We start from the raw sequence: 72,089 nt of genomic DNA, 5'->3' as shown, positions 1-72,089 counted from the left end.
CATATATGTTACGATGAATTGAAAATGGGGGACCCTGATGTAAACAAGACGAAAGTCTTTCTCTGGTCTGCATCCCCTTAACAATTGTATGTATTGAGCTGTACTGTACTGTACCCATTCTGCAATCTGTTAATAAAGTTTTCATTCATTCATTCATTCACTTAAGTATTATTAGGTTTGTATACTTTGTACTTTTACTCCATTACATTTCAGAGAAAAAAAAACATACTTTTTACTCCTTACATTTAAAATGCAGACCTACAAAGTACAAAGTACAAATCTCACAGGTCCAACCATTTTAATTAGTATATTTGAATTGTTTATCTGGCCGAACTAACATTAACACTTTGATCGCCATGGTTAAATTCATAATTTACCATCCCTAGCCAGCTCTATTTGTCTATGGAGAAGTTCCCCTTCTTTGCAGGGCTATAACTTTTTAAATTCTATTGCTAAATTGACATTATTATGGCCCATTCAATGTCCTATATCCATTGTTCAGGGTGTAGCAACGTTATACTTTTTCATTCACATATTCATACTAAAATATGGTCTAAAGTATAAGTATGTTTTTATCGTTTTCTGCAGCTTTCTCCAGAACTTGAGTTATAGCCCCAAATGCATTATATTGATGATCAAATACAGTTTAGTAGCGATCGGTGCCAGATGAAAGATTTCAACTGGAGGTACTTCTAGAAGTTACTACGTATCATCTGATATTGACCGGATGGGCGGGGGGTCGTTTATAATTCCGTGGGCAACGTTATATCATTCGTCTAGTGTGGGTCATATGGTCATCAGAGCAGTTTATATGGAACACGTTAGAAAATAACGCTGGATCTTACCGTATGTTCCTCGCGCCGTTGGACGATCAGCTTGGAGTAGACAGTTTTCGATTATGGGATGTTGATATAGATGAACCATTTCCAGGTTGTATAATACTATATACGTCCAAATAACGTTGTTTATTGAGTTAGGGCGAGCGATTGATTATCCAGTGTGTTGAGATGGAGTCCGGCTAACGATCGCGAGTGCCCGGACGAAATATGGATGAGCACTTCCTGTTTGGCGCGCCCCTCCCTCTTGGCCGATCTGCTGATCGGCCACCAGATGGCGCTCTTGAACCGTTAGATAGTTGAGTGGAGCTCACCAGTACATCTCATGTCTCCGGAGGAGAAATATGATTTCGATCACAGATTTTTGAAATATTGATATCAAAGACGAGTTACGGCGTCTTCGGCAGAATGAGCATGGCGAGCAAAGACGAGTTACGGCGTTCCCGGCGATTAAAGTGTTAACATTATTAATCCTGCGACCGCAGGTAAACAGCCAATCAAATCCCCATCAATGGAAAATGAACCCGCCCATACCCATGCTGATTGGTCCTTGTGCAACACTAGAAAGCGGGGATCTTTGATTAAACACCTGCTATCAGAAGAATAGACAGTCGGATCCGCATTATGCTGTGGTTAATATTGTGATATTATTCAGGGTACTCCAGTATTCTGTTTTTAATATTGTGATATTATTCAGGGTACTCCAGTATTCTGTGGTTAATATTGTGATAATATTCAGGGTACTCCAGTATTCTGTGGTTAATATTGTGATATTATTCAGGGTACTCCAGTATTCTGTCTTTAATATTGTGATATTATTCAGGGTACCCCAGTATTCTGTCTTTATCAGGGTACTCCAGTATTCTGCCTTTAATATTGTGATATTATTCAGGATAATCCAGTATGCTGTGGTTAATATTGTGATATTATTCAGGATAGACCATTCTGTTTTTAATATTGTGATATTATTCATGCTGTGATGTGAATGCCGTCCATGTTAGTTTACCTTCAATGGAGAAGTGCATTAAATAATTTTAATGCAAAAAAGTGTCTTCTGTTCTTTCATTTCAGCATTGTCTATCGCAGAACACATTCCATTGTGGGCAGAGTGTATGCTTGGTTTCATTCCAGCCTTGCCTAAACACCAGCTGATGATTTCACTAATTGGCTCACCTCTTCAACTAACTCACCTGGTGCAATGTATAGTTAAAATGAAAACTTGGCCAACGATGGAAGGAGTTTGAGACCCCTGGTCTATCCCTTTAAAAAAAAACGTTTACTTTTTAGTACTTAAGTACATTTAAAAGTAGGACTTTTTTTACTTTTACTCAAGTGTGTTTTTAGCCAGATACTTTGACTTTTACTTGAGTCAGATTTTGAGACAGTACCTACTTTCACTTAAGTATAATTTCTGGGTACTTTTTACACCCCTGCACCCCGGTCACTACACTAATTAGAATGAGTAACAATGCAGTGGGCAAGTATAATAGTCCAGTAGGGTGTGTTAATGTAACACAGTGGGGGTGTCAGTGAGGGTCCCGAGCCTTGTTGATGAGGCTCACTGCAGAGGGGAAGAAACTGTTCTTGTGGGGTGAGGTTTTGTCCCGGGTGGACCACAGCCTCCTTCCAGAGGGGAGTGCTATATTTAATTTAGTTTATATCCCATATAATTTTATTCAACCTCTTATTTACTGATTCTGATGTAACTCTAACCAGTTAATTAACAGTCTCTCCATCAATGTAACTCTAACCATACATATTTGCATATCTTGTATCCCTCCAATGCACAGTCCCCCCCACCCAACCCCCTCCAATGTACAGTTTTCCCCACCTACCCAACCTCTTGAGGGGGCAGCGGTTGCCTAATGGCTAGAGAAGCGGGTTTGTGACCGGAAGGTCGCCGGTTCGATCCCCGGGACCGGCAGTAAAAATGACATGCTGAAAACATGAAGCCACGTTACAAAGCACAGCACTTCCCTGGCTCGCACACATGGGTGAGTGAGAAAGCCCCCTAAGACTACTAGTCGGCACCATCTACAGACCGCCAGAGCAGAGTGGCTTTTATGATACACTTGATGGGTGTTTAGCTGGAGTTGAAGATGTAGAAAACATTCTTATTGGGGACTGGAACACGGATATGCAACGTAAAGAAGCACCCATCTTTCAGTAGGTTTTGTGATCTGTAGTGTCAGCCAACTAATCACCTAACCCACAAGGGTGTGTGATTCAACACAAACTACCATTGATCTCATTCTGACCTCTGACAAGTCCAGGATCTCCAATAAAGGGGTTATAGCCAGGCATGCGTTGTTCATGGGACGGATTGGGACGGGGTAGCACGGTGTGCAAGCTCACTGAGTATTAAAGATTTGAGCAGAAGCGCGTGCACGCACATGCATGGTTGTGCGCGCATGCGCGTGCACTCAAGAACGCGCTGCGCTCGACTCGGCTCGTCTGTTTACCTGCCTCCCGGCGCTACCTCGCATTATCATAACAATAGCCGCTAGGCCGGTGTCTTCAACCACGTCTGGACTCTTTGTGATGTAAATATGTGTAACGAAGGTACCGCAGTATATCCACAGTCACGGGTACAAGTAGTGACGTGGCTGTGGATGGTAAGCGGTACTGCAAGTAAACTCACTCCCCAGAGGCATCCAGACCCGGAAGCAAGCAGTGAATTCACTTCTTGCTTAGTGGTCTGTGATGCCGCCCGCGACGCCGGCGTCCGGGGTTCAACTCCCACTCAGGGCGATCCCTTAACAGGGGTCGAATCGACTTAAAAACACAACGCAGACAAGATCACACCGGCTACATGTGGTGCCGTTAGACCCGGATGCCCTGGGTGGTGTGAGTTTAGTGGGGTGAGTGTAACGAAGGTACCGCAGTATATCCACAGTCACGGGTACAAGTAGTGACGTGGCTGTGGATGGTAAGCGGTACTGCAAGTAAACTCACTCCCCAGAGGCATCCAGACCCGGAAGCAAGCAGTGAATTCACTTCTTGCTTAGTGGTCTGTGATGCCGCCCGCGACGCCGGCGTCCGGGGTTCAACTCCCACTCAGGGCGATCCCTTAACAGGGGTCGAATCGACTTAAAAACACAACGCAGACAAGATCACACCGGCTACATATGGAATGTCCCAAGTTGCTGCTGTTTACAGAGTGTATTGTTGTCCAAAGGTGAATGATGTATGAGGACGTGTCTCACCGCTTGGAATTGACAACTGTTTTGATTTAACCCTTCATTCACCATCATTCACCTTTGGACAACAATACACTCTGTAAACAGCAGCAACTTGGGACATTCCATATTTACATCACAAACTTTGGGACTGAGTAGATAATTAATTAATCTTCTCTTTATTTTTATTATTTATATTAAAACTGAATCAAACCATAAACAAGGTTGCCTGTTGGGATGTTAGATCCTAATGTGAAAAACTGATTTTATATGTCTGCACTTTATGTGCTCATTTTATGCCTGTCTTTCTTCTGTTGTGAAGCACTTTGAGCTGCAGTTTCTGTATGAAAGGCTATACAAACAAAGTGTATTATTATTATTATGTGCGCGAGGGAACATATGCGCATGCGCGCGGGGCCGCGCGTGCGCGCGCCCGTGCGCGCGGCGTCATTATCCTGCGTGCCGGCTCAGTCCATATTAACAACGCACCACTGGTTATAGCATGTGGGTTAAGCGATCATTATGATATTCTGTACACGCAAAAAGCTAAACCAAAAGGCCGGCCGACAACAAATGATCTGAACTTCATAAAAGTCAGTCAAAGCTTACCAAAAGCTCCAACAGTGATCTCCAAGCCCATGTGGTTAAACTCAAACAACAAAGAAACAGGCTAAGAAACTATGTAAACACCATGATCAAATCTGCACAAAAATGTCATCAATGATAAAGCGGAGGAAAACAAAAACAATTCCTGTGAACTTTGGAAATTACTCAACAACCAACTAGGCTGCAGTAAAAAACTAAACCAGATTTTCAAACATTAACATAAAGACAGAAAACACTCTCATCACAGACAAGCTGGATGTGGCCAATTACTTAAACATTTTCTTTACAAACATAGCCACAACACTGGTTAATAAACTACCCTCCCACTCTGGGCATTTTGGGGTAGAACACATCCTAGCCTTCAACAAAAACCTAGGGTTCCGCAAAGACTACTTCAAACTCGAAATGGTAACAACAAAATGGTGCTCAAAAAACTGAGCGCCCTCCAACCTAACAAGGCCACTGGCCATGACAATATCCCCTCCAAATTCCTCAGAGACTCAGCAGCAGGGGCGTCCATTTGGTATGGCAAGGTATGGCACTCGCCATACCTTGGCAAATAAAAATGTAAAAAAAAAAAAAAAAAAAAAAAAAATCTTTATGTTGATTTAGAATTCGAATGTCAACATTATGAACAAAGCTTCGAATTATTCGGTACAGCCCTAGCATGTTTTGATATTGTCAATTATCTCACTTTTACTAGGTGACTTTTACTGTGACTAACTGAAATATGCCCAAAAAAAAGGGAAAATGGACATAGGGAATTTTTTTTATCAAAGGGCAGCAGAGACAAGTGATACAGGGACACAGGTAAGGTCTGGCTTAGTGATTATAATAGTGCAGTTCAGCATTCAGTAACCCATACTTTTTGTGAATGTGTTTTTGATACTACATTCTGTTGAACACACCTCAAAACCGTACCTAAGGAAAATTGGCTCAATTGCAAGAAAAGTAATAGACAGTTATGATATTACCTTCTGCATAATTCGTATGCAAAATATTGTGGTTCCCTGCTTTAGTCTGTTGACACATTTCTATACTAAAAATGCTTGTGTAGTCCTGTGTCATACCTAAATGTCATATAACTGAATTGTATAGAAACAACTCACCAAAAGTGACTATTGCACAACTGATTTGACAAAGAAAATCCCCCCCCCCCTTCCTCGCCATACCTTGCCTTTTACTGAAAGGACGCCACTGCTCAGCAGCCACCATCACCCCAGTCATCAACGTGTAAACAGCGAAGAACGTAATGGCTGCTCTCCCCCGAACACCGCAATGAGGAGGAGGGTATATCTGCAGAGCCGCACTGCCGTCTTGGTGATGTTTACACGTTTATAAAAATTATTTTAAATGTTTATTAGCAACGGCGAGCTTTCAAACCATTGCGTATCTCTGTCCAAGACCCTTGTGCAACTGTGAGTACCTTTGAAATTTCTCTGCGATACTTGTATAACAAGCGTTTCGCGTCGGACCAGTTATTCAGAGTTAATTAGGGTGGTTTCCTATGGGGGAGCAAGGGACTGTGGATTCACTCAGTCAAACCCTGTTGGCGTGCATACTGTCACGAAAGGGAGTAGGGTATATCTGCAGAGCCACAGAGCCCAACGTCTGGGCGGGGCTTCGTGGCGTGGACTGGTTTGAGGCGGGGCTTCGTGGCGTGGACAAGTATTGTGGCCTGGACAAGTCTTTGCACTACTGCGCATGCGGATGAGGGGGGGGGGGCTCTCTCGCTCTCATACATTCTCCCAGTCCACGTGACCATTTCTAGCATTTCAATTGGCTATAGTGACAGACATGCTTTTGATGACTTCCGGTAGATAGATACAGCTTCACAATAAAAGACACCCTGGCGTCCCGAGTGAATATTTCCCGCGCGTAAAATAAATATCATATTCTCAAAATAATCTGACGGGCCAGAAATTATTGCTGGCGGGCCAATGTCGGCCCGCGGGCCGCCTATTGCCGATCCCTGCCCTAAGCCCTCGCTGCTCTTTCTGAAACACAGCTGTTTATCTGATGTACCTTTGAGATAACGAAATACATGTTTTGCTGTAATCCAATGCTCCTCTGTGGGGTCAGCAAAATGTTGTGACAATTTACTCACTACAAAACATAGGTCAGGGCGGGTACATGTTGTCAAATAAACGAGGCTACCCACAGCTTCTCTGTACATTTTTACATCTGTCAGTTTCTGAGCATCCTTCAAATTTTTTATCATCGTGTTTCCCTTGATCTACATTCTCGCATGTCAAAACGTTTCAGGATCTTTTCCACATATCTCTTCTGGGATATTTTTACACAATTGGCAGACTGTTCAAAGTCCATGCCTAGAAAATGCTTTAACCTTCCAAGGTCTTTCATTTTGAATCTGGTGGAGAGCATACCTTTCACCTGTTCTAGGTTTCTAGTGTTGTCTGCTGCGATGATCAAATCATCCACCCAAATGACGATGATCACTTTTCCTGACTCTTTTGACTCCCTTGAGTAAACACAGGGGTCTACTGGGTTCTGTAGGAAGTGATCTTCAATGAGACATGTATGAAGCATCTCGTTCCAATTTCGCCCAGACTGTTTCAGGCCGTAAATGGATTTTTCTAGCTTACACACTAGCTTCTCTCCTTTCTTTTCGTAACCTTCAGGTAGTTCCATATATATCTCCCTATCTATGGGTGCGTGCAGATAGGCTGTCTTCACATCCATCTGATGTAAAATCAAATTGTCCTCAGCTGCTTTCTGCATCACTACCCTTACACTGGTCAGATTGGCTGTGGGGGAGAATGTTTCACCGTAGTCTATCCCTTCCCTCTGACTGTAACCTTTAGCTACAAATCTCGCTTTGTACTTGTCGTGGCCTTCAATACCCTCCTTGATTGAGTGCACCCATTTCCCTCCCACTGTCTGTCTGCCCTCTGGTAACTTGGTTAGAGTAAAGGTGTGGTTGTCCTCTAGGGACCTCATCTCCTCATCCATTGCTCTCTCCCATTTACTTGATTCAGGGGACACTATGGCCTCTTTAAAGGTCTGAGGTACCCCACTGACTACCCTGTAGCAGTAATCAATGGTGGTAAGTGTACTGTCATCCTCGTCACTTCCTCTCCGGGCATAGTCTGTCAGGTACTTTGGGGGTTTGTGTTCCCTTGAGGCATACCTCCCACTGCTTGGGGCACGTGACGTCACCCTCGGGTGCTCCTCATCATCGCCCTCTGGGGGTGGCTGACTGTCTGTCTGCACGACCGTGCTAAGTACACTGGGCTGAGGTGTCTCTGTTTCTTCACACCTTACTCTGGAGTCCAGCTCGGGCTCCTCTGTCTGTGTCTCGCTCTCACATGTTGTCTTTGTGACAAACTTGACTAGCCTGTGTTTCTGCACTCCCCCTTTACCGGGATAATAAACCAGGAAAGCGGGGCTTCCTTTGTCGTGCCCTACAAAGAGTCCTCTTTCACATCTGGACTTGAGCTTTCCTCTGTCCTGCAGGTACGCATAACACACTGATCCAAATTTGTGCATTCTAGCTAGATTACACTTCTTTCCTGTCAGTGCTGTATACGGGGTGGTGCCCGTGTGCTTATTAAAGCACCTGTTTCTGGTGTAAGCGGCTTCTTGCACCGCATAGTGCCATAGACTCTTAGGTAAGTTACTGTCTACTAGCTTACACCTAGCCATTTCGTAAAGAGTGCGCCATTCCCGCTCTGCCACTCCGTTCTGGTGTGGGGAATATGGACATGACGTCTCGTGTCTTATCTTGTTCCTCCTCAACAGTGATTGGAACTCTCTGTTTGTGAACTCGGTTCCGTTGTCGGACCTCAAGCATCTTACGTTACCATAAGGGGCTATGTCTGCCAGGAATTTGTCTGTGGCCTGGAGTGTGTCACTATTTGCTTTGAGAAAGTAAACAAACACTGCCCCTGTGCACACATCTGTAAAATACTGTAATATCTAAAGCCTCCTATGGACTCGTTTCTTACTGGACCGGCAAGATCTGTGTTAACTAGCACAAGTGGTACCTTTACTTTTTCTGTGGGATTTCTGTTTCTCGATTGAGTAAACTTCCCTTTTATGCACACTACACATTCTTTGTCAGGTCTACGCTTTTCACCTTCAATGTGCATGCCTTCTGTCACTGCTTGCAGTTTCAGTAAATCCTCGTAATTACAATGACCCATAATCTCATGCCATGTCTGAATATCGTGACTGACAGTCACGTTACACATATCATTATCATCATTACACTTGTCGTTGTCATTACACTCTGTTTGCAGGTAATACATTCTCTGGTACACCTCTATGTTAAATTGCATACCGTTGGGCTCTACAAGAAATGTTTTACCTTCAATGAAGGACACTCTGGCACCGTTCGCAGTAGCAGCTATTACAGAGAATAGTCCTTGTGGGAACGATGGTACCTAGAGAGCGTTCTTTAACGTCACTGTACGCCGGCGCCCCCCACTGTCCGTGAGGCATACCTGTGTGTCTCTTCTCTCTTGCACCAACCCGTAGGTGCGCTTCCCGTCTGCCAGCTCCATGCTGTGTCTCTCCGGGTTGAAAGTGTTGTCAAAGTTCTTGAACCGACTCCTGTCGTTGATGACGTGGGACGACGCACCTGTGTCCACGATCAGTCCCTTCCTTTGGGCCTGCTGCAGCTGCGTTGGCCTGGTGACGTACGCTGTCTGTGCCCTGGGGATGAAGCCCTCTTGTCCCGCTACTCTCCAGGCGTCGCCTCGATTCGTCTCACGCCGACCATTGCCGCCATCTTGTCCATGGCCGCCATCTTGTCCATGCGCATATAGCGCGCCCTGGTCGCGTTTCTTCATGCACGCTCTGTCTGTGTGCCTCGTGGATCTGCAGAAGCCACACCAGACAGTCCTTGTGCAGTTACCTCTCCGATAACCTTTCTCTCTGCATGGCCAACACGCCAGCTCCGTCGTGGGCCTGGTCTTCTCCGTTGGCGTCACTCGGGCCTTCAGCACCCTCTCTCCCACCTCCGCGGCGGCTGGGTGGGTATCTTCTGAGGCCTCGAAGTTTCTTAACTTGGCCTTGAACTTTCCCAGCGTCATGTCCGCTGAACCGTGTGTTACCAGGAGTGTGAACGGTTTGTACAGCTCCGGTAGTCCTCCCATCATTAGCCCTTCCTGACAAAAGAATCCACCCAACTCCTCGTCCAATCAACAGTCATCTCCCGCCTCGACTACTGCAACGCACTGCTCGCTGGCCTCCCGGCCACTGCCACTAAGCCTCTTCAACTCATTCAGAACGCAGCGGCCCGCCTGATCTCAAACCTACCGAAGTCGGCCCATGTCACCCCACTTCTTAGGGACCTGCACTGGCTCCCCATTGCTGCACGAATCCGCTTCAAGGCCCTCGACCTAGCATACCGTGCGGCAAAGGGAACTGCTCCCGCCTACCTCCGGTCAATGGTCTCTAACTACACACCCTCAAGACCCCTACGCTTTGCTTCTTCTGGCCGCCTCAGACCTACTCCTATCCAAGCTCCGGGAGGGTCATCAAAGAGAAGTCGCCTATTCTCAGTCCTTGCCCCACAATGGTGGAATGAACTACCCACCCCAGTTAGGACAGCCGAAACACGTCCAATCTTTCGCCGTCTACTAAAGACGCACTTCTTCAACCATTATCTGAATAAAAAAAAAAAAAAAAAAAAAAAATTATCTAACCCTAACTAACCATACTGTCATGCACTTGTCCTAATAAACTAACCTACACTGTAGCACTCAACACTTTGACGAACATTGTTACTCAGCTGATAGAGTTGTGCCATTCCTGATGGCTTGTCGTACAGAACTTGTAAGTCGCTTTGGATAAAAGCGTCAGCTAAATGACTAAATGTAAATGTAAATGTAGCCCATCGTTTGGTGCTTCTCCTGCACTCTTCAATGCCGTCATGACCTGCTCAGCTCTGATGATGTATTCGGTCACAGTCTCGGTGTGCCCCTTCTTCAGGGCTGTTAGTGCTATGTAGAGGGCCACAACTCGGGGTCTTCCTTGCCCGATATAATGCTCTCTCAACATCCCCAGGCTTTCTCTGCCTTTGTCTTTAGTGTCGTGGAATATCAGCCCCAAGCTTTTGTCGTCGAGCAGTGGTGCTAACTCACAGTATGCATCTGCGTTACGCTTGTCGTCCAGGGCTTGTGCTTCCGCCGTCAGGTCTCCCGTGGGGGCCGTCAAGATCGTTGTCTTCAGTCCCACACCATGCATGCAGCATAACATGCGCTCTTCCCAGAGCTCATAGTCCTCTACCCTTCCATTAAATGAGGGCCATTTGCTCCTTCCCTTGGTCGCCATGAGTTCTAAGACGGGGTTCTCCCCCTCGCCTCCGTTGGGCTCAGCAGGCTCCGTCTCCCCCGGTGCCGCCTCCCCGGGGCTCTGCGCGCTGCTCTCCGGGCGGGTCCGCTTGCGCTCCAGCAACAGCGCGTCGGTGGGGTCGGCGCCCCGCTTCCTCTTGACGCGCAGGATCGTCGTGTTGGATTCCATGTTGCTCTTTGATGGTGGGCGTAGCTTTAGCTCCTGTTGGCCTAGCGTTTCCACGAAAGCAGGATATCATATATTTTTTTTATAAATCAACTCTGTAGATCATCCTCCATATGTGTGGTTTTACAAAGTAAACAATGGGAAATAGGGGTGTAACGGTACACAAAAACCACGGTTCGGTATGTACCTCGGTTTTGAAGTTTGGTACGGGTTCTCGGTACAGTGGGGAAGTTTGGCTTTCCATGTTCCACTCAGGGGTGATGTAGTGTGCAATAACTAATTGTACTTGTAGGGCTGTCAACAAATATTCTATATCGAAATTAATAATCGACTTGTAAAAGAGAAAAAAAAATTATATTGGATTGTGAAAAAAAACAGATGGGCGGTCAATCATTAGTGGTTAACAAAACCGTTGTATTTGTTCGGTACGTTACACACTGAAACAGTTCGGTACGGATATGTGTACCTTTACACCCCTAATGGGAAAGCATTAAACAGATCATCTGTCTAAACCTCGTAACTCTAGTGGCCCTCAAATCTGTGTTAATTTTTTATTTTGCATACTAATGTTCTGTGTCTTGAGTCGTACTGTATTGTATTCTGCATCTGTTAATAAAGTTTCAATCTGTAAGAGCCTCAAATTTCCATGTACATTTAATAAGTTGTCAGCCTGTTTCTAACCTGTAACATTCCTAAAGTAAAGGCACAAGGGTAGATCAATGTCGTTGAAGTTGTGTAGACAATCTTTCCATTCCTGGTAACTGTAATGCATTCTACATTGTTGGCAGTATTTATAGTATGTGGAGAGATGGAAATATGCAGCATTGCACTTGATATACAGTATTTTCTCACATGGTTGATTATCAAACCCATTGTGTTTACTGATATATACCATATAAGAGTGGGTGTCGGACAAGAGGGAAGACTGTCAGGTTTTAAACTGGATACCAAACAGAAGGTAAAGATGACTTTGAACTGTACAGTAACAGTAATCCAGAACTATTTCATTGCACTGTAAAGAAACTGATTTTATAGTATGTCACATCAATGTCATTCTTGTCTTTCACATTCTACTAAAACTGAATCAAACCATAAACAAGGTGGCCTGTTGGGATGTTAGATCCTAATGTGAAAAACTGATTTTATATGTCTGAGGAGAAGACTGGTACTCATCATCAGGTCCACAGACGGGCCTCCCATCTTCGTCTCCACAAAGTACTGGGGGGGGTCTACTGTATGTGAGACATATTTCCTTTAGAGTGAAAGAAAAATGACATGTGAACAAGTATGTTGTGTGCCAGGTTAATGTGCAGTCATGGTAAAGTGAGAGGTGACAGGTGGACCACCACTTATGTCATGTGTCCAGGCAGGCCTCAGGTACTCCAGCAGCCCATTACGTACCAACCTGTTTCTTTCCCCATGAATCCCTGCACAGCCACAGACAATAAACCGAAAGAAGCTTTAGCTGCCATGACAAAGATGCCAGACATCCATACATCTGCTTATAGATCTGTTTGATAATGTCTAGCTCAGGAAAGGCTAAAGTAAAATTGTGTGATAACATCCTGCTATCCTCAAATTTACAATTTACATTTGGTTTCCTTGAGGTAAATTTCACCGGAGCAATTTAAACCTCTAGAAAATTATTAAAATTGTAACCAAAGTTTGTGTCTGGGGTGCACAGGGTAAAACAATTAGATTTTAGATTTCAGATAATGAAATTAAATGTTTATCATCAACTATCTAGTTAGTATTTTCATTCAATCTTTATTTATACTCGATAATACACTGAGTAATTAAACTCATTTACAGTGCCGTCGAGATGTTACATACACAAGTGTCACAGTGTGTTCATAAATATAAAGACATCAGACAATCAGAATAATTAAGAGCACATTTTAAAATACATTAAAAAAATAAAGAAATCTTTTTAAAAGAATAAAATAGCTAAAAATTAAAACAGAGGTAATAATTTAAAAATAATTACATATTGTGGTGACCTGATTGGTCATTAAGGTTCTAAACCGACCCATAGACACTAGAGTGTCTAGTTTAAGTGTTTCCTGCAGGGTATTCCATGATGTAGGGGCAAAAAAGCCAAAAGCAGATCTACCAAGTTCAGTACAAACTCTAGGCACTCTAAGTGTAAGCCAAAAACTGGATCGTGTACGACAGGGTCCAGTGGTCCATTCCAATAAAGAACTAATATAATTTGGACAATCTCTAATTATGGCTTTATAAATAAAAAGATTGCAATGCAACTTATGTCTCTCTGCCAAAGAGGCCCACCCGACCTTATTATATAGGATACAATGGTGAGTACCATAACTATCACCGGTGATAAATCTAATGGCTGAATGATAAACAGAATCTAAGGACTTAAGAGTGGAAGCCGCTGCATGTCTATAAATCACATCTCCGTAATCCAAAACGGATAGGAACACTGCTTCAACAACTCTCTTACTAATCATAGGGAAGTTGGCTCTATTTCTATACAAAAAGCCAATATTTTTCCGTAATTTACTGGCGAGAACGCCCACATGATATTTAAATGTAAGTCCTTCATCAATCCAAATACCAAGGTATTTGTATTCTGAAACTCTCTCGATATCAGAACTGTTCAGAGTCGATATATGCAAGTCACTATAAACAATATTTTTGGCTTTGGAAAACAACATGAATTTAGTTTTACTGGCATTAAGCAGTGCACTAATTTTAGACTAATAAGTGCATCTTGCAGGGCGTCAAAGGAGAGTTGTAAATAATTAGTGGCCAGTTGCACAGAATCAGCAGTACAATAGAGAACTGTGTCATCCTTACTGTACATTAGTACACTGCATAGTATTGTGTATTGTATATTATATGGTAACCCAGAACATTGTACATATGTCTATACCGAACAACTGTGACCTCATTTTCTTCTTCTAAATTCATGCTATTATGTTATTATGTTATTTGATACTATCTTGTCTAGCACAGTCTCTGGAGCGTAACAGTAAGAAGCATTTTGTATGAAAGTATTCTGTACTTCTGTATGACAACTATTAAAGAACTTGAACTTGAACTTGATCCGCGTAAAGGTGGCTTTGACAGCTGCTCAGAGATGAGACAATATTATTAATATAAATGGTAAATAAGACCGGGCCGAGGATTGATCCCTGTGGAACACCTTTTGTGATGGGTAGAAGCTCTGATTGGGCATTTCCCATTTTTACACACTGAAATCTTTCTGTTAAATAGTTTTGAAACCAACTGCAAGCACCTGTATCAAAGCCAACACTCTGCAATCTTTGTAATAGGAGAAGGTGGTCAACAGTATCAAACGCCTTCGACAAATCTACAAACAGGGCAGCACAATGCTTTCCTTTGTCAAGGGCTGATACAATGTCATTTATAACTACAGTAGCCGCCGAGATTGTACTGTGTTTTTCTCTAAAACCAGATTGGTGAGGGTTTAATGAGTGCTTTGTGATGAATGTTTTAAGTTGGTCGTTTACCAATGACTCCAGGTTTTTGCTAGACAGGATAACTTGGATATTGGTTTGTAATTATTTAGGTCACTTTTATCCCCCCCTTTATGCAAGGGGGTCACATGGGCTGTTTTCCAGGCAACAGGAACCACACCTGTTAGTAGTGAAAGATTAAATATGTGTGTTATTGGCTTTGAAACCAATGGTGCAGCTAGTTTGAGGAAAAAAGGATCCAACCCATCCTCTCCAGTTGATTTCCTGGTGTCAATGGCTTGAAGTGCCTTAAGAACAGAGTTTACAGACAAGGGTTGTAAAATGAAACTGAAAATCATTTCCTATCTGCACAGGGAATGTACAGGGCTCCTGATCCTGTCCACCTGGTGGCCCTACATGGCTATTCTCAAATAGATGACCAGCTTCGATAAAAAGTTTGTTTATGGCTAAACAGACCTCTTTTTGTTCCGAGATCAAGGATTCACCCTTTCTAATCTCTGTAGGGAGGGCAATTGTGGTTCTGATCTTATTTAAATTCACCGCCTTCCAAAATTTAGCAGGATCTGAGTAGGAGCTGGTTACTAGTTCTAAGTGATACTCAACTTTAGTCGTTCTCACAAATGCTGTACATTTATTTCTGAGTCGTCTAAATGCTGCCCAGTGTGACTGATCACCAGAGCGTCTGGCAAGTGACCAGGCTCTATCTCTCTCCTTAAGCAAGGCAGATAATTCAGGTGTGAACCAAGGGATTAATCTATTTTTTTTATTCTAAGCCTTTTATAAGGTGCATGTTTATTAGCAATTGAGAGGTTTTTGAAAAAAAGTTGAGTGCTACTTCGACATCGGGAATCTCCAATGTGTAGTGGATGTCGCTATGGAATAGGTCAATTAGAAAAGCCTGATCACTAAAGTTTTTCATATTCCTTTTGTTAATAGTGCGAGACTGTGAGTTCTCTAATCGAGAGTTTCTAACACAAGCTATAGGACAGTGATCACTGACACATAATTCAAAAACACCACAAGCACTAATTTTATCAGTCTTATTAGAAAACATTAAGTCAATTATACTTGACCTAGAATAATTGTTTAGATTTGGCCTGGTGGGTTCAGTAACCAACTGAGATAAGCCAATTACTAAGCCAATCAATATTAAAATCCCCTAGAACTATCAGTTCAACATTTGAGTACTGAGATAGTAACTCTGCTATCCTATCAATAGAGTTAACATCGGCTGATGGGGGTCTATAGACTCCAGTCACATTAACACAATTATTGGGTCCCAAATACACTTTTAAAACAAGGATTTCAAAACATTTTGCAATTGTTACAGTGTTTAAAATAGTCACAGAAAAAATAGACTTTACATAAATAGCCCCCCCCCCCCTCCCAGTCCTATCCACTCTAAACAGGTTGTAATTGTCTAGAGTAACATCCAAGTCAGAATCACCTTTCTTAAGCTAAGTTTCACTTAAAATCAGGATATCGGGGTTAGACTGCATGACAAGTATCTTTACATGATCAAGATTTTTATGTAAACTCCTAATATTCCAATGAATGATCCCTAATCCGTTTCTCTTTTTAAAAATAAGTGGGCTGAATAGAGACTCTGAATTGGTGGAAAAATCAATAACATGATTAATAACAGGGGGCTGAATTGGTATTAAAACCAAGTTTGGAGTAACAGCAGGACAACCTAAATGATCAACCGGGGGCCTGGTAGTGATTGGAACAGGAATAATAGCGACAGAAGGATTGGGACTATGAGTAGACACAATATTAGTTACACAAAGAGGATTAAAAACAAAACATAGATTATTTAAACTACTTACTGATGTGGGTAGCTGTCAGGGCAGAGAGGCATTAATACATGATTTCATACCATTTAATGTTAGTTTCTCAGCCCCCAGATCATTTGGGTGAACCCCATCCACTTTGTATAGGTTCACTCTATTCCAAAACGTGTCGAAGTTGTTAATGAAGGTATGGCCAGTGGCAGTACATAAAGTCTGCAACCAGCAATGCAGGCTAAAAAGGCGACTAAAATGCTCAGAGCCATGTCTTAAAGATGGAATAGGGCCGGAGAGGACACAGTGTTTTCCTAGGCTCTCTATGGTTAATGCCAGAGACATAAGGTCAGAGTGAAGCTTGGTCGATTGCCTGGATAACACATCATTGGTCCCTACATGTAAAATCACAGTGTGAACAGAGGGATGACTCTCAATGATAGAGGGCACCCGTTCCATACGATCAGTCACCTTAGCACCAGAACAACAGTATGACATGGCACAGGGACGTTTAATAGACCTGATGACGGAGTCACCAATCAAGAGGACTTTGGGTTTGCCCTCATGGAAACCTCCATCATAGATGGAAAGCCTTGGGTGATTTTCAGCTGCCACTGGGACAGGGTAGACAACAGGTCCCCCAGGGTCCATGGAGGAGGAGGAGGGGGGCGGCGGCGACGGTGCGAGTGCAGACCATGAGGGTTGATGTACAGGAGAGCGCTGCCGAGGTGAACTGGGGGAGGAGTGGTCCCTACGGGCTCTCTTGTTCCCGGGCTGGGGGTCAGATGGAGAGGATGAAGAGTGGTCCCTACGAGCTCTCTTGTTCCCGGGCTGGGGGTCAGATGGAGAGGATGAAGAGTGGTCCCTACGTGCTCTCTTGTTCCCGGGCTGGGGGTCAGATGGAGAGGATGAAGAGTGGTCCCTACGTGCTCTCTTGTTCCCGGGCTGGGGGTCAGATGGAGAGGATGAAGAGTGGTCCCTACGTGCTCTCTTGTTCCCGGGCTGGGGGTCAGATGGAGAGGATGAAGAGTGGTCCCTACGTGCTCTCTTGTTCCCGGGCTGGGGGTCAGATGGAGAGGATGAAGAGTGGTCCCTACGAGCTCTCTTGTTCCCGGGCTGGGGGTCAGATGGAGAGGATGAAGAGTGGTCCCTACGAGCTCTCTTGTTCCCGGGCTGGGGGTCAGATGGAGAGGATGAAGAGTGATCCCTACGGGCTCTCTTGTTCCCAGGCTGGGGGTCAGATGGAGAGGATGAAGAGTGGTCCCTACGAGCTCTCTTGTTCCCGGGCTGGGGGTCAGATGGAGAGGATGAAGAGTGGTCCCTACGAGCTCTCTTGTTCCCGGGCTGGGGGTCAGATGGAGAGGATTAAGAGTGGTCCCTACGAGCTCTCTTGTTCCTGGGCTGGGGGTCAGATGGAGAGGATGAAGGGTGGTCCCTACGAGCTCTCTTGTTCCCGGGCTGGGGGTCAGATGGAGAGGATGAAGAGTGGTCCCAGGGACGGATTTAGGATTGTAGGAGATCCGGGGCTTAGCCCAGATAGGTGCCCGCGGTAGCGGGCATGGATTTTTTTTACTTCGACACCACAATTTTAAACTTACACCACCACCTTGAAAGTGTTAATATGCGTCTTTGTTTACGGTTTGATTATCACTGATACAAAGTAAAATAGTGCAGTGCAATAAAATAGTTAGTAAAATAGAATAAAATAATGCAATAGTGCATTGCAATAAAATAGTTATCATCGTATTTTTTCGGGAGGCCGGTAAGGAGTGCATTACAGTAGTCGAGTCGGCTTGAGATAAAGGCATGGATCTGGTTTTCAGCGTCCTTTTGATTTATAAATGGCCGTACTTTAGCTATGTTTCTAAGGTGGAATAATTACGTTTTTGTCAACTTGTTGATTGTGATTTAAAGCTTAGGTCTGAGTCTACCATAACACCAAGACTTAACTCACTCAAATACAGTTAGCAGCTGGATAGACCACAGATGGAAATTAGCTTCTGCTAAATCTGGTGCAAACATATTTTCATGTAACAATGATGAATTGTCAAAAAAAAAAAAAAAAAAAATGATTTATCATTTTTTTTTAAATAGATTCGGGGCTTTTCAGAAAACATTCGGGGCTTGAGCCCAAGTAGCCACCCCCTAGCCCCGCCCCTGGTCCCTACGAGCTCTCTTGTTCCCGGGCTGGGGGTCAGATGGAGAGGATGATCCGCTGCATGAAGCTGGATTGGCCGGTCGTTTCCTCATTGAAGTAGAGGTTGGGATGTTAGCATCTTTAGCTGTTAGGAGTGGGAACTCAGTGAGGAAATCCAAGTGCTCAGTCAAAGGAGCATAAGAATTATTCACTGGAATGTCAAATGAAATGTCAGGATTAAACAGGGGCAAAAGACATCTCTTTCCTTTCCTTCCATTTACCACGGTAGACCAAGTTTCATTTACTACATTTGTATTTTTGTCCTCTTCAATTAGAACCTTTTCGATCTCTGTAGTAATGAGTTTCAAAAGTGTGAATGATGGATTCAAAGTATCTTTTGCTGCAAGAAGTTCCTTGAGGTATTTGGTGTTGTCTATGACGGGCACGTTGCCACTGTTTTGCTTAGAGCAGACACTATTTTCAGAAAATCCATAACTAGTACGTTCATTGTAAGAACTGTTAAAAATATCTACCAGCTCCTTTGTGAGGGAGTGCGTTCCCAGAGCATCCTCCATAATGGGTTTCCAGTCAGGTCCGCTTCAGCAGTGCCCCACACAGTAGAGAGGAGAGGTAACAGCCAGCAGCAGAGGTTCTCTTTGGGGTTCTCTGTAGAGTTGTATTTTTCTGGTGCAGGTCTGAGGCCTACCAGGCCTGATGGTGATGGCTAGTAGTTGGTAGCCTGGGGCTGGCCTGGTGGTGGTGGCTGGTAGCTGGTAGCCTGGGGCTGGCCTGGTGGTGGTGGCTGGTAGCAGGTAGCCTGGGGCTGGCCTGGTGGTGGTGGCTGGTAGCTTGTAGCTTGGGGCTGGCTTGGTGGTGGTGGCTGATAGCTGGTAGCCTGGGGCTGGCCTGGTGGTGGTGGTGGCTGGTAGCTGGTAGCCTGGGGCTGGCCTGGTGGTGGTGGCTGGTAGCCTGGGGCTGGCCTGGTGGTGGTGGCTGGTACTGGTAGCTTGGGGCTGGCCTGGTGGTGGTGGCTGGTAGCTGGTAGCCTGGGGCTGGCCTGGTGGTGGTGGCTGGTAGCCTGGGGGCGTGTAGCTGTTCCGCAACAGTAAGTGACTTCCGGGGTAGGCCTGATTGGCCCCGACAGGCACGTGACGCGCAACTTTCTCTGCCGCGCGGCACGCTCCGCGGAGCCGAGTGGCAGAGCTTATGGAATTACGTAACCGTCCAAATACGCCATGACTCTCATTCGGCGCTATAGCTCACCTGGCAGAGAAGCGGTCCTGTGATCCTGCGGTCCGTTGTTGGTGAGTTCGAATCCCATCAAATCTTTTTTTTTTTACGTGATTTTTTTTTTAACGTGTATTCTTTCGCCGGTTAAGGTTAGGCATGGTTATGGTTAAGGTTAGGCATTGTTTCGGAGTTGGTTAAGGTTAGAACGGTTAAGTTTAGGCGCTGTTAAGGAGCTGGTTAAGGTTAGAGTTTGTGTTAGAGAATGGCAATATTCTTTCTATGGTTAAGGTTAGGCATGGTTAAGGTTAAGGTTAAGGTTAGGCATTGTTTCGGAGTTGGTTAAGGTTAGAACGGTTAAGTTTAGGCGCTGTTAAGGAGCTGGTTAAGGTTAGAGTTTGTGTTAGAGAATGGCAATAGACAGCCTATTTCCGCGCGACAGCTCTCAGCAGCCTCGTTGCGCGTCCTGAGTTTGCCGCGTCACGTGCCTGTCGGGGCCAATCAGGCCTACCCGGAAGTCACTTACTGTTGCGGAACCGGTACACGCAGCCTGGGGCTGGCCTGGTGGTGGTGGCTGGTACTGGTAGCCTGGGGCTGGCCTGGTGGTGGTGGCTGGTAGCTGGTAGCCTGGGGCTGGCCTGGTGGTGGTGGCTGGTACTGGTAGCCTGGGGCTGGCCTGGTGGTGGTGGCTGGTACTGGTAGCCTGGGGCTGGCCTGGTGGTGGTGGCTGGTAGCTGGTAGCCTGGGGCTGGCCTGGTGGTGGTGGCTGGTACTGGTAGCCTGGGGCTGGCCTGGTGGTGGTGGCTGGTAGCTGGTAGCCTGGGGCTGGCCTGGTGGTGGTGGCTGGTACTGGTAGCCTGGGGCTGGCCTGGTGGTGGTGGCTGGTACTGGTAGCCTGGGGCTGGCCTGGTGGTGGTGGCTGGTAGCTGGTAGCCTGGGGGCGTGTTGCTTAATAACAGCGCAACAGTGCAAAAATGCTTCCGCTTTCGTCACCGCAGGCCACTACGGTAAAGCGCCTTTCTTTTCAGGCCCGCTTAGACAAATGCTATGGCATTTCCGCGTACATTGCAACGAATCACTTGAAACCTCGGCTGTCTTTAACTATGAGTGAACACAACTGTCTTTAACTATGAGTGAACACAACGCAACATTGTAACGTTAACGTGTAATTTACTATGGATATGGAATATAGTATATTATCGCGACGATTGTAACGTTAACGTGTACTTCGCGAATATAGTATATTATCGCGACGCGTCGTCGGAGGCGACTAAACGCTGTTGTGAACACAACACATTGTAACGTTAACGTGTACTTTACTATGGAATATCAGAAGAAACTACTCAACCTCGGCTGTCTTTAACTAAACAATGTTGTGAACACAACACATTGTAACGTTAACGTGTACTTCGCGACGCGTCGTCAGACTAAACAGTGTTGTGAACACAACACATTGTAACGTTAACGTGTACTTTACTATGGAATATCAGAAGAAACTACTCAACCTCGGCTGTCTTTAACTAAACAGTGTTGTGAACACAACACATTGTAACGTTAACGTGTACTTCGCGACGCGTCGTCAGACTAAACAGTGTTGTGAACACAACACATTGTAACGTTAACGTGTACTTTACTATGGAATATCAGAAGAAACTACTCAACCTCGGCTGTCTTTAACTATGAATGAACACAACACTCTAACTCACCAATGTACAGTTTCTACGCCAAATGTATATACACTCCTTTTTCTGGACACTTTTGTATCACAAACAGTACTGTATTTGCAAATCTGATATGTCATAAATGTATAGATGTAGCAGTACTGTCTATCTGTATGTCATGTATGTCATATATGTTATGATGAATTGAAAATGGGGGACCCTGATGTAAACAAGACGAAAGTCTTTCTCTGGTCTGCATCCCCTTAACAATTGTATGTATTGAGCTGTACTGTACTGTACCCATTCTGCAATCTGTTAATAAACTTTTCAATCAATCAATCAAACCATGTTTAGATAATAAAGTACTCAACCTCTACTTGTCTACTGTCTGACTGAACACAACACTCTAACTAACTTACCATGTTTAGATAATGAAGTACTCAACCTCTACAGTCTTTAACTATGAGTGAACACAACACTCTAACTTACCATCTTTAGATAATGAAGTATGCAACCTCTACTGTATTTAACTATGAAGGAATTACAACCTTTATTTAATGGTTAATAGTTTGATAAAAGGTAATTTACTATATTTGTATGGCATTTACACTTAAAGTAGAAAAACAAAAGTAATCTGTAAAATAATAGTGAATTTCCTGTGAAAAAACATTTATTTTTTACAGTGTACGTTACACACACACAAATGCTACAGTCATTATGACACATTTTACAAAGAAAGTCTTGTATGAACTACTGTTGAACCACAGTAAAAGGTCTAAATCAATCAATCAATCAATCGCGTACCTCGGCGCAGCGGAATAACACTATGAGTGATCGCCTGCTGCGTCCATCACGTGTATGGTGATTAACCAAATTCAAATTGAACCAAAGCCAAAGCGTGTTAATAACCAAATTGAACAAATTGAACCAATAATGTGTGTGTCGAACAAAGGCGGGATCTCATGCGCATGCGCGGGCACCTCGCGAGCACGCCGGTGCACGCACCTGAGCGAGCACGCCGCCGCCGGTGCACGCACCTGGGCGCTGGGCGAAGGAAAATGAAAGGCGCATTACCGTACTGGCGTGCGGTGACGAATGCGGAAGCATTTTTGCACTGTTGCGCTGTTATTAAGCAACACGCAGCCTGGGGCTGGCCTGGTGGTGGTGGCTGGTAGCAGGGCTGCTGCTGAGTATGCCACAGTTTGGAAAATAGAGCAGCTCTCAAGCAGCTAAAGAATAGGCCACTGTTTGCAGGGCAAAGCAGGTATTTCAAACAGTATATAAATCAGCAACATAAAACCTTAGTAAAAAGTAGAAAAATATTTACAGGTACATTGAGTCCATCCTCACCTCCATCACACTATGGTACGCTGCAGCCAAGGACAAAGGCAGGCTGCAGCGTGTCATCCACTCTGCTGAGAAGGTGATCGGCTGCAATCTGCCATCTCTCCAGGACCTGTACGCCTCTCCAGAACTCTGAAGCGTGCAGGTAAGATTGTGGCCGACCCCTACCACCCCGGTCACTACACTAATTAGAATGAGTAACAATGCAGTGGGCAAGTATATATAATCCAGTAGGGTGTGTTAATGTAACAGTGGGGGTGTCAGTGAGGGTCCCGAGCCTTGTTGATGAGGCTCACTGCAGAGGGGAAGAAACTGTTCTTGTGGGGTGAGGTTTTGGCCCTGGTGGACCACAGCCTCCTTCCAGAGGGGAGTGCTATATTTAATTTAGTTTATATCCCATATAATTTTATTCAACCTCTTATTTACTGATTCTGATGTAACTCTAACCAGTTAATTAACAGTCTCTCCATCAATGTAACTCTAACCATATTTGCATATCTTGTATCCCTCCAATGCACAGTCCCCCCCACCCAACCCCCTCCAATGTACAGTTTCTTCCCCCTCAAATGTATATACTCTCTTTTTAGACTATTTTTGTATCACAAACAGTGCTGTATATTTGTAGATCTGGTATGTCATAAATGTCTAGTATATTTGTAGATCTGGTATGTCATAAATGTCTAGATGTAACAGTACTGTCTATCAGGGGTGTAAAAAGTACCCAGAAATTATACTTAAGTGAAAGTATGGGTACCGTCTCAAAATCGTACTCAAGTAAAAGTCAAAGTATCTGGCTAAAAATACACTTGAGTAAAAGTAAAAAAGTTTCTACTTTTAAATATACTTAAGTACTAACAAGTAAAAGTTACAACTTTTTTTAATTCTGGGGCAATGAAATGTTCCGTTTCGTCCTCTTCATTACTTGTACTATCGTTTGTGGCCATCTTCTGTAGCTTGTCCCTCTGACTGTCTATTCTTCTGATAGCAGGTGTTTAATCAAAGATCCCCGCTTTCTAGTCTTGCACAAGGACCGATCAGCATGGGTATGGGCGGGTTCATTTTCCATTGATGGGGATTTGATTGGCTGCAGGATTAATAACGTTATCGTTAGTTCGGCCAGATAAACAAATATAGGAATTAAAATAGTCGGACCTGCGAGATTTGTACTTTGTAAGTCTGCGTTTTAAATGTAAGGAGTAAAAAGTACAAGTATACAAACCTAATAATACTTGAGTAAAGTACAAATCCCCCAAAACAGTACTTAAGTATTGTAATGAAGTACAATTACTCAAGTACTTTACAACCCTGGAACTGTTGGACGAACACTGCAGTCCTAAATTAAATGAGACTGTGGAGAGGTACAGATTTTTTGTGCAGGACCAGGGATTGGGAGAAAAGATTGATAAGTGTTGAGATATATGTTCTCATATGTCAAAGAAAAAAATATCATATGTTATGTTTGTTATGATATTATGTTTATGTTAAAATGAGTACGCGCTCATAGTACATGTTTTGTATTGAAATGTGGTGCACCTCTATTATAAGATTTATGTTTATTTTTTGTACGTGCAATACGTGAAAAACGTGATATTTATGTTGCCTGCGTCATTGTGGCGCAAACGTACACACATAAAGAGGATGTCTTTTGTTGCAGTGGAGGAGAAGTTTGTCTGTATTATGAATTGTACGTTTGTACGTAAACTATTCACATGAAAGAAACTAAACAAACAGGCTTTCTTTGTCTATGAACATGGCGGGTGAAGGAGCAGAAAACCTTACAATAAGTATGTCACAGATTTGAGAGTATTGGCCAGTAGTTGCAATTCTGGTGACATCAGAGACTCACTTATAAGAGATAGGATTGTGTGTGGCACAAATAGCTCTGCAATGAGGGAGCGGTTGCTCTGGGAAGATAATTTGACACTTGACAAATGCCTACACCTATGCAGAGCTACAGAGCTGTCAAGGGAGAACCAAACACTGCAAGGACAGACAGTGGAGGAGGTACAGGCACTGAAATATACAGAAGACAATGGGATCTATAACACATGAGAAACAAGAACAAATGCCCAGCTTTTGGCAAGAAATGGAAAAGAGAATAATTTTGCTGTGAAATGCAGGTCAAGAATAGACGACAACAGGAAATATAAGCCAGTACACGCTGACTCAGAGCAGGAGGACAGTGATACATGAATAGAATAGAATATAATAGAATGTGAGGACATTATGACCATAACTGAGGTAAATGGGGACAAGGAGACTGTAAACCAGGTGAATGAGAGCCACAGGGGAGAGGCCAGCAGCTCTTTGCAGGTACGATGATAGAGAAAATACTGGTTCAATTCCAGATAGACTGTGGAGCGACCTGCAATGTCATCCCCAACATCTCCTAAACCCACACACAGTTGGAACACACAGAGAAAGTGCTAGTGGTGTATAATAAGACCGAGTTGTGTCCGCTTGGAAAATGTAAGGTCAGGGTCAGAAACCCCCGAAACAATAAACTGTACAGACTGGAGTTTCAAGTGGTAGACAAGGAAGACATAATTCCTTTACTAGGCAGGAAGGCCAGTGAAGCCATGAAGCTGATTAAAGTACAGTATGAGAATATTCTGGCCATTGACAGCATAGTAAATAAAAAAGAACTGGGTCCTATGACAAACAAGGACAAATGTAACAAACACATGTTGATGGATAATATTAAAACGGAATTCTGAGATGTTTTGAGGGGGAATATTGCATTGAGTGTGTAGTGTAGTGTAGTGTACCACCGGTGAAACTGCCAAAGTGCAGAGTGCCAGTTGCTATGATGGCATCTCTGAAAGATGAATTAAAGGACCTAGGGAGGAGAGGGATCATCGCACCTGTGGAGCAGAACACAAAACCCAATGGGAAGCAGAGGATCTGTATAGACCCCATTGATGACATCCTCCCTGAAATTTCAAACGCTAAAATATTCACAGTCTGATGTAAAGCACAGCTTCTGGCATGTCAAACTGGAGGAAGAGTCAAGCTACCTCACCACATTCGCCAGCCCGTTTGGCTACACCCATGGGTGAAAGACTATTCTTCCTGGGGTCCAAACACATAACTTACAACATTGGAGTAATAAAAAAAAAACAATAAAAACATAAGACACACTTTAGCTTAAGTACATTCTCAATATCTTCAAAATCTCAACACAAAAAGGCTCCAACCACAAATACAATACTAACTAATTAAATCAATAACTCAACTGTATTTCATTATTAATAACAGCATTTTCCAACATTTTCTTAAAAGTACATTTGTTGCTGATAATCATTATCTTCACAGGTATACAACTCCAGCAGCTCTATACATTACGGTTCTCTTAAGTGCATTTGTTCTTGGTAGAGGTCGAATAAAATGAAGACCCACGGTGTGTCTGGTTACATAGCCATGTCTAGTATTGGTGGGTTGACCACAAAGACTCAGGTTTACCCTATTAAAAAATATTAAACAAAAATGTTACAAGGCTGCATGCCAGCCTCTGATTCACTCTAAGCCAAGACAGAGCGGTATGCATTCCCTCAACACTGCTCCTCAGAGCAGAATTCCCTCAACACTGCTCCTCACAGAGCAGCATTCCCTCAACACTGCTCCTCACAGAGCAGCATTCCCTCAACACTGCTCCTCACAGAGCAGCATTCCCTCTACACTGCTCCTCAGAGCAGCATTCCCTCAACACTGCTCCTAACAGAGCAGCATTCCCTCAACACTGCTCCTCAGAGCAGCATTCCCTCAACACTGCTCCTCACAGAGCAGCATTCCCTCAACACTGCTCCTCACAGAGCAGCATTCCCTCAACACTGCTCCTAACAGAGCAGCATTCCCTCAACACTGCTCCTCAGAGCAGCATTCCCTCTACACTGCTCCTCACAGAGCAGCATTCCCTCAACACTGCTCCTAACAGAGCAGCATTCCCTCAACACTGCTGCTCACACTGCTCCTCACAGAGCAGCATTCCCTCAACACTGCTCCTAACAGAGCAGCATTCCCTCAACACTGCTCCTCACAGAGCAGCATTCACTCAACACTGCTCCTAATAGAGCAGCATTCCCTCAACACTGCTCCTCACAGAGCAGCATTCCCTCAACACTGCTCCTCACAGAGCAGCATTCCCTCAACACTGCTCCTCAGAGCAGCATTCCCTCAACACTGCTCCTCACAGAGCAGCATTCCCTGAACACTGCTCCTCACAGAGCAGCTCCTCACAGAGTAGCCGACAGCGAGACGCTCTGTTCTGAGTGAGCTGGAGTTTCTCCAGATCCCGCTTTGAAGCGCTCAACCAAATTGTTGGGCAGTAGTCCAAGTGGGATAGGACTAAAGCTTGTAATATTAGTTTAACTGTCTTAAGGGCAGCGGACTGAGAGCAGGGGACACCAACAGGCTGGATAAGCTGGTCAGGAAGGCCAGTAGCGTGGTGGAGCTGGACTCCCTAGCGAGGGTGGCGGAGAGGAGGAGCCTTGCTAAGCTCCAGGCCATCAGGGAAAACCCCTCCCACCCACTATACACAGACTTGGCTGACAGGAGGAGCATGTTCAGTGCTAGGCTCACACTACCTAAATGCAGCACTGAACGGCACAGGAAGTCCTTCATTCCAACAGCCATCAGACTATACAATGCATCACTGAGCACAGAGTGACAGTTACCATCTTCCTGGACTCTTACTTTTGAAACAGCACTGTGCAATATTACACCTACTGTAGACCCAGTATATTTTTACTGTATTTATTTACTGTATATTTTATTCCATTTTTATTCTACTCTTATCTTAGGCAATTTGATTTGTTTTGTTATTCTTATTAGTGACCTGTTCTGTCTAAATGTATAATGTTGAGCGATTTGCAGTGTCAAATTTCCTTGGGGATAATAAAAGTATTTCTATTCTATTAAGATAAGATAAGATATTCCTTTATTGATCCCCTTGGGGAAATGCAGGCATCATAGCAGCATGGGGGAGGGGGAGGTGCAGGTAGTAAAAACAAGCAGTGTAAACAATATAACAAGTCAATATAAATTAACTATCTAACTAACTGAAATATACAGTATTCACAGTATCACAGTATCACATAAGGTGCAGTATGCATAAGGTAGTGTTATTGTCCTTTTTAGGTTCCTAGTAGTTGTAGCTGGATGTCTGGCAGCAGTCCCTGCCCACTGTTGTGGAGCCTGATGGCCGCTGGTATGAAGGACTGGCCGAGTCGGTTAGTTGAGTGTCGGGGGGGGTATGAGTCTGTGACTGAACGTGCTTCTCATCTTGACTAGCTCGTCGTAGAGGGGGTGGGAGGGATTCTCCAGGATAGAAGCCACCTTCCTTCTCATCCCCCTCTCTGCCATCACCTCTAGTCTGACCAGCTCGACTCCCACCACGGAGCTAGCCTTCCTCACCAGCTTGTTCAGTTTGTTGGTGTGCCTTGAGTTCAGTCTTCTCACTCAATAGATGAACACACCTTCTGATCATTGCATGAAAGTTGAATGTTAATGGGGTTACTTACAGTATATAAAAATATATATATATATATATATATATATATATATATATATATATATATATATGTTTGTTATTTTTTGTTCAGGATACAATGGTTTCGTTATGTAGGTCCGAATTGATATCCTTGCTGATGTTGAGAATTCAAGTTCTTTGTTTAAGGATAAAATTGAACACTGAGACTAAGTGATATATTGAGAGTAAGGGACTTTACTTCAAAGAAAAAAAGAAAAGATGTAACAATAGTATTGCTGTTCCTAGGTTGAGGTTCCGGGGACCAATATAAGGGTATAACACAGACGTTGAGTAAGGGGGCTAGCGATGCATGAAGTGGATGATGCATGTTCATGACTGTCCGGATATAATAAAGATACATGTAAGTGAAATACAAGTGCTTTAATCGTCCATTCTGTAAGTTAGAGAACGGAACAGAATGAAATAGCTTGTGTGCACATGTCATCTACCAATAACCACATATAAATGTAATCTAACGTTATAGGAGGACAAAAAAAACACATTGCATTCTGGCAACGATGTAACGCAGTAACACAGCGTTACTTGGATTAGTAACTAATGTAATTATTACAATTTTGGAAATTGTAAATCCTGACTTTACTCGTTACTGGGAAAGTAATACAATGACAAATGCATGACTGACCAACACTGGTCAGGAGGCAGGCATTCAGGCATTCATTATTTAGACATAAAACCTTTGTTTTGGTTATAGGCAGAACTGTTTAATAATTTTCTTGTTCTGATTCAGACAATACAGCTTTTAAATGACAGCTTTTCAAGAAAAGAGTTTCTTCATTCTGTTCCCGGTCCCTCACTAGTTCAAAGTCAATGCAACTCAACCACAGCAGAATGGTCTCTCTCTCATGTGTGTGTGAAGAGAAGGGGGAGTGAGAGAGTAGAGGTGTGTGAGAGTCTGAATCCTCCTCAATGGTCATGTGTCTTTATTACAAACTACAAACTAAAGGGGTTCTCTCCTGTATGAGATAACATGTGCCTCTTCAACGCTCCGTTCTGAGCAAATGTTCTGCCACAAACTGAACAAGTAAATGGTTTCTCTCCAGTATGACCTCTCATATGTATCTTCAGATTAAAATGTTCACTGAACCCTTTTCCACAAACTGAACAACTAAATGGTTTCTCTCCTGTATGAGTTCTTGTGTGTCGATTCAGACTTGCTTTATCACTGAACCCTTTTCCACAAAATGAACAACTAAATGGTTTCTCTCCAGTATGATTTCTTGTGTGTCGCTTCATACTTTCTTTATCACTGAACCACTTTCCACAAACTGAACAACTAAATGGTTTCTCTCCAGTATGTGTTCTCATGTGTCTCTGCAGATGTGTCTTCCTACTGAACCCTTTTCCACAATCACTGCAAATAAATGGTTTTCCCCCACTGTGACCTCTCATATGTCGTACAAATTCAACATTTGTAGTAAATTCTTCACCACTAACAGTACATGTCCTGTGAGATTCAAGGTGAAGTTCAAAGCTCTCTGTGGGATCTAAATGTTTTCCACACAAACCACAATCACTAGAATGAGTGTGAATATGCAACATTAAAGACACCTCATCAAGAAAAGATGTTCGACACACGTTACAACAATGTGTGGACAGGATGTGACTGGATGATTTGAGTTCATGGGACAATTCCATAGATCTATTTAAAGTCCTGCTGTTAGATGAACTTTGTATTTTCTGTGTCTTTAAATCTGACTGAGGGTTCAGAATCTCAGCTCCAGAACAGTCATCATCACTGTCATCAGTCTCAGCTCCAGAACAGCCTGAAGAGATGAGCTGAGCATCTCTAGTTGGTTCCGGACCACCAGCTGGATCAAAGTTACAGGCTGGTTCTGATCCTCCACAGTCCTCTCCATTAGGTTCTGTTTTCATCTGTTCAGATGAGGTGCTGGGTAAAGAGTAAGCCTCTCTGTGTTTCTCCCTCTGGGTTTGAAGAGACTGGAAGGGCCCACTTTTCTCTTGACCATCTTCATATTTCACTGTGATCCTGGAACTATCCTCCTCCTCTAGGTTTGGTAATAGTTCCTCCTGTTCCTCTTTAATCTGTAGGGGTTCTGGGTCCTGGGTTTGGTTGAAGTGTGAGTACAGAGTCTTCTTCCCATTGTGTTGAAATTTCACAGAGACAGGACATAATGTGAGCTCTGTGATATCAGTCTGCTCCAGACCTTGAAGGAGACTGGGGCTCCTCTCCTGCTGCTCAGGGTGGACCTCCTCTTCACACACAAGGAGCTGCGTAGGGAGGGAGTCTAGAGGGAGGAGAAGAAAAAATCAAATAACTTATGTTACCTTTGGTTTAATAATAATAATGTTAAATATCGTTGACCACTAGCTCTATTTCCTACTTGATGTTGTCCATCGGTAGAGTCCTTTTCTAAGCACAATCCATTAGGGGTGTGGACATTTCTCGATTCTAAGATGCATCGCGATGCGGAACGTGGACGATTCTGCATCGATGCAGTGACAGAACATAATCGATTATTAAAATTTCTCTTTTACTCTCTTGCTAGCTTTTATGTTCTTTTACAATGTAGCGCTTTGGGATTTGCTCCACAACTATAAAGCAAACTACAAATCAAATATATTATTATTAGGGATGTCCGATATTATCGGCCTACGGATATTATCAGCCGATATCGGCATTCAAATGTGATATCGGAAAATATCGGTATCGGTTTTCAAAAAAATTATATATATTTTTTTACATTTTTTTGGGGGGGGGGGGGGGGGGGGGGGGGGGGGGGAGGGGGACCCTGCATATATCGGTATCGGTTGATATCGGTATCGGAAATTAAGAGTTGGACAATATCGGTATATCGGTATCGGTAAAAAAGCCAATATCGAGCATCCCTAATTATTATTATTGTATTATTAAAGCTAGTGCTCTGGTCATGCATCCACTCAACTAATAGAAAATACAGCATCAGGCTATTCTAAAAGTATTGATACTAATACTGATAGTAATAAAAATAATATTTTACCATTTTTAACAGCTGGGTATCGAGATACATTTCTAGTATCATACAACACTAGTAAAGACATTTATTTTGACATTCTGATTTAAGAACTTTCTGAATACAAGTTAATTTATCTGACTGCTTGTATTAATTGATGAAAAACTTGCCATGTGCAGTAATATAGATTATAAAATTGAGGATGTAATATATTATTGAGCTGCATCTAATCGAATCGTGGACAGCTGAATCGTAATCTAATCCAATCGTGAGGCCAGTGAAGATTCACAGCTCTACAATCCATGCTGATCTTAATACTGGATACGTGCAGCGCTGGCTAGTTACCACCAAAGCTAATGTAAACTAGTCAATGCAGCCATGCTGTACAAGCCCTGGAATAAACACTGATGCCTACTTTGGGTGCACTGTGGAGTAGGTTTCAGCATTTATTTCAGGGCTTGTACAGACTGGTGGATGGCCCCATTGATCCCTGGTGATATATTTCTGTCTGTTCTGTTTCTATCTGTTTCAACTTTTGTTGAACGCAGAATTGTGTAGCTTGTTCTCTCCTTTCTGTTTCTATCTGTTTGAACTTTTTACCACAGCAAACACACAACTTCCTGTAATGCCTTGAGTGTTCCAGGCTAGAAATGAAAGTCACTTGTGTAGAGTGAAGCCAACATTCTTTACGTGTATATATAATGTATATATCGGTGGGTGACAGCATCTACTCAGACGGATCTATAGATCTTAAAAGTAGCCGGCAGTCAGTGTGTGTTAGCAGCAGACTAATAGACAGAGGCCATGGCTCCGAGGTCGTTCGGCAGCTTGTTAACATAAACACTGATAAGCACTGAGAGCAGGTAGGTTTGGTCAGAGAGAACTATGGAGAGTTTGACATCGATAGAACGGACGTTTAGTGTGTGTTAAAGGTGAACAGCCGTTGCCATGGCAGCGTGTCACGTAGTAACGAGAAAAGGGGGCGGGGCCCCGTTGCTAGGGGGAAAACGCTATGCGAGTTTCTTCCGGGATAAGTTAGACTGAGATACGACGCCCAGACGAGTAGACGCGTTGATCAGAGACTTTCATCCCTCCCCACCCTCGCTGGGTAGGGGAGGGGAAATAGTGACACATCATCACTAGCTTCGGCTAACAGGAAATGGTGGTTGGCTACGACGAGAGAGAGAACCATTGGATTAAAAGAGATGAGAAGAGACGGTGGAGGAGAATGAATTAAGACTGAACAAGGACAATACATTAGTGTTTCCATCTGGTACAGAGGCTTTGTTTATGGAATAAACAACGTTTTTCTAAGGAAAGAGATCACGTTGCAGTGTCGTTTCTCATGACTACGGATGTACTAACAGGGGTTGATACAGGGTGTTACAGCCAATGTGAAGTATTGAAAACAAACAACGCAAAACAGGGAGAGTCACAAAGGAGATGACGAGATGAGATTGGCTGATTACAGAAACATCTAACAGTATGATCTGTGGGAGACGAGATTCCTTAGCCGTTTACACATTCTGAAGCTAAAAGACACAATTTTGCGAACGCCCAGTGGTGAAGATGCATTAGCTGCAGACAAGGCGAGGAATGCAGACTGTTGAATGCTCAATTAGTGAATGCGCTAGACGATAAGAGCCTTTCATTGATAAGACATGATGTGGCCGATGATGGAAGGAAAGCCCTGAAATTATTGAGGGAGCATTATTCGGGAAAAAGAAAGCCCAGGATTCTAAACCTGTACACATCATTGACCACCATACAAATGGAAGACAATGAGACTGTTACTGATTACATGATAAGGGTTGAGAATATAATTTCAGCTCTTCGTGATGCAGGAGAGAACATGAGTGATGGGCTGCTTGTAGCCACCATTTGAATGGATTACCAGACTAATTTAGGCCACTAGCTGTCCATGTAACACAGAATGAGGACAATGTTACATTCAAAGACTTCAAGAGAAGACTAAGGGTCTGAGAAGATGAGGGCAACTGCATATACGGACAGTGTGATGAAGACTAGCACAAGGAAAAGCAAACAAGGCACCAAGACACACAGGAATGATGGGGAAGCCACTCTGGCGTGTTACAGGTGTGGAGAAAAAGGACACACCAGAAACAAGTGCACCCGAAAAGTGTGGTGCAGTCACTGCAAGAGCAACACACACACACACAGAGTCCCTGTGCAGGAAAAAGGGAAAAGCAGGAGCCAGAAAGGTCGCAGAGGTGGACATCGACGATGACCAAGCATGCAAGCAGCGAGAGGCCATCAGCCAACGTGAAGAAGAAAGGGATCATGGTGGACGCCGGAGCGACATCCCACATCGTGAACGATATTGCCAAGTTCAAGAGCTTTGACAACACATTCCAGCCCGACACCCACTCAATGGAGCTGGCGGATGGGACCAAGTGCAGCGGGTTGGCACAACGCAGAGGGATGGCGCTGATATACCTACTAGACCAGTGTCTCTCAACTGGTGGGTCGCGGGGCCATTTTGAGTGGGTCGCGGATGTGTGTATAAAAAAAAAAAAAAAAAAAAAAAAAAAAAAAATTACTTTTTTTTTCACTACCTATCTTTGTGAAAGTGGCTTTTCAGCTCTGGTCCAGCTGAAGACAAAGCGGAGGAACAGATTGGACCTTGAGCATGACCTCAGAGTTGCTTTGTCTACCATCACCCCAGACTTTGAGACTCTTGTCAGGAGCAAACAACATCCCCAGTTATCCCATTAGTTCCCTGCATGTTAAGCTAAGAAGTCTGCTAAGAAGCATAATTATTTATTATTATTATTTTATTTCATTGGGTTTTTAGCCCTAGTTGCACTTTTGTTGCAACCCCAGTTATCCCATTAGTTCCCCCAAACTTAGGTCTGTTATGTTAACACTTTGGCTGCCATGGGTTAAATTCATTATCAACCGTAGGTTGCCGGCTCTATTTGTCTATAGAGAAAGTCCCCTTCTTTGCAGGGCTATAACTTTTTAAATTCTATTGCTACATTGCCATTATTAGGGCCCATTCAAAGTCCTATATGTATTGTTCATTGTGTAGCAACGTTAAACTTTTTCATTCACATATTCATAGTAAAGTATGGTCTAATGTATAAGTATGTTTTCATCTCTTTCTGCAGCTTTCTCCAGAACGTGATCTATAGCCCCAAATACATTATATTGATGATGCAATACAGTTTTATGGCAATCAGCGCGATATAAAAAATTCCAACTAGACGTACTTCTAGAAGTTACTACACGTCATCTGATGTTGACCGGATGGGCTAGGGGGCGTTTATAATTCCGTGGGCAGCGTTATACCAATCATCTAATGTGGGTCAAATGTTGATAATAGCAGTTAGTATCGAAGACGGTAACTTTACACGCTAAAACTCACCCCAGTCTCCGCGCGCCGTTGGGCGATCATCGTAGAGTAGACATTTTATCATTATGGGATGTAGATTTACCCGGTCCATCTCCAGCTTGTATAATGGTATATACGTCCAAATCATGTTGTTTATCGAGTTATTGGCAATCGATCGCTGTGTATTGTGACGAGCTAGAATGCCAGGACCTATAGCGAGTGCCCGGAAGTAATACTGTTGTGAAGGATCAGATTAAACCGAATATATATATTTATTTATGGATATATATTGAATAGTATTTGTATATCGTTTGATATCCCTTGTATATTCCTTGTACATATACACGGAATATCCCTTTAGTCTACTATAGCCCATAATAGTTCATTCTCTTATTGGACAAGGACCTTTGATTGATTGATTGATTGATTGATTGATTGATTGATTGATTGATTGATTGATTGATTGAAAAGTTTATTAACAGATTGCAGAATGGGTACAGTACAGTACAGCTCAATACATACAATTGTTAAGGGGATGCAGACCAGAGAAAGACTTTCGTCTTGTTTACATCAGGGTCCCCCATTTTCAATTCATCATAACATATATGACATACATGACATACAGATAGACAGTACTGCTACATCTATACATTTATGACATATCAGATTTGCAAATACAGTACTGTTTGTGATACAAAAGTGTCCAGAAAAGGAGTGTATATACATTTGGCATAGAAACTGTACATTGGAAAAGACAAGCCCCTTGGAGCCAAGTTCAATGGTACCGACGAGACATGTCTCTACTAGCCCCGGCTCTGCGCAGGAATACGGCTACCGAAAAGAGAGTGGCACTATTTGTTCACCGTGCATATAAATATGGCGCAAGTAAATGTAGAAGACCCTTAGTCCTTTACCCTTCTACCCAACTAAGTAACAGAACGTGAAGCCTCACCCCACGATACCGCGTGCGGTGTAGTATGGCCTGTTTGGCCTTAGAATAGCATTGAGACCTCGTGCGAATTAATAGCTGAATTGTCAGAGTTTTTCTATTAAGTAATAATAGTCTATTATCAGGGGAGGAAATTAGGCCACTTTACTGGCCAAATGCTAGTATTTTTTACGTTTGGCTGGTAAAAGAAATCAGATACCCGCCAGTTGGCTGGTAAGCCAAAAAGTGCTGGCGAGCAGGGGAGGAAACTAACTTTTTGGCTTACCAGCCAACTGGCGGGTATCTGATTTTTTTTTACCAGCCAAATAGATTTTTTACCAGACAAAAAAAATAGCTAATTGTGATAATTACTTCTTTGTACGTCTTCGTCTAAATTGATTTTCAATCATAGTAAATTAATCACACTGTCTCTACTCTTCAAAATATTACATCATTAAATCACATATTAACATGAAAGAGGGAACTATTCTGGACTGGGTTGGGCTGAACTGGGCAGTGAAAGATGCTGGGTTGGGCTGGTCTAGGTTATACTGAATGATGAATTGAAAATGAATTGAAAATGGGGGACCCTGATGTAAACAAGACGAAAGTCTTTCTCTGGTCTGCATCCCCTTAACAATTGCATGTATTGAGCCGTACTGTACTGTACCCATTCTGCAATCTGTTAAATAAAGTTTTCATTCATCACAGCTCAACTACTAGGAATGTGTGTCTGACTCTTAAGTGCAGGAAATATTCATCAGAAAGGGGGGGCATGATGGAGGGAATGGAAAGAGCAGGTTTGACAGGAGCAGGGTTGAAGGGATTGATTGATTGAAAAGTGTATTAACAGATTGCAGAATGGGTACAATACAGTACAGTTCAATACATACAATTGTTAAGGGGATGCAGACCAGAGAAAGACTTTCGTCTTGTTTACATCAGGGTCCCCCATTTTCAATTCATCATAACATATTGGAGTGTGGAGGAAGTGGACAAGGCATTAAGCAAACAGGACTGAAATGGGGGACCCTGATGTAAACAAGAGTCAGACTAAAGTCCTTCTCTGGTCTGCATCCCCTTAACAATTGTGTGTATTGAGCTGTACTGTATTGTACCCATTCTGCAATCTGTTAATAAAGTTTTCAATCAATCAATCAATACTGGGTTGGGCAGTGAAAGAACCAAGCATTTCACTGTAATGTAATAGCTAAATAAAACAACTTGAACTTGACTTGTTACATTTGCACTCTGGTTGTATGCCAAATGTATTCTGGTTGTACTGTACTTGTGCTGTAAGATAACAATACATTGGAACCGAATCGACAACGCTAGGGGTTCAGCAGGTGTGTTCTGAATGCCAAATATGACAACATCACCGTTGTGAAGGGCATATGGGATATGCTGGGAAACCCGGTAATAATAAAATGTCACTCGGCTGCATTTAAGCAAAGCCGCTCAGTATAGTCGTCCACTATGTTGAATGCGCGTTATGGTAGCTTGTTACATGCTAGGTAGCTAGCCGGCTAATGCTGGTTGACTTGTCATTCTCATCCGACTCGAAGGAGACGCGTCGCGTGCTGTTGTTCGCCCCCATGTCAGACCGCACCGATATCCGAAAGCGACGACTCTACATGCAATTATTTTCATCCACTCATGTGTTTTTGTAAGTTTGTCTACGTTGTCAAGCCGGTGACAGGAGTCTGTAGGGCCGCACGCAGTGGTCTGTCCACTTCCCCTAGATGGGCGGCATCTTCTAGAAAACGAGTGTTCATTGGAGGAGCTTAGAGCGCATCTGTACAACGATGATGTTCATTGGTTATGGTCTGATTATTATGTGGCGCAAATGGGAGGAATCAAGGGGGGAGTCAGAGTTCGGTTTGTGCCAGTGAGCGAATCAGCAGATTGCAGAATGATTTTTTTGTTTTGTTTTGTAATTACTAGTACTCGCCAGACTGGCGAGTGCTCTTCATGAATTACTCGGCAAACGTAAAAAATACTCGCAATTGGCGAGTAAAGTGGCCTAATTTCCTCCCCTGCTGGCGAGTATACAAAAAAATAAAACATTCTGCAATCACTGCACTGGCAAACGGTGCACGTCTTCTGAGTGCTCGCTTTAGTTGACAGTGCCACGAGAGCACTGCACAAGACCACCCGCGGACATATAATGTTTAATAAACGTTTGCGCAGTACTGGCCAACCCGCGGACATATAATAATAAAAGTCCCGCGGTACTAGGCTAGCCATCAGGAGCACTCGCAAACAGATAACGTTAAACACAGCAGAAGATGGAAAACAGACAGACTGACCAACGGGGAACTGCATCCAACCCTAGTACAACCCTCGAGTATAAGTTACTAAGGACACATTTAAATCACAGAAGTGTAATGTTAGTCTACTGGAACTGTATACAGTGGTTAGCTTCTAGTTAGCGTTTTAGCTATAGCTGCTTGCTAGCTAACGTTAGCCCCGTGTGCTCAAAGCAGCCAGCTAGGTGTATCTGTTATGACTATAATGTTTCCAAAAAAGCACCGGACTACGACGTAAGGTTAGACATTTTATTTCATGCTCAAAAGCCCCTGGCTTGCACATCGCAGTCACGAAAGGGGCTAGCTCAACCAGTGCACTGTGCACAACAGCACACCAACCCAACTGACGTTACCACAACACTTGACGGTACTTCACAGCACTGTCGTAAGACCACCGTGCTGTCTTAAAGGCACAGTGTGCCTACCCAGATGCATACACAACATTGACGCGGCTTGACATACAAAGAAGTAATTATCACAATTAGCGATTTTTTTTGTCTGGTAAAAAATCTGTTTGGCTGGTAAAAAAAATCAGATACTCGCCAGTTGGCTGGTAAGCCAAAAAGTTAGTTTCCTCCCCTGTCTATTATGTATGGTGCATCGTGCGGTTAGAGTTCTAAAGTGAGCAGCATCCCCGTCGCTTCCTCGCGTTATCTAGAGTCTTAACCAGGTTGGGCAGACCACACGTGGTGCTTTCATCCGAGGAGTTCTAGGCGAGGACCGAGTGGACCTGTACATTGGATTACCTACCCGACGACTGCTGAGCCCTATGCGGCATGGAATATATATTTGCTTTGGTACTTTGATTTGTGGAGCGGATAATCGCCAACACCGGTGAGTGTTGGATTTACCCCGAAAGGAGTCAAGGTGAGACGGCGCTCAGACCAGACTGAGGTCGCCTCGCTTCTTCTTCATTGTGGACCTACAGCTACAGCTACAGCCTACAAGAGAGCCAAGGTGTATTCATCTGTGGATCAAGATTCTACTGCACTGTCTTCTGTACTTGAAGTCTCCCTAGACATCGTTGACCAGACGGGATACTGCCGACGGCTCTCCTACCCCCCCTACCGGCTTACAACCGGGAGGACCCCTACAGTATATCCAGCTATAATCATTAAAGGTGCTATGCATTATAAATGTCATTTTTCAGTCTCTAGCATTGTATTATAGTAATAGGAGTTCGTATCAATGTGTTTTTGGGCCTAAATACTATATTGGCGAATTCCTCAGCTACAGCCCATCCCCTCTTTGCCTCTAGTAAATCAGGTCATGTTGATTTGACGACCTGGTGCACGTCACAGGGCGCTGTTTATAGCGCACGGTGATGTGATTGGCTCTGTGGTTTTAGTAATGCCCGCCTCCATTCTTGCTACCTGCAGGGTGGAAGGTTTGTCCAGAAGATCACTAATCAGCTGAAGCCTGATGCGGTTCCCTCGGTCTTCGACAGACAGACCGGCGTTAGCTCTCGGGACTCGGGAGCGATCGCTAGCTACTTAGCACCAGCCGGGGCCGGCGTTAGCAACCGGGAGCGTCGTTGAGCATTCAGCCTGCTGGCTACCTAGATCCACTTCAACCAGCGTCGCGGAGCATTCAGCCTGCTGGCTACACAGCTTGTCGGTGTGCTAATAGCCTCTGCAAGCTAACGGTAGCTGGCTACACAGCTTGTCGGTGTGCTGGAGCCTCTGCAAGCTAACGGTAGCTGGCTCCAGGCTATTAGCACATCGACAAGCTGCTGGAGCTCCCGACGCTCGGCTGGTTGAAGTGGATCTAGGTAGCCAGCAGGCTGAATGCTCCGCGACGCTCCCGGTTGCTATCATGTGCAGGTCCTCTTCTCAGACCTGTGTGGCAAAGCACTGCACACGCATCATGCAAGCTACACATCGCTGCATGTTGATCAATGGTGGCCCACTCGGTGCATCACAGTGGGCTACTATTGTGCTAACAACAACCGCGGTGTCCGGCTTGTCGGCCGGCATGAGTGCTCGATTTGGGGTGGTTCTCTCCTCCTTGTGTGCCCCCGTTCTCGCGGGTGTCCTGCCGGGGAGCTTGTGGACGCGACAACAGCGGCGGCCGTAGCTTTAGTTAGCTCATAGCTATTGTGTACCACTAGCGTTACGGCGGGCTCGAGCACCCTATGGCTGCCGCCGTTGTCGCGTCCATGGGCTCCCCGGCAGGGTACCCGTGGGGATGGGGGTGTACAGAGAGGAGAGAACCATTTTGTGTCGGGCGTGCATGCCGGCCAGCGAGCCGGACGTCGGGATATGTTGTTAGCACAATAGCTACCAAGCTAAGCTATGTTAGCTTCTAACGGTGTATACACAATATGTACAACGACACAATGATTTACATTATTACAAATATGGTAACGTGGTTGTGGCTTTTACAAATAGTGGTAACATATATATAGATAGACAGTACTGCTACATCTCTATATTTATGACATACCATATTTGTATTGCTACAGTACTGCTCAGTACTGCTATGATGGAGACCAGAGAAAGACTTTCGTCTTGTTTACATCAGGGTCCCCCAATTTCAATTCATGGTAACATATTATATATATATAGATAGACAGTACTGCTACATCTCTATATTTATGACATACCATATTTGTATGTAACCTGAAACCTAATCTCTGACGGGGAGATGGGCGGAGCTATTTGGTGGGTGGCTGTCACTCAAAGCATTCTGCCAGAATGGGTGGAGCCAAGCCAATAATAGCCTGCTTTCATGAGGCTGAAAAATGCTGGTTTTGAGTACAAGATTAGAAATATAAAACAATGATTATTTTTGGAATAAAAATTACAGATGTGTTACATAGACTCACAGGAAGTGTGTAAAGTTGCCCAAATAGTGCTAGGAATAGCAGTGCATAACCCCTTTAAGTGTGCCATCGTTATAATTCCCTAAGAGCCAGGTTGTATACTTGCTTCCTGCGTAACCAGAGATTGGACATTCAGTGTTGATTTGCCTACGAGTACTCATTTGCCTTACAAGTGCATTCAAATCATAAATGTAATAGTAACTATTATATGTACCCTTTGCTATATATTAAATATTTGATTATTACCTTTGTGTGGACCCAATTTCATTGTGGGAAAGTGTTCATCATATTTAGATATCGTGTACTGTATGGCCAGTAGTTAAAGTACATAAAGCGGTAGTGGTTTAATGATACCATACTTATCAATACAGTCAGGGAATCGTACCCCTCAGTTACAATTGGTCCTTCGAGCCGGATGGTAATTAGTGTAATATTAATATAGTGGTATTAATATTGAAATGGCCTATGATGAACACTCCACGAAACGGTCCTCCTAAAGTAGAACGCCCGCAGCGTAGACGACAGCCACCTCAGTACTTAGAGGATTACGCTGCCAGTATACTACCTAGCCTTCTACAAACGGTAAACGCGGTAAAAGTAGAAAGTAAAATTATGTCCGACCCTATCAACCAGGATACCCCGACCACAGAGGCCCTAGTGGGTTCTAATGTAACTGACCAAGCTCACGGTGGGGACCAGGAGGGAACTGACACGACTTTACCCCCCGCCAAGACCGAAGAAGTAGTCCCCCCAGAGCTCCGGGAGGAAGACAACCCTCCAGAGATGGAACCCTGCACGGAACAAGATGAGGAGAGCGCCGAGGAGATAGAGCTCCAGGACTCCCCGCAGGGGAACGCATCCCCGACCGGTACTGCCAGGAGCGGATCACCTCAACCAACGTCTTCCCCCAGCGAGGCAGAGAGGATGCTGGCACAGGCGTTCCTCGCCACCCTGACAGCCTCTACCGAACGCGATCGACTTCAGGGTGAACGCGATCGACTCCAAGCACAGACGCTTAGCGAGCGCGAACATTCTACCATTGAAAGAGAACGCCTCCAAGCGCAGCAACGGAGCGAAGAAGAGCGCGTACGTCTGGAGCTGAGACGCCTTCAGACGGAAGAGAATATGGTAAGAGACCACGCCGAAGCCCAGCGCGCCGCCGCCGAAGCCCAGCGCGCCGCTGCCGGTGCCCAAAGAGAAGCAGAGCGCGACATCGCTCTCATCCAGCGCGAAGCCGAGCGCGACAGACTACAAGCCGAGCGCGACAGACTACAAGCGCAGCTAATGGAGCAGCTGATCACCAGGGCAACACCCCCTCCCTCCACAAGGGGTTCCAGGGCCTCGTCAAGACACGGGTCAAGGGCACCCTCCCCTAACCGATTAAGCGACCCTGAGCCCGACCACCAGAGAGAGCCTACACCCCCCTCCGAACTCCTTCCCCGACCGGTCCAAGTGAGACCCAGCTACAAGGAAGGAACGGCGGACACCGCGGAGAGGCTAAATAGACGACTACAGGATCTAGAAGACCTAGCAGAGGAAGAAGAGGGAGAAGAGGAGAGTCAAGCCCGACAGCAGCACATTACTCCACAGGACCAGGAGGTCCAGTACAGCCCAGGCTATACCCCTGCGGCTCTGCGCTACAGACCCCCGACTCGATTCACGGGTGAGCATGACGCACGACCAGTCCCGAGGAATAGCACCTGGACCAGCGGGCCATGGTACCCTGCCGGTACCAGCCCACCGAGAGGCGTAAGAGGAGACTCGCCCAGGAGGCCTCTCTTCCAACGCTCACCGATGTGCCAGCCATCCACGGCGTCATACATTGGCACACCGACGTTTCCAGACTTCACCCATGAGAACCGAGCACAGTACACGGAGCTACGGATGTGCTTAGAGACAATGATGGTGGATGTAGCTGATGAACGCCACAAGTATGCCATCCTATTGAAGCACCTGAAAGTGCCCAGAGCGCACAACATAGCGCTGGCCTATGCCACCTCTACTACCCCATACACCGCGGCTCTAGCAGCACTAGACCAAAGATATGGACGTATATGGGATTACGTAATACAATAGATAAGGCATATTGACCGCCTACCCCCAGCAACAGACAATCGCTCACTAGACGACCTGTCTATAAAAGTACAATCCCTGGTAGGGATGCTGGGGGCGCAACGAGAAAAGGGTATGCACGAACTATACGCAAACTCGAACGTCGAGAGGATTTTAGAGAAGCTGCCGCCCGCCCGACAGGAGCGCTTCAGGCGGCAAAGAGACCACCGTGATCCTAACGGTCCCGAGCCATCCCTCCTAGACCTAGCCGACTTCCGGGCGAGAGAAGTCAGCAGCCTACGGCTGGATACGTTCGTGCGGAGCACACCCGGCTCCAGAGAGGGACCTAGGAGAGCAAACGATGGCCGAAGATCGGTGACTGTCATGCACCAATCAGAATCAGTACCGAGCAGCAAGAACCACAGTACCCCCTCGATGAAAGAGAAGTGGAAGATGGTGTGCCCGTACTGCGAGAAGGAACACTGGTTGTCACAATGTGACCAGTTCAAGAAGATGACCGCTGAAGAAGTGAGTCACTGGATAAAGTCCAACAGGCGCTGTTACCGATGTGCGCGCAGTCACATGGCAGCCGAGTGCCGCCTCAAGAAGAGGTGTAGTCGGTGTGACGGAGCCCACCTAGATGTCCTACACGACAGTAACAGAAGAAAGCCTGCACCATCCAGCAGCACAAAGGCAAGCGTTATGTACATTGACCCCGCTAGCAGCAGCGGCGCCCAGGTGCTCTTAAAGGTGGTCCGCGTAACACTGAGTTACCAAGATAAGGTCATGGACACTTACGCCGTCCTTGACGACGGGTCAGAGAAGACCCTTCTCCTCGCGTCCGCTGCGGCCCAGCTGGGGCTGCGGGGGAGCGAGAACCAGATGACGATTCGGACAATAAGAAGAGATCTAAAGACGATAAAGGGCGAGAATGTCTCCTTCACTATCGCAGCAAGCGGGCAGCCCGAGAGACGGTATAGGATTACTAATGCTTTCACCAGCCAAGAAATAGGACTATCGCAGTACACCTACCCCATCGCCAAGCTGATGGATAAATATGTGCACCTGCGTCAACTCCCTATCCCGCTCATAGACGGTGCCACCCCGACCCTGCTGATAGGCTCCGACCATGCAGACCTCATAGTCCCGATAGACCGGGTCCATACAGGACCCAGAGGTTGTCCTGCAGCAGTCGAGACCCGCCTAGGATGGACATTACAAGGCCCCCTCGCCAAGTCTCTTAACCGAACAGCAGCCACTAGCTGCCTCCACTCCAGAGCGACAGAAGAAGACACCACACTCCTGCAGCATGTCGAGAGGCTATGGACACTAGAGACAATGCCCTTTAAGAACGAAAAGAAAGACATTCGTTCTAAGGAAGATATCTACGCTATAGCCCTCCTCGAGCAAGGGACAAAGAGAGTCACAGTCAACGGAGTGATGAGATACGCAACTCCACTCCTGAGGCGAGAGGGAATGCCCACCTTTCACGCCACAAAAGAGGCGACGGAGCGGTATCTATTGGACACAGAGCGGCGCCTAGCCAAAGACCCCGCTCAAGAGACTGTGTACCACGCTGAGATTAACAAGCTAATCACAGCGGGACACAAAGAAAATTGACTGGCGACGTCGTGCGCTGCTCCGCGCCTCCCTGATCAAAGACGGCTTTGATCTCCGGCAGCGGGCCAGCAGCGACCCGCAAGTACTGCGCAGCCTCTCCCCCGAGGACAAGGCAGCGAGCAGCGACACCTGGATGGCGACCATCCCAGGAGAAGCCCAAGAAATGACACTAGGACTAGTCTGGCGCTTCAAAACAGACTCGCTCCATTATAGACACAAACCCCTGACCAAGGAGCAGGGAAGGTCGACGGCAATACCGACCACCAGACGGAGTGTATACAGAAAATTCGCTAGACAATATGACCCGTTGGGATGTATTCTACCTTACACCACCAGGGCAAAGATGATTGTAAGAGCGCTATGGGACAAGGACCAGGGCTGGGACGATCCCATACCCGAACACCTTGCATCCACATGGAGAGAGTGGGAGACGGAACTCCGCTCACTCCCAGGTGTTAATATACGCCGCAGCTACTTCCCACCCACAGTGAGGCCAGAGACATGCAAGATCGACCTGCACGTATTCAGCGACGCCTCCGAAGTAGCCTACGGTTCGGTGGCCTACTTGCGTGCCCGAGAGGAGGGAGGAGAAATACATACTGCTTTCATCCTGGCTCGCTCAAGAATAGCCCCACGAAAGCAACAATCTATCCCGCGTCTAGAGCTCTGCGCAGCCCTAGCAGGAGCGCAGCTCGCCACGTTAATCCAACGTGAACTCACCATCCCGGTGCAAAGAACAATCTTGTGGTCAGACTCCACGACAGTACTCACATGGATCCGGTCTGATTCGTGCAGATACAAGGTCTTCGTGGGAGTCAGAGTCACCGAGATTCAAGAGTATGTGGACACCAAACACAACCCAGCTGACGTCATCACCCGGGGAATGTCCCTGGATGACCTCACCCGTCACAACCTCTACAGTGACGGACCAGAGTTTCTCAAGCTCCCCGAAGAAGAGTGGCCTACACCCACCCCACGGGAGGCGAGTAAAGAGGAGGCAGAGAACAAGAAACCTATGTTCTGTGGGTTGACACACACACTCGTCCCCACAGACCCCGATCTAGACGATTGCCTCACCCTACAGAGTGCGCAGCTAAAGACATTTCTGTGGCACCACCCAGAGGTTCAGCCCACAACTGACATTTCAGCAGCTGACTACGAAGAAGCAGAACTTCTTCTACTACAACGAGCCCAGAGAGACTCGTTCCCCGATGAGCTAGCCTGTCTACAGGGAGCAAAGCCCGTCCCATCAGACAGCAGACTGCTCCACCTAGCCCCCGAGAGCGACGCCCATAATCTCATCAGAGTGGGTGGTCGTCTGCGGAGAGCCCCAGACTTACCGGATGACGTCAAGTACCCGATAGTCTTGAACAGCCGACACAAGGTCACAGAGCTGATCATAAAGAAATACGACGAGGATGTGCACCACGCAGGGGCAGAGAGAGTCTTCGCGGAGATCAGACGTCGTTATTGGATACTGCAAGGGAGAGAAGCAGTGCGGCGCTTCCAGCGAACCTGTCTAGACTGTCGTAAGTGGCGAGCCCAGCCCAGTATACCCCGGATGGCTGACCTACCTCCCTGTCGCCTCCGACTCGGCGACAAGCCCTTTCACTCCACCGGTATGGACTGTTTCGGCCCGCTGTATATAAAGAGAGGAAGAGGAACCGAGAAGCGGTGGGGTATTGTATTCAAATGCATGACCACCAGAGCGATACATATCGAACTCCTCCCAACCATGAGCACAGACTCATTCCTTATGGCCTTCCGAAGATTCACATCACGGAAAGGAAAACCGTCTACATTGTTGTCTGATCACGGGACAAACTTCAAAGGCGGAGAAAGAGAGCTGAGAGAGAGCTTCCAAGCTATGGGCCCAGAACTTAAGACCCACCTCGCTCCATCCCAGATTGACTTCCAGTTTAATCCCCCGAACGCACCTCACTTCGGTGGAACCTGGGAACGAGAAGTACGTTCCATAAAGACAGCCCTGTACGCCGTGCTTGGGGCCCAGACCGTGGCGGAAGAAGTCCTAATGACAGTCCTCACGGAGATCGAGGGAGTATTGAACTCAAAGCCCCTCGGTTACGTCTCAAGTGATGTAGCAGATGTCGACCCAGTCACCCCCAACACACTCTTGATGGGGCGGCTGGACCCCGCGCTACCCCAGACAATGTACAGGCCTGAAGAAGCGAACGGCCGAAGAATGTGGAGGTACAGTCAATTACTGGCTGACAAGTTTTGGAACAGCTTCCTACTCCACTACCTACCGTCTCTACAGACCCGCCAGAAGTGGGTAAAAGAGAGAGACAATTTGACAGAAGGAACAGTCGTCATGATTATCGACCAGTCACTACCCCGAGCTATGTGGCCGGCTGGCCGCGTAAGCAAAGTGATCACCGGTGCCGATGGAAAGGTCCGAGCAGCTGAAGTGCTCGTCCAAGGGCGGACCTACACCCGACCCGTGGCGAGGCTAATAGAACTGCCAAGGCTCCCCGATACTATCGATGACGACCATGACCCTATGACTTTGTGAGTTGACTGACCCTCACAGCGGACATTGAGTAGTGGACAGTGCGGTTAATCTGTCTCTGCTTAGCTAATTAGGTGGGACTAATTAGGGGGCGGCTGTTGTGAAGGATCAGATTAAACCGAATATATATATTTATTTATGGATATATATTGAATAGTATTTGTATATCGTTTGATATCCCTTGTATATTCCTTGTACATATACACGGAATATCCCTTTAGTCTACTATAGCCCATAATAGTTCATTCTCTTATTGGACAAGGACCTGGCGCCAGGAGACAAGCCCCTTGGAGCCAAGTTCAATGGTACCGACGAGACATGTCTCTACTAGCCCCGGCTCTGCGCAGGAATACGGCTACCGAAAAGAGAGTGGCACTATTTGTTCACCGTGCATATAAATATGGCGCAAGTAAATGTAGAAGACCCTTAGTCCTTTACCCTTCTACCCAACTAAGTAACAGAACGTGAAGCCTCACCCCACGATACCGCGTGCGGTGTAGTATGGCCTGTTTGGCCTTAGAATAGCATTGAGACCTCGTGCGAATTAATAGCTGAATTGTCAGAGTTTGGCACCGTATTTCTATTAAGTAATAATAGTCTATTATGTATGGTGCATCGTGCGGTTAGAGTTCTAAAGTGAGCAGCATCCCCGTCGTTTCCTCGCGTTATCTAGAGTCTTAACCAGGTTGGGCAGACCACACGTGGTGCTTTCATCCGAGGAGTTCTAGGCGAGGACCGAGTGGACCTGTACATTGGATTACCTACCCGACGACTGCTGAGCCCTATGCGGCATGGAATATATATTTGCTTTGGTACTTTGATTTGTGGAGCGGATAATCGCCAACACCGGTGAGTGTTGGATTTACCCCGAAAGGAGTCAAGGTGAGACGGCGCTCAGACCAGACTGAGGTCGCCTCGCTTCTTCTTCATTGTGGACCTACAGCTACAGCTACAGCCTACAAGAGAGCCAAGGTGTATTCATCTGTGGATCAAGATTCTACTGCACTGTCTTCTGTACTTGAAGTCTCCCTAGACATCGTTGACCAGACGGGATACTGCCGACGGCTCTCCTACCCCCCCTACCGGCTTACAACCGGGAGGACCCCTACAGTATATCCAGCTATAATCATTAAGTGTGCCATCGTTATAATTCCCTAAGAGCCAGGTTGTATACTTGCTTCCTGCGTAACCAGAGATTGGACATTCAGTGTTGATTTGCCTACGAGTACTCATTTGCCTTACAAGTGCATTCAAATCATAAATGTAATAGTAACTATTATATGTACCCTTTGCTATATATTAAATATTTGATTATTACCTTTGTGTGGACCCGATTTCATTGTGGGAAAGTGTTCATCATATTTAGATATCGTGTACTGTATGGCCAGTAGTTAAAGTACATAAAGCGGTAGTGGTTTAATGATACCATACTTATCAATACAGTCAGGGAATCGTACCCCTCAGTTACAAATACGGCCGTCCAGCACAACCTCTATGGCACTTCCTGTTAAGCGATTGCGCCGATCGGCCACCAGATGGCGCTCCTGAACCGCCAGAGAGCTCAGTGGGTCCTCCTGGTGGATCTCAGGCCAGCGGAGGGGACATATGAATCCGATCCCAGATTTTTGAAATATTGATATCAAAGACGCTGTAAAGCGTCTTCGGCAACTTGAGCATGGCCGGGAATGACGTGTTTAAGCGTTTCCCGGCACCCAAAGTGTTAAGCTAAGAAATCTGCTAAGAAGCATATTATTTATTATTATTCTATTTCATTGGGTTTTAGCCCTAGTTGCACTTTTGTTGCCCACTCTATTATCCCATTAGTTCCCCCAAATGTAGGTATGTTATGTTAAGCTAAGAAATCTGCTAAGAAGCATATATTATTTATCATTCTTTTATTTCATTGGGTTTTTAGCAATAGTTGCACTTTTGTTGCACTTTTTTGTGTTTATTTCATGTTTTGAAAGATTGCGTATTACTGCAAATTTTTTTTTTTACATACACAAAATTTTGGGTCGCGACTTAATGACTAAGGAAAATGTTGGGTCCCGAGGCTAGACCAGTTGAGAACCACTGTACTAGACAATGAGGGACGGCAACAAAGAGCACAGCTACAGGATGCACTGTATATGCCGACATATCCACACAACATCTTCTCAGTGGCAAGAGCAACAAATGGAGGAGCAACGGTGACTTTCAAAAAGGGGGACCCGCCACATGATCGCCAAGAAGGGCAACAGGTTTGACCTCCATGAAAGTGGTAATCTTGTTTTATTTGCCAACTGTTCCGAATTCTTTTGATAAATGCAATATATGTCACGACATGCAAACTTGGCATGACATTTTGAGTCATTGCAATTATGAGGATGTACAAAAGTTCCTGGGTGTGGTAAAAGGTATGGAGATAAGAGGCAGTGCAGTCAGGCCAGCACAGCTGTGTGAAATATGTACAAAAGGTAAATTCACCCCGACAAGGAATACGGAGCCAGACAGAAAGGCTACAGAACCTTTACAGCTGGTCCACACTGATTTAGCCGGTCCCATGAGAACCCCAAGCTTAGAAGGTCATAAGTATGCACAGTCTTTTACAGACGACTACTCAGGTGCCATGACTGTGTATTTTCTAAAATCCAAAAGTGATGCAGTACATGCCACAGAGAGGTTCTTGGCAGACTCAGCCCCTTATGGAAAAGTGAAATGTTTATGATCTGATAACGGCGGTGAATTTACAAACAAGGAATTCAAAGCACTGTTAACCAAAAATAGGATTAAGCCTGAGACATCTGCACCCTATTCACCTCACCAAAATGGCACAGCAGAGAGAAGTTGGCGAACCCTCTATGAAATGGGCAGGTCACGTGTATGCTGTTAGACAGTAAGTTGCCAGACAAGCTGTGGAGTTAAACCAGACATGTCCAAACTGCAGAAATTCGGATCTGTATGTTTTGCCCACACACAAGAGAAAGGGAAGTTAGATTCCAGATGTGAGCAGGGTCTTTTTATTGGCTACGACAAGAACAGCCCAGCTTATCTTGTGTACTATCCAGACAAAAAGAAGGTCAGAAAACACAGGTTAGTGAAATTCACAAACAAGACAGCCAAAGAAAATGAAACACAGACACATGGATCACACATTGAATGTCAGGACAGAGATGTACAGTTACACCCCAGGATCCTTAAAAATGAGGAAAATGATGATGAAAAAATGGAAAATGCATCAGGTCAAAGTGTTCAAAGTGATGTTTCTGAGGCTAAATGTGAACAGCCTAGGACTGAGAGTCAGAGTAGAAGGTACCCACCTAGAGTTAGGAGAAAGCCAGTGCGCTTTCAGGATTATATGACTGAGCCAGGATAGGGCTGGGCGATAAAACGATAACTATCGCGATAAATTATTTCCTCGAAATAAACATGAAACGTGGTCGCAAAGTTTCGATATATCGATTTTCCAAGCTTGGATATGAGCGCACGCACTAACAACCAATCAGTGAAGGAGATGGCGGACAGCGGAAGGAGACCCGTGCTGTACCTCTGGGTAGAGAGGTAGGACTCTCAAGTAGTAAACAAGGCTGGCTAGGATAATTAGCTTGCACGGCGCTATTTTATAGTTTACGTGCCGAGTGGGTGTGTGGCGTGAATTCTGAGGCCACGGTTATAGTAGTGTGGGGTATACGGTGGACGTCGTTGCAATGTATTGGGGCGGAACAGAGTATTTTAGGGTCATATTTAGTACTTTGTAAACAAGGCTGGCTAGGATAATTAGCTTGCACGGCGCTATTTTATAGTTTACGTGCCGAGTGGGTGTGTGGCGTGAATTCTGACTCCACGGTTATAGTAGTGTGGGGTATACGGTGGACGTTGTTGCAATGTATTGGGGTGGAACAGAGTATTTTACGGTCATATTTAGTACATTGTCATGGGATACACCACTTGTCGGCTAACTGCTAACGTGCGCGGACTGATGACGACATCAACTCGAGACATTCGCAGCAGCAAAACAAGTCTATTAATAGCCTGTCCATCGGTTAATTAAACTTGACAGACATTATATCGACGATAATTATCGATATCGAGTTATATGAAAATAATTTTATAATTTTATCGCGATAACGTTTTTGGCCATATCACCCAGCCCTAACTGAGGATACAGCAGACAGACTGGTAACATGTGTAGACTCTTGTTATAGAGCAGTTTGTGACATACCACAAAATTACCAGGATGCCATAAGGTCAACCAAGTCACGTCAGTGGGTAAATGCAATGACTCATTCAAGATCACCCAGTTGCCACCAGGCAAAAAGGCAGTGGGGGACTGGGGGTAGATGGGTCTATACCAGGGGTCAGCAACCTTTTTGACATGGAGTGCCTATTTGAAATATAGTTGTAACTAGTGTGCCTCAACAATATTCCATGCATCGTATTTCTTTCTCTCTCATAATCAGGTCTTTTTAATGATAATTCTTACATTATTACATCATTATTGTTATTATTAACAATATTATTATGATGGTTGTATCAACCCTAAATCTGAGTTGGGGGGGGGGGGGGTGCAATGCAGACAAACAGCTGCATACAGTGCGACCATTTCACTCACATTTGCCCATTCATTTTTGGACACAGCACACACCATAGCCCCACCTACAGGCCTAATGGAGAACTGTACAAAAATAAATAATAATAAGTTACCCAAACTTAAAAATATTGAGTTCAGTTACTGTGCTCAGTTTTCAATCCATAATAAGTTAACAGAAAAATAAGTACACAACCACATTATTTCAACCTAATAAAACTATGTTTATTGTCATTGTTTTAAGAACACAAGTTGACTTGGTAATACTCACATTTTGAGTAAGAAAAATGGCTTTTAACATGTGCAATGTTCAATGAAATAATAGAAAAATAAATAATAAAATGTGTTGATTAAGCACTGGTCACAATGGTGACCGTAATAATGTTTTTGTTATAAGGCTCTGCAAATGTTACTGAATGATGTAGCAATGTATTTCCAGCTAAATTGAAATAATAAACAAATAAAGGGTTTCAATTAAATATGTGTACTATTGTCACATGACACAGCTCAGAAGCTCAGAACACCTCAGAACACAGCTTCATCTAACGAGGCGTCGCAAGGTTTAAGTTTAACTGAGGCTAACGTTAACATGATGGCACACACACAGTGCACACACAAAGCACACCCTCCTCCTCCTCCAATCTCTCCACCAGAGCCAGCGAGAGAGAGAGAGAGAGAGAGAGAGAGAGAGAGAGAGAGAGAGAGAGAGAGAGAGAGAGAGAGAGAGAGAGAGAGAGAGAGAGAGAGGTTCAGCACCACATGCACAGTGGACAGCTCCCCTAGCCCTACACATACACATGCCGCGTAATAATAATAATAATATATGCGCGATTGTGCGTATGATCTATTATGCGTAGAGCCCTGCATATGCACGTTCAAGTTCAAGTTAACATGCAAACCGATGTATAGGAAAATAAACAGCAGCCTACCTGTCGCGTCAGTGTTTTGCCTGGCTGAGCTCCGGTTATTTGGGGGGTGTAATTAGTCACTTTAAGCTGGACACATGCTTCGGAGTGGTCGGTTGTCAATCGACTCCGGGAGGGGTTGAGCACGTACTTCATGTGCGAAAAGATCTGCTCACAGAGGTATGTTGACCCGAAGACCGTCAGCAAAGCCATTGCAACGTTCCGTTGACATGGTGGGGATATCTTTTATCCTTGCTTTTATTGTCTCTTTATTTGGCAAGCCTTCAAACAAAACATATGAGGTACAGATAAAAGCCTATATACGTCGCCATCCGTGAATGGCTTTCCACGTTTTGCAATGCAATGAGCAATGCGATAGCAATTGCTTCAGTTGCGTGTTTTTTAGCGCTTGTGAACACTTTGAGGGTGCTGGCTTGCTTCCCATACCTGGCGACGGCACGTTTAATGGATTCTGCCTTATCCGCCTGATCCTTGAAACTTGTTTTATGCTTAGTCTCGAAATGGCGTTTCACAGATGATGTTTGGCAAACTACATTTTCCAAACAGAAAGAACACATAGCACGGTCCTTCTGACGGTCCACAAACCCGTAATCGTCTGTCCACGAGGGCTGGAATGAGCGAATTTGCTTTGATTTCTTAGCGGGGGTTGATCATGACACTGCACAGAGTCCTCAGCACTGTGTGTTACCTGGCGCGACTGCTGCGCGAGGCCGGCGGGAGGCCGGCTACAGCGGAGCACATGGGAACAGCTGATTGCTGTCATAATATAGGGGTGTGCAGAACAGTCGACTTACAAAAAAGAACCTGTGGGAGGATTTCAACAAGAGATATGCGACAACAGTGCAAAACATTTCACAATAATATTTCAAAGCGAAGTAAAAAAAAAATAATAATAATAATAATAATAATATATATATTTTTTTTTATGCTGCCCCCCCCCCGCATGCCTATGGAAATGGTCCCGCGTGCCTAGGGTTGCCGACCCCTGGTCTATACTCTCAAGAGTGATACTGATGGGTCAGACAAATGTAAAGCAAGATTTACATTACTACATTATGACTACGAGGAAACATTCTCACCTACAGTTGACATGACAACTGTTAGAGTGGTCATGCAAAAGGCAGTGCAGGAAGATTTAGTGTTACATCAAATGGATGTCAAAACTGCATACCTGCATGCACCAATTGATTGCGAGGTCTATGTGGAACAACCTGAAGGGTATGAGAGAAGTAATAAACAGGAGAGAAGCTAGTATGCAAATTACAGAAATCCCTATACGGTGTAAAGCAGTCAGGCAGAAACTGGAATGCTCTGTTGCATGCATATCTCACTGAAAATGGTTTTGAACAAAATCCTGCTGATAACTGTCAATACACAAGGGAAAAACAATTGTATTTGTTGATGATTTAATCATTGCTGGTAACAATGAGGAGGTTGTGAAAGGTGTCAAAATGATGCTCGCTGAGAGGTTTAAGATGAAGGATCAGGGGACATTTTTACATTTTCTAGGGATAGATTTGAACCAGTATGGTTAAAGTATGTGAACAAAATCCTCTCCAGATTTGGAATGCAAGAGTGTAAGTCCAGAGAGACTAGAGCTGCCGCGGTATTGATGTTTTCATTACCGCACAAATTTGCGAAATATTTCCTACCGCTGCGGTTATTACAGCACACACACAAAAAGAAAAGAAAAAAAAAGTTTGAATGCATTTTTTTTGTAGTCTACTCTTTATAGCATATAGCCTGCCTCTAGTCTAAATGTCTATCTTTAGAGGATGACTTTGCAGCATGAATATCGTTTGGGATTCGGCAAGCACGCATTCGTTATTAAAAGTGAAACACGGATTCGAAGTCTCCCCTCTGGTCGTGCGCCGTTCACTCTGTGTCGCGGGCAGGGGTGGTAGCGGCGCGCCCGCCGGTTACCCCCCCGACCCTTTCTTCTTCTTATTATTATTATTATTATAATGTTACTACTTATGATTACAAAGGCATTCGTTTTGTGGCATTAACGTTATATAGTTACACGTTCAATAACATCAGCGTATTTACCGGACCATAGCAAGGCAAGCGTTACTCAATTCATATCTCAGTTCCTTTCTTTGCTCAGAGCGTGCCGAGTTGTACCCATTCTGCGGTCTGTTAATAAAGTTTTCAATCAGACAAGTGTATAGAACGAAGGGCTTTTATTATAACATTTCGTTGCAGTAAAATCATTATGCCTCGTTCCCCCTGAGGAGCGACGGTAATCCACTCCGGTCTCTAATACGCGCTTGCCGATTGGTGGTAACACACTGCAGGACGCTCCAACGTGTGACGCGTCTCTTCTGACCAATCAGTGGTCTGCAGTGTTTCATGTGACTTTTCTGGTACCCAATAGGGTCGCTTGGAACCTCGACAGAAAAGTAGGGTATATCTGCAGAGCCGCAAGCCCAACGAGAGCAGGGTACTTTATTATTATTATAAAAAACAGCGGTGATGCGGTATTCAGCCCAACTCTGCGGTGGGCGTGAGGTAACAGCGATACCGCGGTAATACCGATACCGCGGCAGCTCTAAGAGAGACCCCATGTGAATCAAAACTTGAATACACAGAAAATGCAGACAAATTTGAAGAGCCGAAGATGTATAGAGAGGCAGTGGGAAGTCAGTAAACTTTCCCAGCATTTTGCTGAACCAAGTGAAGAGAATTGGAACACTGTAAAGCATGTGTTAAGATATCTTAAGGGTACAACAGACCCTGGACTATGCTTTAAAAAGAATGACACAGGTGAACTAGGCCTAATAATCCACAGTGATGCTGACTGGGCATCAGACGTTGCAGACAGACGTAGTACCACAGGGTACTGTGCCAGTCTAAGTGAGAGAAGCTCTCTCATTTCATGGAAGAGTAGAAAACAACAGTTGCACTGTCTACCTGCGAGGCAGAATACATGGCCTTAGCTAGAGCCATATGGAATCCGCGATCACGGAATCGCGGACGGAATCGCGGAATTGAGCAATAAAAATGGAATCAACTATAAAAAAAAAAAAAAAAAAATTAAAGTTTTTTTTTCTTCTTTTTTTTACTCTTTTTTTTTTTTATGTTGTGGGACTTGTACAGCACTTTGTTCAACTTTGTCAGTGCTGTACAGTTTAAACCTTTTTAAATCTTAGACAAACAAAACACTGCTTTCATGAAATATTGTAAGTCGTCATTTGAGGCTTTATAAAAGCAGCACAATGAACACAAAGCTGTCAGTGCCGAGTCCGACCTCATCTTAAATAACAAACAGCATTGCTTGTTGTAGTTAACAAACAGAGGCAGAGTTGATTTTGCAAAAATATATAGAATTTTTTTTTTTTAATAATCGAATTTTATTTTCATATAATCCCATGCCCATCGAACGAAGCTTCGAAGTATTTAAGACAGCCCTATTAAATGGACTGTGATATCTTATTAAATTGTGGACATTTATTCATTCCCACTTATTAGACACTATTTCTGATGGTAAAATGAGCGTACAAAGCAAAATACAGAATTCTGAAATATTAAAACGGAAAAAACGGAATTTGGAAAAAAATAAAATGGAATTTGGAAAAAAATAAAACGGATTTCATATGCCTCTAGCCTTAGCATCAGCCATACAGGAGTGTATGTATTTGCAACAGCTACTCAATGGTATTAATAAATGTCAGTATGCACAAACCAAGGTTTACGATAACCAAGAAGCTATTGCACTAGCCAGGAACCCCGTAAACAGGCAAAGATGTAAACATATTGATATTAAATATAACTTTATAAGATAAACTGTGAATAGTGGGAGGATATGTTTGGAATATTGTCCTACTGACAACATGATTGCTGATGTGATGACAAAACCAGCCACTAAGCTACAACTGAAGAAGTTTGCTCAGTATTTGTTTGGCACTTAGAGTTCAGCATCTCCTGGGCCCTGTTTCTTGTACCTGGATAACTGAGTTAGCCGGATAACTTTAACTGGATAACTGAGTTAGCCGGACTTTCCGGTTCCCTGTACGTGGATTTTCCAAATCACCATGACAACAGATCCAAAAGTTTGAGCCTGGTCGAAAGCAGAGTTTAAGTTCAAGTTAGCGTGAACCATCGCCACGCCCCCGCAAAGAAGTGACAGCCCGTTTCCTGAAACTATTCCCACAGTCTACGATCTGCATTATACCATTCTGAATTACGTTTTTGTGCTCCATTCTTCCAGAGGGGGCTTTTGAAATGTAAAATAGACCCAAAATGCTGATACTAAATTCACTTTGTCCTAAATAATGCACGTTATATATACCGTGGTGACGGTGGCGCTCGCTCGTGCGATGTACACATTATGTGGTTATTTTAATTGTAACTGGGATTAAGATGTCTGATGAGATGCGCTGTTTGACGGATTTGAGAAATTGAATGAGCCGTTGACGTCACATTAATGAATGAGGATAAAGAGATAAACTTCATTCAAAACAAAGGATATTCTAAACACGGGTCTCTCGTTCATTAATGTATAAACAATGAATTTATCCCATCTGGCACAGTGGTGCAGCGGTAGTGCTCAAGCCTGCCAACCCAGCGACCGGGGTTCAAAACCCGGTGTTTCCAATATGATTTTTTTGAATATAATATTAATGATTATACGCCAAAGTAGCCTGGTTTTAAGTTAAAATATTATAAATCTACATGCATTGAGGATGTCATTCTTTATATAGCTCTCAACGTGCACCAAATTGAATTATTCCTATATTGCAAAAAGAAGGAGACGACTAGGGTCTCGAACCCCGGTCGTCTGTGTGAAAGTCAAAAGAACAACCCGTTAGACCACATTGGAGATAAGTTAAAGATTGACTATACATCAATCAATGGGTAAGAGAGCCGTATCGTAATTCTGTATAACAGTTAACTAATTATTTTCGCTAGCAAGATCTCATTTGATTATTCAATCCAGCAGGCAAGTTTAAAGAAATATAATCTGATTGATTGAGGTAATGAGGGACTTAAAATTAGCCTATAGATAACGCATTTAACTTGTCGGCGAGGCGATTGAGCCGTATTGCAATCTGTCAATAAAGTCTTAAATCAATTAATCAATCAATGCCGTTAGAGAATCAGGATCTCTGCCATCGATACGTGCTGGCTTTTCACCTAAAGCGGCCGCGTGCATTTAGCCTGAGTCGCAAGTCTGGCTTGAGTTAACGAGACTGAATCCACCTTCGTGGAACAGGAAAATCCCGGCTTCAAACATCGGGTTAACTGAAGCTGGATAATGACATCTTGATCGACTTAGTTGAACCACGTACAAGAAACAGGGCCCTGGTGGTCCCCAGGTCCAGGCTCAAAACAAGGGGTGATTGAGCCTTCGAGCAGACGGCACCAAGGCTCTGGAATGCTCTCCCCCTGCGAACTGCCCCCTCAGGAAACTTAAAAAAAAACAGCTAAAAACACATATGTTCAGACAGGCTTTTGGTCATATAGGCACCCTTTTTGTCCTCACTGTTCCTATAGTTTTTAATTATTGACTGATGATTTTATTTAAATTCTTTTTATTCTATTATTTTATTTGGTTCACTGTTTTTAACTGCTGTCTGTTGTTGTTGTCATTTATTTCAGATTTTTGTTTTTATATGCTAGCTGTAGTGTAAAGCACCCTGTGCATTCGTGCTGTGAAGGGTGCTATATAAATAAAGGTCATTCATTCATTCATTCATTCATTCATGTATATAGCAATTTGATTTTATTTGACGTGACAATAGTGCTCACCATTTATTTATTTAAGTCATCACAACTTTGTACCTCAGCGCTGACCTTCATTGTTTGTTTGTTGTACTGGTTGTCCTTTTTTATTGCTCTATTGTCTGTTAACTGCCTGAGCTGTTACTGGATACCTGAATTTCCCAAAGGGGATTAATAAAGTATCTATCTATCTATCTATCTATCTATCTATCTATCTATCTATCTTATGTGCCAATGTGTTTTGTTGTTTATTTTGTATTGAAGGCCAAAGAGGGAGAATATATATATTTTGTTTTGTTATGTACCACAATAAGCTAAGTTCCAGTGGGGGTGTTAAATGTATTATTATTATGTGCGCCCTTACTCATTGTGTCCTACAGAGGGCGATTTAGTATGTCACTGGCGTCACCTTTTGCATTACCTGTACCTGTTCCGGTCTATTTGATTGTTATTGATATAAAGAGCGGCGGCACAACCGCATCTCTCTCGCCTGATAAATAAATATGCCTACATGAGGCTAAAGATGAACTGTGTCAACTGAGAGTTCAATTCAATCTCCACCACAACGCACTCCGCTTAACAGTTCTCTCCTTTCTATCCAGACACACGCAATTAACGTAATCTCAAAATATGCTGTAAATAGAATGCTGTGATTGATACATACAATAAATACGTAGGCCTATCATTATTATATGTTTAACTACACTGTAGGTTACGTTTCTAGTCCCTGCACAAACCAAATAAGCTGATATGTACAAAATACCTATCACTACAGAAATAAGTCCTTTCCATCCACCAGTTTAGCCATTAGGATCCACTTTGTCCATTCCTTGTCATTTAGTGGAACCCGGTCCGTTGCTGCCATGTATTTATACTGTGATGTTTGCCAGGCCTCTCTTGGTAGAGCCTGAGGTGTGGCCAGCAGCAGTAACCCTTCCTCTATACCCACTGAAATCCAACCCACACATCAGACAAAAACAAAAACTGTAAACAAAGCACAGAACCATATAGGTTTTCATTTAACTATCAGCGGGAAAAGATTTCCTCTTTGGCTGGTAAATTACAGAGGCTACTCAGCCACTCTGGTGTGTAAAATAATTGGGAGCCATATGAGCATATTAGAGTATTATATCAGGGCTATACAGTGCAAGCATTTCACTCGCATTTGCCTCTAAAAATAGATTTGTGCGAACCGGAAAAATCATTTAGGAGCACAGTGTGCGAGTAATAGTCTTGCGTAGTGGGCGTGTCAACTGCGTAATTGTCATTTCATAATAGAGACGGAGCAGCGTGGACCAGCTCTGTAACAACTCATCTCGAGTCACGCTGCTCCTATGTGCAACGAAAACTCTGCGAGCAGCAGTTCCAATTGTCTAACATGCTTTGCATCCTCGCCAATTATACCCACGTCGCGCAAAAAAACAATAACTACTGTAATCTGCTAACTGAGTACTCCAACTAAGCTAACCTGCTAACGCTAACTACTGGTAACGCTAATCACTGGGGACGCTCAGAGGCATTAGTGAGGGAAGGGAGGGCTGAGAATCTGTCTTTCTCCGTCTATCTCTCTGTGTGTGTGTGTGTGTGTGTCACACTCTCTCTCTCCCTCTCTCCATCTCTCTCCTGAACCTATTTCATTCAAAAGGAAGATATTGATGGGCAGTAGCTATAGTATATAGCTCAGTAGCTGTAACAGAATAATTGTATTAATTAATATTGATTAACTATTATTCAATAGCGTTTAAATTATAATGAATTAAATAATTGTATAAAGAATTGTCCATGTTCTGTGATCTAATAATATATTCCATTACCTTTCCTATCTCTATCTGTATCAAAGTCAAAATTTTGGTATTGTGACAACAGTACAACATACAAAAGCAGCTTGACAACCGATATCCTTTGTGTCTAGTAGGCATGGGCCAATGTGTGATTTTGGTGATATGTGCTTGTGCTATTGCACAATGTTGACCCTTAGTATGCACACGCACGCACAGTATAATATGCATGTAATAAATAGTTTGTTAATAAACTCTGTTACTTGAAAAATGTTCACTGTGCTCCTAAATTTCTTTGTGTGCTCCTAATTTTTATTTTATTTAGGAGCACATGTGTTCCCTGGGGAAAAGGTTAGCGTAGAGCCCAGGGGCGTGCACAGGACTTTAGAGGGGCAGGTGCTCAAAGGCTGAAAAGGGCACTATACCTGTGTGTCTTTTAACCGAGCGCGTGTAGCGCGCAAGCCCGATTTTTAATGGCCCTTTTCGGGCAGGGGGGCCCCCTTTTTATGCTTTTTGGGGGGTTTTGGTGATCAAATATTGAATATTGAACTATAATAATCAGTGCAGGAGCTCACTTATCCTTGAAAGACACTTTTATCACTGACTTACAAGGCCCATACATCTCCATAAATGTTCAGGGGGGAGGGAATAAGTGCTTGCCCTACAAACCCCAAGAAGTGCTGTATATTCTGTATTGTTTAATATAAATGCTTTTTTATTCCAATCCCGATTTGTATTTGAGTTTCCCAAATCCCATCGGACTTGACTTCTTCGTGTGCGCCACAGCGGTTTCTATCATCATCATCATCACCACCCACGCTATGCATAAAATATATAGGTCAGTGGAGAGGCACGCTGAGGAGGCTGTGCAAACTGCAATGGAATATGGGGCATCTCTCTCTCTTTACCTAATATTTAGATTCTATCCTGACATTTTTCAGTTGGAAGGGCAGTCTATATGCGTAACGGTAAAAAAATTAAAAATCTTTAAAAGGGCACTTTTTTTATGAGGCTCAAAAAGGCAGGTGCTCAAGCACCCATTGGGCTCTATGTGTGCGTGTGCCTGGTAGAGCCCTGTATATAGTAATAATAATAACACATGGCGATATACTAAAGAGCTATTTCTAATTTTTGGCTGGTAAAAAATCTGCCTGGCTGGTAGTTTTTTTAATCTACCAGCCACCTTGGCTGGTAAGCCAAAAAGTGTATTTTGTTCCCTGTCTACATGCCTTGATAATAATACTAATAATACATTTATTTATATAGCACCTTTCATACATGGATTGCAGCTCAAAGTGCTTCACAGCAAATAGCATAAAATGAACATAGGCATAACATTTGCATACAGTTGACAGAATAAAAGCAATGCATAAAGTGCAGAATAGGCAGGGGCGGACTGGCAACCAAAAGCAGCCCGGGAATTTGCGATCAAGCAGCACCCATTCGTCCGAAATAACATATCAAGCTAATCAAATCAATCAATCCATTTATTTAATTTACCTTTGTGTCAAGTTAATATGCAAAACAATGGGTCTCATTTTCAAATGTTTTTCTTTCATATATTTGTGCGTACAGAACATATCTACTGTATGCTGCAATTAGAGCTGCCGCGATTACCGCATTACCGCGGTATCGCCGTTACATCACGGCCACCGCAGAGTAGGCTGAATACTGCGTCACCGCTGTTTTTTATAATAATACTAATAAATTACCCTCCTCTCGTTGGGCTTGCGGCTCTGCAGATATACCCTACTCATCTATCGAGGTTCCAAGCGACCCTATTGGGTACCAGAAAAGTCACGTGAAACATTGCAGACCACTGATTGGTCAGAAGAGAGACGCGTCACACGTTGTAGCGTCATGCAGTGTGTTACCACCAATCGGCAAGCGCGTATTAGGTTTTTACTTCCTGAATGTCAGATCATCACAACACGGCTAATAACGTTAGCTTTAACTCTCCGCCGGAGTGGACTACATCGCTCCTAAGGAGTACTAAACGAGACATAATGATTTTACTGTCTGCAACGAATGTTATAATAAAAGCCCTTCGTTCTATACACTTGTCTGATTGAAAACTTTATTAACAGACCGCAGAATGGGACAACTCAGCACGCTCTGAGCAAAGAAAGGAACTGAGATATGAATAGAGTATTGCTTGCCTTGCTATTGTCCGGTAAATACGCTGATGTTATTGAACGTATAACTATATAATGTTAATGCCACAAAACGAATGCCTTTATTATAAAGTAGTAACTTTATAGTAATAATAATAAGAAAGGGTCGGGGGGGTTAGGGGTAACCACCCCTGCCCGCGACACCGAGTGAACGGCGCACGACCAGAGTGGAAACTTCGAATCCGTGTTTCACTTTCAATAACTAATGCGTGCTTGCCGAATCCCAAACAATATTCATGCTGCAAAGTCATCCTCTAAAAATAGACATTTAGACTAGAGGCAGGCTATATGCTATAAAGAGTAGACTACTACTAAAAAAAAAATGCATTCAAACTTTTTTTTTTAATTTTTTGTGTGCATGCAGTAATAACCGCGGCGGTAGGAAATATTTTGCAAATTTGTGCGGTAAGGAAATAATCAATACCGCGGCAGCTCTAGCTGGCGCTGCAATTACTTTTAAACTCTGTTGTGCAGTGGCACTGGTTGGTCGTCACAGACACCTGTTTCCATTAGTCCCTGCAAAGGCTTCTCCCTCCTTGAAACTTTCCCTGCCTTTGGTTCACCTGTTTGTTTAAATTGACATTAACACAAAAATGCTAGGGTGCCCTGGGGGGCAGGGGTCTTAGCGCCGCCGGTCGGGGGACTCGCAGCAGCCACTGACGAGACAGGGCTCGCCCCTCTGGTTGTGGGGCGTGGGACAACGCGGGAAGCCTGGGTCTCATAGGCTGCCGACATCTCCTCGGCGGATGAACCAAACAGTCCATCCTCGGAGAGGGGGGCATGAGGAGAGGAATCTTCCTCCCTTCCTCCAGGGACGACCGCTCTAGCCACAGATGTCTGTACAGGGTTGTAAGCGCCGTCACCTTCCCAGAGGCTATAGCCTGCAGCTGTGTCAGGTGCAGTATAGCCCCAGACGCCTGGGCCCAAGACCACATCGCCATCTAGGACATGAAAGTGGCTAGCTGAGCGATGTTAGTCGTCGCTGCCGGGTTCTGTAGCACGGCGGTGTAGGCTTCCTCAGCCCACATCGCCACCTTCCGGGCCGAATCACCTATTATTTCCGGGCAAAGGACCGAGGCGAGCGGCTTGTCTAAGCGCAGTATGCCGGACCTAAGCCCTCTGACCCGGCCTTCCACCTGTGTAAAGGACAGGCATCGGCGGGGGCCACGGGACGTCACCGTGAACGCGGGGCGGCTCGAGCCCTCCACCGACCGCCGCGAGCTGTCCCCGGGCTCCAGCAATCTTCCGGAGAAGTATCGCCCGGTCCGAGGACACTCCACGACGAGCGGCGGATGACAAGCGCTGAGCGCGCTGGGGGGAGTCCTGACAAGGACTTTTTGAGTGGTGGAATATCCATCTCTAACTAACGGCAACTAAATCGTACTCTCAATGCTGCAGGACGTGCTTATGAGCAAGACGCGGAGCCAGTATGAAATATAACTGGTTTTGATTGATTGATTGAAAACTTTATTAACAGATTGCAGAATGGGTACAGTACAGTACAGCTCACCTCAATACATACAATTGTTAAGGGGATGCAGACCAGAGAAAGACTTTCGTCTTGTTTACATCAGGGTCCCCCATTTTGAATTCATCATAACATATATGACATACATGACATACAGATAGACAGTACTGCTACATCTATACATTTATGACATACCAGATTTGCAAATACAGTACTGTTTGTGATACAAAAAGAGTCCAGAAAAGAGAGTATATACATTTGACGTAGAAACTGTACATTGGAGGAGGTTGGGTAGGTGGGGTGGGGTTGAGTGGGTGGGGGGGGGGGGGGGGCTGTACATTGGAGGTGGTTGGGTGGGTGGGGTGGGGGGTGGTGGCGGTTGGGTAGGAGGGGTGGGTGGGTGGGTGGGAGTGGGACACTGTACAACTGTGCAAGCAGGGAACAAAATTAACTTTTTGGCTTACCAGCCAAGGTGGCTGGTAGATTAAAAAAACTACCAGCCAGGCAGATTTTTTACCAGCCAGAAATTAGAAATAGCTTTTTAGTATATCGCCATGTGTAATTATTATTACTATTATACAGGGCTCTACGCTAACCCTTTTCCCAGGGAGCACATGTGCTCCTAAATTAAAAAATATATTAGGAGCACATAAAGAAATTTAGGAGCACAGTGAACATGTTTCAAGTAACAGAGTTTATAAACAAACTATTTATTACATGCATATTATACTGTGCGTGTGCATACTAAGGGACAAACATCTGTGCAAATAGCACATACCACCAAAATCACACATTGCCTACTAGACGCAAAGGATATTGGTTGTCAAGCTGCTTTGGAAAATTCTTTATACAATTATTTAATGCATTATAATTTAAACGCTATTGAATAATAGTTATACTATAGCTACTGTCCATCAATATCTTCCTTTTGAATGAAATAGGTTCAGGAGATGTAGAGAGAGGGACACACACACACACACGCACACACACACACACACACACACACACACACACACACACAGAGAGAGATAGAGAGAAAGAGATTCTCAGCCCCTCCTTCCCTCACTATGCCTTTGAGCGTTCCCACTTCCCAGTGATTAGCGTTAGCAGTAGTTAGCGTTAGCAGGTTAGCTTAGTTGGAGTACTCAGTTAGCAGATAACATTACAGTAGTTATGACTCAGAAGTAGCTTCTATCCCCAGGCCATCAGGCTGCTAAACGAACAATGAATGAACACTACACAACAACAACCACCAAACACACATAGCACACACATCCACACGCACACACTCACTTTAAACAAACACACTGTAGCACCCACTACACACACTTTATAGCACACACCCACTTTAAACAAACACACTGTAGCACCCACTCCCCACACTTTATATTTATGGATGAAGGATTGCACTACAACTCGTACACCTTACTGTAAATTGTACCTAAAATTGTACCTCATCCCATTTCTGCTTTGCACTAGATAGTACTGTACATTAGTACACTGCATAGTTGTGTATTGTATATTATATGGTAACTCAGAACATTGTACATATGTCTATACCGAACAACTGTGACCTCATTTTCTTCTTCTAAATTCATGCTATATTATGTTATTATGTTATTTGATACTATCTTGTCTAGCACAGTCTCTGGAGCGTAACAGTAAGAAGCATTTTGTATGAAAGTATTCTGTACTTCTGTATGACAACTATTAAAGAACTTGAACTTGAACTTGAACTTAATGTTTTTAGCGCGGCGTGGGTATACAGGACTGGTGAGGATGCAAAGCATGTTAGATTTGGAACCGCTGCTCACAGAGTTTTCGTTGCACATAGAAGCAGACTCGAGATGAGTTGTTACAGAGCTGGTCCACGCTGCTCCATGACTATTATGAAATGACAATTGCGCGTTGACACGCCCACTACGCAAGACAATTACTCGCACACTGTGCTCCTAAATGATTTTTCCAGTTCACACAAATAATTTTTTTTAGTGGCAAATGCGAGTGAAATGCTCGCACTGTATAGCCTTCATAGAATACTCTAATATGAGCTGCCGCGGTATTGATGTTTTCCTTACCGCACAGATTTGCAAAATATTTCCTACCGCCGCGGTTATTACCGCACGCACACAAAAAATTAAAGAAAAAAGTTTGAATGCATTTTTTTTTTTTTAGTAGTAGTCTACTCTTTATAGCATATAGCCTGCCTCTAGTCTAAATGTCTATCTTTAGAGGATGACTTTGCAGCATGAATATTGTTTGGGATTCGGCAAGCACGCATTAGTTATTGAAAGTGAAACACGGATTCGAAGTTTCCCCTCTGGTCGTGCGCAGTTCACTCGGTGTCGCAGGCAGGGGTGGTTACCCCTAACCCCCCCGACCCTTTCTTATTATTATTACTATAAAGTTACTACTTTATAATAAAGGCATTCGTTTTGTGGCATTAACATTATATAGTTATACGTTCAATAACATCAGCGTATTTACCGGACCATAGCAAGCCAAGCAATACTCTATTCATATCTCAGTTCCTTTCTTTGCTCAGAGCGTGCTGAGTTGTCCCATTTTGCGGTCTGTTAATAAAGTTTTCAATCAGACAAGTGTATAGAACGAAGGGCTTTTATTATAACATTCGTTGCAGACAGTAAAATCATTATGTCTCGTTTAGTACTCCTTAGGAGCGATGGTAGTCCACTCCGGCGGAGAGTTAAAGCTAACGTTATTAGCCGTGTTGTGATGAGCTGACATTCAGGAAGTAAAAACCTAATACGCGCTTGCCGCTTGGTGGTAACACACTGCATGACGCTACAACGTGTGACGCGTCTCTCTTCTGACCAATCAGTGGTCTGCAATGTTTCACGTGACTTTTCTGGTACCCAATAGGGTCGCTTGGAACCTCGATAGAGGAGTAGGGTATATCTGCAGAGCCGCAAGCCCAACGAGAGGAGGGTAATTTATTATTATTATTATTATAAAAAACAGCGGTGACGCGGTATTCAGCCTACTCTGCGGTGGCCGTGATGTAACAGCGATACCGCGGTAATGCGGTAATCGCGGCAGCTCTAGCTCATATGCCTCCCAATTTCTTTACACGCCAGAGTGGCTTAGTAGCCTCTGTAATTTACCAGCCAAGGAGGAAATCTACACGCCATTGGTGTTTGGCGGGTGGTTATTTTGTTCCCTGTATGCAAGCAAAACTGTACATTGGAATATTGACAAAACCATACTTGGTAATTTACTGTATGTTGGGTTAGGACATTTACAGGGGCCAGTTTCGAATTGCAGTCTCCCGTAGGTGTTCTTTGAGAGTGGTTTTGATTGAAAGTGGGTAGTGATTCACATTCCTTTACAGCTTTGGGTAGGGCGTTCCACATTGATGTGGCATAATTGCAAAACGTGTTTAGTCCCTTGTTTGAGCTGAATCTGGGTTTAACATGATTTGTGGAGCTCCCTCTGGTGTTGTGATTGTGGTATTCACTGACCTTTGGGAAGTATTTTGACATGTACATGGGTACCTTGGTCGTGTAGTGTATCTTGTAGACCAGGCCCATTGCAAGTTGCTGTACTCTGTCGTCTACTCTAAGCCATCCTAGGTTGTCAAAGTGGGCAGGGGTGAGGTGGGTTCTAGGAGTAAGGTCAAGCAGTAGTCTGACCAGTTAGTTTTGAGATGTTTGTAATTTTGTTTTTAGCGCATTTGGGGTGCTTTGGTACCATGAGGTGCAAGCATAGTCGTAGTACCCTTGAATGAGTGCTCCTGCCAGAGTCTTCAGGGTATTCTTGTTTACCAGAGAGGAGATCCGGTACAAGAATCGAGTTCGTTGGTTGACTTTTTTTATTACATTGGATGCCATTTTGTCACAGGAAAGATTTGCCTCTAGGATGGAACCCAGGTAGGTAATTTCATCTTTCCTTGTGACAATATTGTCACCCACTGTAACTGAGAAGCTGTCGGTCTTGCTGAGTTTGTTATTTGAAACGAAGAGAATGGACTCTGTTTTGTCCATGTGTAATGATAGTTTGTTATTAGCGAGCCATATGCAGATTTTGCCTAGTTCCGAGCTGAGGGTTTTTTCAACCTGTAACTTGTTCTTGTCAGAGACCAGCAGGGCTGAGTCGTCCGCAAACAGGAACAAGTTGCAGTCACAAGCTGACAACATGTCATTTGCATAAATTAGGAACAGTAGCGGCCCTAGTATTCTTCCTTGTGGAACACCACAGCTCACTGTGGGGGGGGGGGGATAGGGTACTGTTTGTTTACCTCCACCATCTGTTCTCTCCCCTCCAGGTAGGATTGCATCCAGCTCACTGATAGACTATCAAAACCAATTGCTTTTAGCTTGTCAATCAGAATGGTGTGATTGACAGTGTCGAAGGCCTTTTGTAGGTCCAGCATGACCATGCCAGTATTTGGTAGAATTGCTGTTAGCCATTCGGTAACTTGGTAGTCTAAAAGTACGAAAACTGTGCAAGATAGGTCACATAAACAAAACACTGCTCTTAAAGTTTAGATACTCGGTGCACTAAGAACAATGTTGAACAACGTTTTGATTTTACAAACCTGTTCTAATTTCATGCTTCAAACCATCCAGCTGCATACGTTGATGATTTATCTCGCTTTCATATTCTTCTATGGTTCTTTCAAATACTCCAAATATCTCTTCAGCAGCTGCAGTTAGTCGCTCGTTCACCAACAATCTCAACATTTGTATTCTAGACATTTTCAACAAGTGAAAGTAAGACACATTATTAGCTAGCTTAGCTCGCGTTAGCTCAGAAGCACAGAACCGGACGAAGCTGTGGAGCCTGAGTTCCGCTAGCGACAACAACAATAACACTTCCGGTCAGGTGGTTTCTGTGGTATCCTGACGTAATGGTTTCACCCATAAGTTGGTTTAGCCCAGACTCTTGATAATGACGTCAGATACGGTACCTGTCAGTTCATGTATGCAACCCCCAAATAGAAGTAAACAAACCTTGAGCTATAATGTCATTGTGTGGACATTCAGTTATTTCTGCTAGACACTAAGAGTGACAGCCAGAATAGAACATTACATGGTGTCAGAATTTTAAGCTTATTTTGGAAATGTTTGGAATGGACAGTTCGGGCGTTCCGATGCCGAGGATGGACTGGGACGCGTCCAATCTACCCGATGCATGGAGGAAGTTTCGCCAGCATGTGGAGTTAATGTTTTCGGGACCTTTATCTGCAAGAACAGAGGAGGCGAAATGCAGCTACCTACTCCTGTGGATAGGAGAGAAGGGCAGAGATGTCTTCAATACGTGGACTCTGACGGTAGACGAAAGGAAGGTACACAACGTACTATGCAGGTTTTGAAGCCTATGTTATACCCAAAGCTAACCCCATTTTTGCACGTTATACGTTCCACGAACGGATACAAGGCGACAGTGAGAACTTTGATCAGTTTGTAACAGAGCTTAAGCTGCTAGTGAAGGACTGTAATTACGACAAAAGTGACGAAATGGTCCGAGACAGAATCGTGGTTGCCACTAACTCAGCGAGAGTGAGGGAGAAGCTGCTCTGCTACGGTCCAGATTTAACGCTGGAGAAGACGATTGACATCGCAAGATCACATGACATTTCCCAGCAACAACTAAAAACAATGGGATGTGCGACTGTGAGTGGAGCTACTCAGTCTGTGCACGCAGTTAGCAGCAGGAGACCATTCAAACCGGACCAATCACGTTATGGTCGCAAAACAGTGAGCAGGGCTGACAGCAGGGCTGACGTCATGCAGGAGGAATGTGGAGCATGCGGGAGAGAGCACAGCCGTGCTCAGGAATGTCCAGCTAAGGGACGTCAATGTAACAACTGCAACAAATTCAATCACTTTGCTAGGATGTGCAGGTCAGCACCACAGCGACGTCAGATAAAGCCACAGGCAAAGAGGATGCATGCTATATCTGACACTGGTGAGCAGCAAAGTGATGATGATGAACTGTACATTGACACTATAACAAAACAGCATGCAAACACAGACAAAGAACAAGCCTTTGCAGAATTACAAATTGGAAAACAGAGGCACAAGCTCAAATTTAAAATTGACACAGGTGCTCAGGCTAATGTGATACCAGCCAACACATTCCATGAGCTATTTGGAAATGTAGTATTAAGCCCGCAGGCCAGCAAGCTCTCAGGCTATGGTGGGCATGTGCTTACTGTAAAAGGGGCCTGCAGGCTAACATGCAGATATAAAGAGAAGACAGTCATGCTTGACTTTGATATAATTGATGCCCATGCTCCACCTGTGTTGGGCATGAGAGCATGTATAGACCTGAATTTGGTCAAAATAATCCATACAGTCAATGCACAGCCCAAACCACACATGAACATCATGGATGAATATGCAGATGTGTTTGAAGGCATTGGACTGTTTCCCGGTGAGTGTACCATTCACCTCAGACCTGACGTAACACCAGTGGTGTGCCCACCTCGCCGCATACCATACGCCCTACGTAGTCGGCTCAAAAGTGAGCTGGATGAAATGGAGAAAATGGACATAATCCAGAAGGTCACTGAGCCAACAGACTGGGTCAATGCACTGGTGGTTGTAGAAAAACCCAAAAGGAAAAAGCTTAGGATTTGTCTAGATCCCCGCCCCCTGAACAAAGCCATCCTGAGACCCTACTACCCGCTCCCTGTTCTAGATGACATTACCCCAAAATTAGCGGGTGCACAGTATTTCAGTGTGCTAGACGCTAGGTCTGGGTACTGGAATATAAAACTCAGCCATGAGTCATCCGTTCTCACCACGTTCAACACCATCTATGGCAGATATAGGTTCAATAGACTCCCATTCGGAATCATATCTGCACAAGATGAGTTTCAGAGACGAGTGGATGAGGCCTACGAGGGACTCCCGGGCGTCGCCGCCATTGTCGATGACATCATTGTGTATGGCCGCACGAAAGAGGAGCACGATGCCAACCTGCGTGGCATGCTGGAGAGAACCAGACAGATAGGGATAAAACTGAACAAAGACAAGAGCACCATCTGTGTGACAGAGGTGAACTACTTTGGACACACACTGACACGAGAAGGTGTCAGACCTGACCCCAACAAGGTTTCGGCGATCAAGGACATGGCCGCGCCACAGAGTAAAGCAGAGCTGGAGACAATATTGGGCATGATCACGTACTTGTCAAAATTTGCCCCCAGACTCTCAGAGGCAACGGCCCCGCTCCGTCAACTGTTGAAAGAGAGCAGTGAATTTGTATGGGACTCGAACCATGATGTTGCTTTCCAGCAAGTGAAAAGCATTTTAACACAAGAGCCAGGTCCAGTACTTGCCTACTTTGACCACACAAAGGATGTGAAACTGCAGGTTGATGCCTCCAAATATGGATTGGGAGCAGTCCTACTGCAGCAAGAGAAACCAGTCGCATACGCGTCCAGAGCACTGAATGAGACTGAAGTCAATTATGCTCAGATCGAAAAGGAGCTGTACGCCGTGCTCTTTGGATGTAAGCGATTCCACCAATACCTGTACGGACGCCAGGTGATCGTCGAGTCAGACCACAAGCCACTGGAGACAATAATGCGCAAACCCCTTGCAGCTGCACCGCCGAGGCTCCAACGCATGATACTTCAGTTGCAAAGATATAGCATCAACATTGTTCATAAGCCTGGAAAGCAGATTCCAGTGGCAGACACACTATCTAGGAAGCCGCTAGCGTGCTGTGATGACTCACTGAGTGAGGGCATGGACTCGCAAATACACTCAGTTGTAAGCAGTGCGCCTGTGAGCGACCGGAAAATGGAAGACATCAGAACTGCTACAGCCAAAGACGAGCAGCTCTCAGCCTTGAAGAGGATCATCCAATCAGGGTGGCCAGACACTGCAAGACAATGCCCCTCTGCCATCACTGAATATTGGAACCACCGGGATGAAATAACAGAATCGAATGGCATTCTGCTTAAAGGTGAGAAAATCATTGTGCCACACTCACTCAGAGGTGACATGCTGTCACGCATACACACAGGCCACTTCGGCATGGAGAAGTGTAAGCAGCGTGCAAGAGATGTTCTATTCTGGCCAGGGATGTGCAAACAAATAGAGACACTAGTTGGATCTTGTAGCATTTGCCTCGAACGACGCAACTCCATCCCCAAAGAGCCAATGCTGTCACACCCCATTCCAGAGCGACCCTGGCAGGTGATAGCCACTGATCTGTTCAAATGGAACAACACTGACTATATAGTTGCAGTTGACTATTATAGTAGGTATTTCGAGGTAGAAAAAATCACTAGCCTCACATCCACCGCTGTGATTCAGAAACTCAAGGCCATGTTTTCCAGGTTCGGGATTTGTGAGAAATTGCTCAGCGACAATGGACCGTGCTATAGCTCGCAAGAGTTCAAGAACTTTGCGAATACATGGGATTTTGAGCACATCACAAGCAGCCCCCTGTACCCGCAGAGCAACGGGCTGGCTGAGAAAACTGTGCAAACAGCTAAAGCCATCATGGACAAAGCACATGCACAGAGGTCAGATCCATATCTCAGCCTGTTGGAATACCGAAACACACCAGTGGACGGATTCAAGTCACCAGCACAGCTGCTGATGAGCCGATGTTTGCGCTCAATCCTTCC

General features: G+C 44.5%; 1 long non-coding RNA gene across 1 annotated transcript; it reads right to left on the bottom strand.

Moving 5' to 3' along the window:
* Positions 1-28,947: 28,947 nt before the first annotated feature.
* On the bottom strand, positions 28,948-68,252 carry LOC311246224. Its single transcript, XR_014620788.1, has 2 exons — positions 68,037-68,252; positions 28,948-30,518 (listed from the first exon to the last, which is right to left on the bottom strand). It is a non-coding gene; the product is annotated as an uncharacterized lncRNA (long non-coding RNA).
* Positions 68,253-72,089: the final 3,837 nt, after the last annotated feature.

Source organism: Notolepis coatsorum, assembly GCF_963971535.1.
Source record: "Notolepis coatsorum genome assembly, chromosome: 1".
Taxonomy (NCBI): Eukaryota; Metazoa; Chordata; class Actinopteri; order Aulopiformes; family Paralepididae; genus Notolepis; species Notolepis coatsorum.
This window is presented reverse-complemented; position numbering and strand designations above follow the sequence as displayed.